We start from the raw sequence: 72,089 nt of genomic DNA on the forward strand, positions 1-72,089 counted from the left end.
TTGGGGGGTCGTCTTATACGCCCGGTCGCCTTATACGCCGGTATATATTTTTAGTGTAACACATTTCTGGATGAATTGCAGGAAAGGGGTTATATATTTAACCCCTTTCCGACCATTCATCCTGCGATCGCCGGCAGCCCATTGCATTCAGTGGAACATGCTGTATTGCCGCTCCATTGAATTCAATGGGCAAACATCGTTCTTCTCTGCTACAGCTGTTACAGCTGTGCCAGAGAAGAAGGATTTGTCTTCTATATGTTCTCAATGGGGTCAGCGCTGCTGCCGCTGGCCCCATTGAGCGCATATAGAATGCATCCATAGCGAGCAGCGGGAGGGGCAGATTTCAATACTCGGGTGACACCTTATCTCCCCAGCCACTCACAGCAGGGGGGTGGTATAGGGCTTAAACGTTGCAGGGGGAAGTTGTAATGCCTTCCCTGTCTTTATATTGGCCAAAAAAAAGCGCTAACGTCTCAGGGAAGAAAGTTTAATTTACCAGAACACCGCATGGTGTTCGTTACGAATAACGAACATCCCGAACACCCTAATATTCGCACGAATATCAAGCTCGGACGAACGCGTTCGCTCATCTCTACTTAGTATTAATATATCTATCATTTGTTGCTAGACAGTTGAACAAGAAACATTTCTTAGGCTCTAATCTACTGCACAATATGTTCATATTATATCTAAACATAAAACACTGTCATGGCTCAGTCACACGGGCGCATCGGCACCCGTACACCGGCGCCGATGCGCCCGTGTGACTGACAGTTAGAAGACGGCCGTACCTGAAGATGGACATCTCTCTGCAGTGCTGATGAAAGAACAAATGATCAGCAATGAAGCCGTCGTCTTCAAGTACGGCCATCTGCTACATGCAGTACATGCAGTAACACGGGCGCTGATGCGCCCGTGTGACTAAGCCCTTGTTATCGGACCACACCAGTACCGATCTGATGACCTCGCTGCCAGGTGCCAAATTGGTAGATATGGAATCCCGTGATGAGGAGATTTGCTAGCAATTATCTATCAATAGCATGAAATCACTCCATGTTATGTCAAGACATTTCTCCAGTGAGAATCTCAAGGAAATTCTACTTTATTATGAACATTGCCAACTCTTATACAGAAAGACGAGGGCGTATCCAAATGTTGCTTGGTACAAAGATTAGTGTTACGTAGCTTACTGTTACAAAGGTGAAAATACTTATTGATCACAAGACTTATTGACATCTACCAAATAGTCTCAAAGCTCTTAAGGCCAGTCTCAGACATAGAAATTACCTAAGTCAGGATATTGCTGCTGCATTAGACAATAGTTCTGCAATAGTTGTGTGTCTTCTCTGTTAACATAGCTTAGCCTTATTTAATTTATCTGTTGACTTTTTATGTTAAAATCCTAGTTACCGGCACTACAAAGCATAGGTTTTAGTCTTCTATTTAAGGGTCAATAGTCCAATACAAGGTAAGAAACATACACTTATTGCATTCTGAAACTTAACACTTTATATTCCATGACATCCTCATGTGTATTCAGCTATCAGCAGTCTACTTAGATACTTTTGTCAGTCCCATAGACTTTTAATGAAGTGCCAGCATGCATGCTTGACCACCACTAAATACAAACTCATCCTCAATTCAATCTCACAGTGAGGAGGAACCAGGGCTCAGAATTCCCATTCTAGTGATTGTGGGGTTCACAGCAACCAGATATTAATCACCTATCCTTTGAGCAGGTGACACATTTTAACTGTGAGATGACCCCATTAAAGATATTCCATCTCTTTTTAAAGTTAATATGTGACCATCTCAGGGTTTAGTGCACTTTTACTCCTTTATTTGACATAAAAATAGTTTGCTTTAGTGGGTAGGGATGGAAAATCCTCTTTATGTCCACAGGTGGTAGGAAGTCACAGGGCGAGTGCCCCACATACCATCCCGTAGCTCCTTTTACATGGATCAGATCACTTTATTGCAACAGTAGACTACCAAGCTTTTATAAGATGAAGTCTTAGGGAACCATAGAGTCAGTGCTTTATAAAATATATTCATAATCACTCCTGCTTTCTAGAATAAGATTAATATTATATATACAATCATAAAACATTTTATGAACTCTGAATACTAAGACCATTTTATAATTCTAAAAAGAAAGTGAAAAAATATATTGCGCCTTACCTGGGCAACTTGTTCAATGGAAACATTTTTAGCAACAATGGCAGGTTCATCGGTGTCTATGAGATTCTCTGTAGGGACGCTCTGCACTGGTTTCAGAAAAGCAATTTCATTCTGCTTTGAGTCCATAGTCACACAAACATCATATGAGAATGGGAAAGGTAAACTTGTATCACTGATCTCAGAAGGACATCCCAGCGTGAACTGAGGGTACACATTTCCACTGTATGCCCCAAAAGATGGTGGATTACTTGATTTCCGACACTTAAAAATAGCTGTAATCAATACTGTTATAATAAACAATAAGGAAATTAGGCCAATGGCGATTACAAGGTAGAAGGTGGCATTAGAGGGAATATCTGATTTACCGAATTGATGCTTTATCTCCGGTAAGACCTGCTGAAAGGTTTTGGCTACAACCATTGTTATTGTAACTGAGGATGACAGAGATGGGACTCCATTATCTTTTACTAGAACTATAATCTTTTGTCTCAAAGTTTGCATGTCTGGAAGATCTTGCCCGATCCTGATTTCTCCAGTATATTGGCCTATGGTGAATAACAATGGATCAGGAACTTGAAGGAAGTGGTAGGAAAGCCAGGCGTTGTGTCCAGAGTCAGCGTCCACTGCAATCACTTTGGTGACTAGATAACCTTTCTCAGCAGAGTGAGGAATAAACTCAAACAATGCCGATCCCTCAGTGTCTGGTGATGGGTAGAGGATCTTAGGGGCATTATCATTCTTATCAATGATACATATCCTCACTGTGACATTACTGCTTAGAGGAGGAGATCCGCTGTCTTTAGCCATCACCTGGAACTGGAATTCCCGCAACTGTTCATAGTCAAATGATCTCTGAGCATAGAGAACTCCAGTTATTGAGTTGATGGAAACATAAGATGTGACTGGAATGTCATCAATATTTCTGTTAATGATAGAATATGTGATCCTAGCATTCTCATTTTCATCCAGGTCAGATGCTTGGATACTCTGCATTAAAGTTCCTGTTGGGGTGTGCTCCAAAATATAGAAAATATAAAAGAGTTTTTCAAAAACTGGTGCATTGTCATTCACATCTGAGACAGTAATATGAACCATTTTCTTAGTTACTATTGGTGGAGAGCCTTCATCTTCTGCTATAATTGTGATGTTATATGCTGGGGTTGTTTCTCTGTCCAGCGGACCTGCAGTTACTAGCTTGTAATAATTATTGGATGATGGAATTAATTTCAGTGCCTGTGCATTGGTTATTTGACAATTCACTTCTCCATACTTGCCAGAGTCCAAATCCTTTACATTAATTAATGCCACAAGGGTTCCAGGTGTAGAGTCCTCTGGAATTGGCGTAGACAGTGATGCAATTGTTATCTCCGGAGCATTGTCATTAAGATCCACAATTTGTATTAAGACAGAGCATTGTGTGACTAGGCCTCCACCATCGGCAGCTTCCACTGTCATCTCATAAGTCTGTGTTGCTTCAAAATCTAGTTTTCCGATTGTCTTAATGGCTCCACTTTCTGAATCAATAGTGAACACTTGCTGAGCATTTTCAGAAATGTGACTGAATGAATAAGCGATTTCTGCATTGGATCCTTCATCTTTATCACTGGCATTCAAATGTAGAACTACATATCCGATTGGTAAGTTTTCTTCTAAGCTGATTTTATACATTTTTTGACTGAACACTGGATAATTGTCATTTACATCCTGAACAAAAATTTTGACAATGGCAGTTCCACTTTTCATAGGTTTGCCGCCATCATATGCAGTTAAAGTTAATTCATATCTTTGTTCCTTTTCCCGATCCAGAGGTTGTACTAATATAAGTTCTGGATATTCCTTTCCTGATTTTTCTACCAATGAGAAATGCGGGTTGGGGCTTAAATTATAACTCTGCAAAGAATTGATGCCTAAATCTGGGTCCCTCGCATTCCCAAGAGCAAACTGTGCTCCAGGCAAAGCATATTCACTAATGGCAATATTAAAAATATCTTTAGAAAAACTTGGTGGATTGTCATTTATATCTTGGATTTCAACTTTTACAGAGTAAACATTTACTGGATTTTCTGCTAAAATTTCAAGAACCAGAAAGCAGCTCTTCTCTGGCCCACAGATCTCCTCCCTGTCTATCCTGTCTCTGACATATAAATTGCCATTTTCTACACTGATATTAAAATAATTTCTATTGTGATGAGAGACAATCCTTAATTTTCTCAGTTTGAGGTTGCTGCTGTTCAACCCTAGATCTTCTGCCACATTTCCAACAATTGAATTTAGCTTCAGTTCCTCTAGAATTGAGTAGTAGAACTGATTAGAAAGAGCCATAGAAAAGAAACCAAAGCAGAAAAATAATACTTGCCAAGCCATGTCCTGTATATAGTAAGATACTGAGTCTTTGCAGCTGTTCTTTTAGTATCCAAATAAAGGTAAAATCTGAAGTGTAGTATCCAAAAGACAATATAAGAGAGAAAGACAGAGATGCAGCCTTGCTTCTCATTCAGATCTTCAGTTTCTATGTTTTAGATGAGAATCCCTAGTTACACAGGCTGTTCAGTTTCTCTATATTGTTAGGCAACAGCACCATCATGTGAGTAATATCAGGAATTGCAATGCATCATTTAGTTCACTAAGAAACTTTTTCTTTTTTTAAATATATTATATTTGTATCTCAAATAATTTATTCGAGAAAAATAAATTATATAGCTACTGCATAAAAGAAAGTTTAAGTTGTGTGTTAAATAAGGACACATATAATCTAAAAAACGCTCAAGTGATTGTTGTTTTTATTGAATGTTATTAACTTTTTAAATAAATGCCTAGATATTATAAATTAACTATTTCACCCCTGTAGATTTACTGAAAACAAATAAAAACCGCACATACACCTTTTACTATTGCTTTAGAAGATCATGAATAAGTACTGTTAATCATGAGAAAGAGTTTGTTTCTTCTTAAAGGTTTGTTAAAACTTTACTTGTCGTCTTTGTTTTAATATTTATATTGTAGAGTATGACTTATACAGCACATAAAACACATGGTTAAAATTCCAAATATTTTTTGACAAAAGGTAAATGATATAGAAGTGTCATAAAATTTAGAAAAGCGTCAACTTTTATACAAATCTTTTTAGAAACTGCTTTACAAGATGTTTAAAACAAATAATTACTAATTTCCAAATGAATGAGTCTAGAACAATGAATAGAATGGAAGCATGTTGCCCCAATCAAGTTGACCCTTTTCGCACTATTTCCATTTCTGGGTATCCTAGCTGTCACACATAATGTAACACTTTGAATATATAGAATATAATTTTTAATTAAAGTTTTGTGATTTAGCAAAAGATAAGGATAAGAATTGTATACATTTATTTTGAAAAAAGCAATACTGTTATTGTTAGTGGAATATTAGAACATACTTCTAAAACTTTCTGCTATAGATGGTTATATGTAAACATAACACATTTCAGGCAACTAGTACTGAGTCTATAGTGAAGGTAATAATTCTTAAGTGAATAATATTATCAGTATGATTGTTGCTTTTGATGAATCTTACAAACACTGAAATGAATCATTTTACTTTTCTTAGTGATTTTTCAGTGTTTTTAATCATCACATCCCCATTAAAAAATGAACAAAAAGCATTTTAAAACATGTATTATGAAAAAATATATAAATTTTTGTATCATCAGAATCATATTGATGCGCAAATTAAAGCTAATATGTTATTTTACATCACCCTGAACGCTGTACAAACAAGATCCTTATCCCTATAAACATTGACACGTATTTTATTTCACCCCATTTACAAATATTTAAGTATTTCAATACATTAAATGGTACCATAGGAAAATGTAACTTGTCCTACAAGAAAACAAGCCCTTCACATGGCTATGTAAATGAAAACATTTTAGATTTTTTTGAACGCGGGGATAAAAAAATGACCACAAAAAACTAAACTTTGGAAAAACTAATAGTTCGGACTTTCATTGATGTGGCAATTTAAATTGTGTTTACTTTTTTACTAGTTAGATTTTTTTACATAATGAATGGGAAAAAAACTTTCTCATTTTTTAATCTTTGGGCTTTTAAAAATGTTTAGAATTTTCTAAAGCTAAGGAAATATGTGATCAATGATCATTTGCTTATTAAACTCCAATGCTTCTGTATTGCACTGCATTGCATCTATCAGCATAAACATATGAAGCTCTGTCTCTGAGAGGCCATAGAGTTCCAATCAGATGGAACACCTGGGGACCTTCATTAGGCCCTTGACTACCATGACAGCCCATCAGTACTTTGGTATTGAGTTGAAGGAGCAGCAATGGGGGTGTCAAACTCTCTGTCAAATCTCTTGGATGTTGCCATTGCTATTGACTGTGCCATCCAAGGGATTACGCAGCCAGAATTGGTAAGATTTACAGCAGACAACCACTACATATGTAGCAGGCTCTAAGCTCATGATCCTGCTCCATATAATATTTTAATATATGACCTGTATGTGAAGCAAATGTTGGGAAAGGGGATAAACTCACTTTATTCATTTCAGAATAGTTTTAATATATGCCTATAATACATAATGAAATAGTTAGATAAATAGATTAAATAGATAAAAATAACAATAAATATTAGATTTAATAGAAAATAATTGTATTATAGGACCAATACACATAATATGGATAGCCACATTTCTGTAAGTAGTCCTGACTTGACTTTGAATATAAAGTAAAATCAATATTTGCCAATTACATAAAAATGATTACAACCTACAAATCATATAAAACACTTAAAAATGTTAGCATCTTACCTGCGTAATTTGTGTTCCGACCATATTTTCCCCAACAAAAGCAGAATCATTAGTGTCTATGAGATTCTCTGTAGGGACGTTCTGCAATGGTTTCAGATAAGCAATTTCATTCTGCTTTGAGTCCAGAGTGACACACACATCATATGAGAATGGGAAAGGTAAACTTGTATCACTGATCTCAGAAGGACATCCCAGAGTGAATTGAGGATACACATTTCTGTTATATGTTCCAAAAGATGGTGGAATACTAGACTTCCGGCACTTAAAAATAATTGTTATCAATACTGTCATAATGAACAATAAGGAAATCAGACCAATGGCAATTACAAGGTAGAAAGTGGCATTAGAGGCTATATATGATTTATTGGGTTGATGCTTGATTTCCGGTAAAACCTGTTGAAAGGTTTCTGCTACAACCATTGTTATTGTGACTGTAGAGGACAGAGATGGGACTCCATTGTCTTTTACCAGGACTACAATTTTTTGTCTCAAAGATTCCATGTCTGGAAGATCTTTTCCAATCCTGATTTCTCCATTATACTGGCCAATGATAAATAAACATAATTCAGGAACTTGTATTAAGTGATAGGAGAGCCAGGCGTTGTGTCCAGAGTCAGCGTCCACTGCAATCACTTTGGTGACTAGATAACCTTTCTCAGCAGAGTGAGGAATAAACTCAAATAATGCCGACCCCTCAGTGTCTGGTGATGGGTAGAGGATCTTAGGGGCATTATCATTCTTATCAATGATACATATCCTCACTGTGACATTACTGCTTAGAGGAGGAGATCCGCTGTCTTTAGCCATCACCTGGAACTGGAATTCCTGCAACTGTTCATAGTCAAATGATCTCTGGGCATAAATTACCCCGGTCATTGAGTTGATGGAAACATATGATGTGATTGGTATTTCCTCAACATATGTGCTAAAGATAGAATATGTAAGTCTTGCATTCTCAATGTCATCTAAGTCTGATGCATGAATATAAAGCATTGATGTTCCAGCTGGCGTATGCTCAGGAACATAAGTAATATAAGTTGGCTGATCAAAGAGAGGTGAATTGTCATTTATATCAGAAATGATTATATAAATAGTCTTCTTAGTTACCATTTGAGGAAACCCTTCATCTTCAGCTATAATTGTCAGGTTATAGGTTGACTTTACTTCTCTGTCCAGGAAACTTGCAGTTACAACTTTGTAGTAATTATTAGATGATGGCATCAAGGTAAATGTCAGTATTTCTGATATTTGACACGTAACTTCGCCATTTTTCCCAGAATCTAAATCCTTAATATTAATCAGTGCCACAAGTGTCCCCGGGGGTGAATTCTCTGGAATGGGTGTTGACAGGGATAAAATAATTATTTTGGGTGCATTATCATTGACATCTACTATTTGGATTATTACAGTACATTTAGCAACAAGGCCTCCACCATCTGTTGCTTCCACCGTCATCTCATAACTTTTCATTAACTCATAGTCCAGTTCTCCTATTGTTTTAATAACTCCAGTTTCAGAATTAATAGAAAAAACACTGTTGCCTTTATCAGAAATATGGCTGAATAAATATGAAACTTCTGCATAGGATCCCTCATCTTTATCAGTAGCACTTAGATGAAGAACTAGAGAACCAATCGGTGAACTTTCAAGTAAGCTTGTTCTATAAATGTCTTGATTAAAGACTGGGAAATTATCGTTGACATCTTGAATTGATATTTTAATAACAGCAGTTCCCGTTTTCACAGGTTTTCCGCCATCAGATGCTGTCAGAATTAATGTATACATGTGCTGTTTTTCACGATCTAAACTTTGCTCTAAGATGAGCTCTGGATGTTTTGTTCCTTCACTATCACTTTTTTCCCCTAAGGAAAAAAGTAGATTAGGGCTCAAAGTATAATTTTGTAAAGAATTAGTTCCAATATCTGGGTCTCTTGCATTTCCCAGAACAAAGCGTTCTGCAGGGTCAGCAGACTCACTTATACCGATTTCAAAAATATCCTTAGAAAATAATGGTGAATTATCATTTATATCTTGGATCTCCACCTTGACAGGATAAACATTCACAGGATTTTCAGCCAGAAGCTCCAGGTCCATAAAGCAGCTCTGCTCTGATCCACACAGCTCTTCCCTATCTATCCTGTCACTGACATACAAGTTGCCATTTTCCAAACTCACATTGAAATAATTCCTATTGTTATGAGAAACAATCCTTAATTTCCTTATTTCTAATTCATTAGTATTTAATCCCAAATCCTTCACTAAATTCCCAACGACAGCATTTATCTTCATCTCCTCCAAAATTGAATAGTGAAGTTGGTTAGCAACAGCCACACAACATAAGGTTAAACACAGAAATATTACTTGCCAGGTCATGTTGTCTATAGAAAAAAGTCTTGCGCTTTTCTTTAAAATTCCCAGGAAGATGAAATTTATGATCCAGAATCACAGGAGTAAAATAATCCAAATTCAAGGAGGAAGCGTAGGAATGTCACTATCCTTCATTAAGATCTGCAGTATATGAGTATTCTAAAAATCCCCAGCTCTACACACAGAATATTCAGCTTGTCTACCATCTTATCCAACAGTGGCATCATGAGGTGAAATGTAAGAACTGCAATGCTATTCTTACAATCCTAAATATATTGTACAGACATTTTATACACATTGCTTCTAAATAGTAAACCATATTACATATCCAATTAAAAAATATTTCACATTTTACTGCAATATAATATTCTGAGCATTATATTCATTTTCCTACATTATAAACAAAAAGCATTGAACTGTAATAAAAATATCATAATTTATTATTGTTTGCTTCCTTATTTGCCATTTTATCATACAGTAATATTATGAAAATAAGTTTACTTACAGCTATAGTATTTTTACAATCTTACTAAACTATCCTTTTTAAGAACTGCAATACTATTCTTAAAATCCTAAATATGTTGTTTAGACTTTTTATAGGTATTGTTTTTAAAAGAAAATATATTATGTATACTTAAAAAAAACCAAGTATTTTACACTTTACTACAAATATAAAAGGGGTTCTGTCATTAGAAAAAAAAAATGATATACTTACCTATTCCTTCCCAGGCAGTCTTCTTAGCACATCTTCTCCTCATCAATTTTCTCCTGGCTCCTCCAGTCTCCAGGGTCACGTCACCTCAAGCCAGATGATTCTTCTATTTCCTGTGATGTAACGTACATTTGCTACATTCTGCTTTCTGCAGGTCAGTGACGCTTCTTGCATAGCAGGAAATGCAGAATCTTCGGTAGGCTGCTGCTGCAACTGCGCTTGTGCTGTGTTTCATGAGTGCTCATATGCTATATGAACACTCGCTGTGAGACACCATGCATGCACAGTCATAGCAATAACCCGCTCCTGCATGCTAAAGCAGTCTGCGGAGAGTCTTGCATTGCCTGCTAGGCAGTGAACTCTACATCACTAGTGTTAGAGCAAATAATTGCTATTAGGTATGTTTTTAGGTATTCAAATTATTTGTTAATTGAACAAGCATTGAGGATGCTTACAAATCAAATAAGTAAAACATTTGTTATATCTCCCTAATTGTTTCAAACTTACAATTTCAAATACGGGCTATATTCAGTTAAACTTTACTAAATGTTTTTCATTTGAGTGATACTGAAAACTTAATGACTGCAGTCACTTTGACTTGATAGAACACTTAGATGAGGCACAAAATCTTAATGCTTTTAATTTACATAAGTTTGTCCTATTGCTGTTATATTATTATATAACTTTCTATCTCAAGTTTTACTATTTACTTCATAGAAGCTACACTCCTGTGCTATGTTACCCAGACCTGAAACTATCAATTGACTTCCCACTGAATACCAGATGGATATTTCTTTTAGCCGAGGCCCTAGACTGTAGAGTTCTAATCTTTTCATCCCAGACCCCACTCTGCAGAGTCCTGTTCCTCTTTACCCTGGCCTTGTTCACAAGGGCCCTAGTCACACTGCCCCTTTTTAAAGAACACCTCACAAGTAAACCACTAAGCCACACATCTGACCTCCAGATAACCAGGACTCTACTACAGGCCATTTAAGTCACCACATAACCAATTTATTTTATAGCTCTGACTGGACCCAAATATAATCTTCAAGTGGATTGAGCTCAGCAGCACTCACCCAACTCTGTTCCCCATAGGCTGTCATTAGCTCTACAACCATAGCAGATTTTCCCAGAACTAACCCCACTCAGATTGACACACAGCCTTTACTACATCATCAGTAGCCTGCACAGAGTGCTGAAAAACAGACCATCACACCCATATATGTTCTGAAAGTACCAATATGCCACTCAGCACTTCAAGCGCTGAGGTGCCTTAATGCAACTTTATGTCAAATTGTAACTTTTTGTTTAAAAAAAACATAAAAATAAATGCTTCTAATAAAGTCTTATAAAAGCACTAAATTAGATGCACAGTAAAACACTCCTTAAATTTAAATGTGCTTTTTATGCCTACTGTACAGTAGGTTAACATGACCATAATGTTCAAAAAATCTGAAGAATCCAAGAGACTAAAATCTGGCTTTAAGCTGGATATTACAAATAAAAGTTAACAACATAAGATACGCACCTTGAAAACTGAATGTGCTCCCAAACATTATACACTGTATTTCCTGGAAGCTGACAACCTGATGAATGTAGTTGGTTTCATATGCTGTTTACTGTCCCCCCCCCCCCCCCTTCATATAACTTTGAAACAGGAAATTTTGTAAAACAAACTGTACCGCTTATTAAATTCTGACTATATCCAAGCAGACACTTAAAGAGAAAACCAATATAAAACAGTTCAAAACATAGCATAAGGACAGTTATTTCCTTAGCCTCTGAATTGCTTTTCTGTCAGTTTGAGATGCATCCTTGCTGGATGTATCCAGGCAAAGGGTTAAAATAGGTCATTTTATTAATGGCCATACATGTGGATCATTATGAGCTATGTCCTAAGTGTATTTGTAAAGAATACACTTCACTATATTATGTAGTGTTATCTGATAATCTAAACATTTATATGGTGTATAAACATAGGTGATAAAAAGCAAGAAAAGGAAGCAGATCCAAAAATTGAGGCTTGCCAACTGTAGGAAGACAATACTATATTATGATTTACATACATTTAACACAATTCTTTCACAATAAGTGAGGGAAAGCTCCCCAGTAGATCCTAAAGGTTCAGGTTACTAAAAACACATCTGACAGAGAAATACATTTTGTAAAGAAATGCTGCTGTGACATAAAGGTGTACTATGAAACTCACATGTGGAAAAGAGATTTTCATTAGAGGCCTAAGATTAAGAAGTTCTGATTAATCAGAAGTTATACAGTATGTAACCTACAGAGTTAGGGCTCAGTCAGACTAGTGTGTTTTACACGCTGCTAAGCAACTTGTAAACCACACTGCTAACATGCAAGACATTCTGTGTGTGAACGGGGCTGCCCCTAGCTTAACGGAGCAGACCGTTCATACATCCGTGGTGTAGGCAGCCTGCTTCCATGGCTCCAATAGGAGCCTACAGTAAGCACCCTGGACAGCAAGCACCACAGAGCTGAAAGGCGAGTCGGCACATACTGTCCTTTCTTTTTTAGAAGCGCAGATTCTGCACTTGTAAAAAGGGTCCGTGTGAGCGCTTCTATAGCAACCTATTGGTTGCTAAAGAAGCGTGGTTTTACATACTGCTGCAGCAGCATGTAGGGCTCACTTGGCTGACCATGGCCTTATACAGTACATAAGCTACAGTGTTATACAGTACGTAACCTACAACAAGAACATTAGTACAATTAGGACTATGGTCCCTACACTACCTGTCCTTATCTACATTTTAAAAATCAACAAAATATGAATACTGGTAACAGGTCTGTTCTTACCTATTATTTTCATTAAACTATGTAAAAACTATTAAACTATATAAAAGCCATATACAGCTTTACACATGTAATAATACAATTAAGGCAGTGTAAAACAGTCCATGTCATTGTCTTTTGCAAAATGTCACTACAATTTGGTACTGGTAAAAGTAACAATGAGTAATATAGGCTAAAAGAACCCTAGTCACTTTTCAGAATTACACAAAAACATTTTAAACATTTAAAAAAAAAACTATCAATTGGATACCAGATTTAGAATTCCCCGTACCTTAGTGCTGTTCTCCAAAGCCACATTTTCTGTGTCCATGAGGTTCACAGTAGGACCATTTTGGACTGGTTTCAGACAAGTGATTTCATTCTGCTTTGAGTCCAGAGTCACACACACATCATAAGAGAATGGGAAAGGTAAACTTGTATTACTGATCTCAGAAGGACATCCCAGGGTGAACTGAGGATACACATTTTCACTGTATGTTCCAAAAGACGTTGGGGTAAATGTTTTTCGACATTTATATATAACAATGAGTAGCACTGTTACAATGAATAATACTGAAATAAATGCTATGGCTATAACTAAGTAAAATGTTACATTAGATGAAGCCTCGGAATTAGTACTATGACGTGTAATCTCAGGCAAAATCTGATGAAAAGTTTCAGCCATAACTAAGCTCAAACTAACTGTAGATGATAGAGATGGAATTCCATTGTCTTTTACCAGAACAACAACTTTTTGCCTTAAGGAATCCATGTCTTGAAGGTCTTGGCCAACCCTAATTTCACCAGTATACTGCCCAATGGTGAATAATGAAGGATCAGGAACTTGTATTAAGTGATAGGAGAGCCAGGCGTTGTGTCCAGAGTCAGCATCCACTGCAATCACTTTGGTGACTAGATAACCTTTCTCAGCAGAGTGAGGAATAAACTCAAATAATGCCGATCCCTCAGTGTCTGGTGATGGGTAGAGGATCTTAGGGGCATTATCATTCTTATCAATGATACATATCCTCACTGTGACATTACTGCTTAGAGGAGGAGATCCACTGTCTTTAGCCATCACCTGGAACTCGAATTCCCGCAACTGTTCATAGTCAAATGACCTCTGTGCATAAAGAACACCGGTCATAGAATTTATGAAAATATACGATGACACTGGGATATCTTCTATATGGAAATTTAATATAGAGTATGTTAATCGAGCATTGTCATTGTCATCCAGATCCGATGCATGAATATCAACTATTGAACTCCCTGCTGGAGTGTTCTCCAAAATGTAGGAAATGTACATAGGTTTATCAAAAACTGGCTCATTGTCATTCACATCTGAAACAGTTATTCGAATTGCTTTCTTAGTTATCATTGGTGCAGTGCCTTCATCTTCAGCTTCAAATGATAGATTATAAGAAGATTTTCTTTCTCGGTCCAGTTGCCTCGCAGTTACGACTTTGTAGTAATTATTGGAGGACGGCAATAACTTAAAATCAAGAGTTTCTGATAATTTACAGGTGACTTGACCATTTTCTCCAGAATCCAAATCCTTAACATGAATCAAAGCCACATTAGTCCCAAGAGCTGCATCCTCTGCAACTGGTGTAGATAGAGATGTGAGCAATATTTCAGGAGCGTTGTCATTCACATCCACAACCTGTATTATCACAGTGCATTGGGCCACTAAGCCACCGCCATCTTTGGCTTCCACAGATAGTTCATATGTTCTAGTCTTCTCATAATCCAATTCTCCGATGGTTTTAATGTCTCCAGTTTGAGAATCCAAAGTGAAAGCATTTAGTTCATTTTCAGGAATATGACTAAATGAATAGGTGATTTCCCCATTGGATCCCTCATCTTTATCAGTCGCACTTAAATGAAGCACTGAAGAACCACTTGGAGAATCCTCATTTAAACTGATTTTATAAAACGTTTGCTGAAAAATGGGATAATTATCATTAACATCCTGGACCTCAATATTTATTATAGCAGTTCCGGTCTTTGCCGGATTTCCTCCATCAGAAGCCGTTAGAATTAACTCATATTTCTGCTGCTTTTCACGATCTAAAGGCTGATCTAGAACCAGTTCTGGATATCCAGCTCCTTTCAAGTCAGATATGCTGGCTAAAGAAAATTGCTTATTCTGACTAAGAATGTAACTCTGTAAAGAATTAGTGCCCAGATCTGGGTCTTTTGCGTTTCCAAGCAAGAAACGTGCTCCTGGAGACGCAGATTCACTTATTCTTATCTCAAACACTTCTCTAGAAAATCGTGGTGAATTGTCATTTATATCTTGAATTTCAATTTTAATAGGATAAACATTCATAGGGTTTTCAACCAGAATCTCAAGATCTAGAAAGCAGCTCTGCTCTGATCTACATATTTCTTCTCTATCTATTCTGTCAATAACATACAGATTTCCATTTTCTGAATTTAAATTAAAGTATTTTCTGTTGCTATGAGCAGCAATCCTTAAAGTTCTTGTCAAATCCTGATTTAATCCCAAATCCTTTGCAACATTCCCAACCTCAGAATGTATCTTCATCTCCTCTACAATTGTATACTGGAGGAGACTTGAAGCAGCGGCATAATAAACAGTAAAGTAAAGTAAAATGACTTGCCATCCCATTGTCGTGTGTGTTGATATCTAGATCCCACTTGTAGTCAAAGAAAGGGCTGAATTGATGGATGAAATCCTTCCACTCTAAAACTGGACTGCAATCATAAACTTGCCTTTTGTTATTACTTGCAGTGTCTTAGAATTAGAGGAAAGACTGCTGTAGCTTTATGTGTCATAAAACGAGCCATTAGGCAACAGTGCCATCATGAGGCAAACATGAAGAACAGCATCTAAATGAAGCTATACAAAACAAAACATTTCAAATGTGTATATATATATATATATATATATATATATACTCCGCTGCAATTGTATTTATTTTGTAAAGTGGTCAAAATATTTAAGTTTTGGATTTTATAATGAATACAATATTCTTTTCCATTTACTTTCTGAAGATATTTATTTTATATAACATGAGTACCGGCATACATAAAAGAATAAACAGGTTACTCTGCCTTTAACATTTATTCAAGCTTACCATTTATTATCATCTGTCCAAAATGACTGTTACCCATGTATAATAAATATTCCTTTTTTTCTATAATATGCATTATAATAGAAAGTTTATGTCATGGAAAGTTCAGTATATATAAACCTGTTTAATAACTTAAAAGGGTTATCCAGCATTGACACTTGATTGGTGGGGGTTCATCATTAGGAAACTTGCTGATTAGCTGTTTGAAGTGGTTATGGTGACTGGACAGGTGCAGCGGCCTCTTCTGTGGCAAGTGCAATCACATTCATTCTCCATGTGGCCTATGTGCAGATTAGTCCTATTCAAGTGAGTGGGATTGAGCTGCTATGCTAGGCACAGCCACTACAAAATGAACACTGCTGTGCCTAGAGCAACAACCTCTTCAAACAGCTGATCAAAAGAAGTCCTTAGCGGCAGACCCACACTGATCAAATATTAATAACCTTTCCTACGAATAGGTCATCAATATCCTAGTCCTAGGAAAACCCTCTATAGTGGTTGATCGGGTTAAAAATAAAGGTTTGCTTCTTTTCCAGATATTGCAAAACACAACTGTCCATTGGCTGTATTCAATATTGCAGTTCACTCCCAATACTAACCTTACAGACAGTTGTTTCAGGGAGAAAAACATTTAAAAGGACCAGGTAAGTTGTATTATTCTTTCATATTGCTATGATACCCTTTAGCCAAGTAATTGCTGTTTGCTTATCATCTGTAAGCAATTGGGTGTTCAATATTCTACCCATTCTAGCAATAGGGAAATAAATAGCAGATCCAGATTTTCAATACTGCCCTACTGTCAATGGACTCTTAAGTGACACTGCAGGGGTGCTCAATCATAGCCCATTTTGTTAATCAGATTTTTGCTCCTTTTGGGTAGTTTAACATGCGTTTTTTTGTGGGAGCAGAGAGGGAAAAATGCAGATTGTGGCTATTTTTCAAGCAGGTTTTGACACCAAGCCAGATGTGGATTCTAAAGGAATGGGAAATACAAAGGAAGGATGTAATCTTCTCCTTCTTGTTGGATCCACTTTTGGTTTTGGCTCAAAAGCCTTCACAAAAACTTGTCTGTGAAACCAACCTTACTCTTAAAAGTGCAAAATAACTGAAAGACTTGTAAAAAAGTGTATTTTTCCGGATTAAGCCCTTTAGCTGCTCTGCAATAGCAAACAGTAGGGGTATTATATCTTACACACAAGTAATAAAAACTTCTCACATATTTCTATTACACATAAGATTTCTGTAGCGTTGGAACAACAAATATGTATCTATTTTGCTTCTTCTAACCATTTTATATGATTAAGCCTGATCGTGTCATAAACATTGTGAGTTTCCATAACAAGAATACTTCCAGAGATGCTATTTTATTTTTTACAGAAGTAGTGATTATGCAACTTGTGACAAGAAATCAAGCCTGGGGTCCTGACGTCAGAAACGATGACCAGTTCTTCAAGACAAGAGCCTTACCATACATGAACGTGTTTTAAATCGATATCATAAAAAGCTATTGCTCATGTCAGACATCCCCTTGTTTGTTTGCTATTCTAAAAGTCTGTTGCGATGCAAAATAAAGGAGAACTATCTAATTTGCACTCGATCAAGTATGGCATGTCATAGTTCTATGAAGTACTTCAATTAGAAACACCAAAATATACCTTAAGTGCAGATTTCACTAACATGTAGGATTAAAGGATAGGTGTAGAAAAACATGAAAAACTCTATTCTATACCCTTATACTTACACTGATTACCTCTGATGAGGTTGACATAAATGCAAGGCATCTTGTAATAAATGTGGCCAAATCTTATATTATATATCAGTATAGCAAGGTTTAGGAGAAGGATCCATGTATTTGGGGGGGGGGGGGGGGGTAGTTTAAATGTAAATGAACCATATATATAATTTTGGGTTCCACAGGATGGAAAAACCTCCCAAGCATTCTTTCATAGTGGAAAGAAGAATAAGCATTGCAATAGAAGAATGAGGAAATCGCACAAGGATTCATGCAACAGCAGGATAAAGAAAATCCTGAAAGGAAAGGGGAAATGACCAGATATAAGAAAGACTGTATAGTAATTCTTGTGTTCTTGTGATGTTGAGGACATCACAAGCGGAAATTTTGCAAAATAATCAGTCAATCGCCTTTTGTTTAGAGGAGACAAAGCTCAAGAAATCAATGGTATACATACCATAGAGGCAAACCAAGCGGCATCTATGTGGCCCATGAAGAGAGAGAGCCCTGTGATATTTGGCTTCATCTCCATTTCTACTGGGTAGCTGTAACCAGTACCAGACTCCCCTCTCCAGAGGAACTGAATTGCTCGAAAAAAAATAGTTTGGGAAATGTCTTAATGGTCATAGAAAGGGAGTGGAAAACAAAGACCAGACAACAGTACAAAATATTGTACTGTATGTCAAAATCCAACACCTAAAGAAAGGGCCCATTTTTCTTTGCTATGGGGCCCTATTTGTGTGCTACTGCAAGAATGAATATGGTATACTCAGCTTATAAAACAGTAAAAGACAAATAATCACATATGAACATATATTTTGTCAAATTGATTTAAAATACAGTTCACCATACCGGTTTCGTGTTCTCAGAAGGTGTATCTTCTGTGTCTATGAGATTCTCTGTAGGGACGCTCTGCACTGGTTTCAGATAAGCGATTTCATTCTGCTTTGAGTCCATAGTCACACACACATCATATGAGAATGGGAAAGGTAAACTTGTATCACTGATCTCAGATGGACATCCCAGCGTGAATTGAGGATAGACATTTCTGCTATATGTCCCAAGGGAGGTTGATAGATTGGGTTTGCGGCATCTAAAAAAAGCTATCACGGTCACAATAAATAACCCAGAGATAAAGCCTATGGCTATTATGAGATAAAAGAATGCATTAAATGTCTCTGAATGCCTAGGTTGTTTCTTTGTCTCTGATACAACTTCCTGAACGTTTTCTGCCACTACTAAATTTATGGTTACTGTAGATGATAGAGATGGGACTCCATTATCCTTCACCACGACCACAATCTTTTGTCTTAAAGACTCTATATCTGAAAGATCTCGTCCAATCCTGATTTCTCCATTATATTGGCCAATGGTGAATAAAGATGGATCAGGAACTTGTAGTAAGTGATAGGAGAGCCAGGCGTTGTGTCCAGAGTCAGCGTCCACTGCAATCACTTTGGTGACTAGATAACCTTTCTCAGCAGAGTGAGGAATAAACTCAAATACTGCCGACCCCTCAGTGTCTGGTGATGGGTAGAGGATCTTAGGGGCATTATCATTCTTATCAATGATACATATCCTCACTGTGACATTACTGCTTAGAGGAGGAGATCCACTGTCTTTAGCCATCACAATGCCAGTCATTGAGTTGATGGAAACATAAGATGTAACTGGAATATTATCTATATTTGTGTCTATAATGGAGCAAATTATCTGAGCATTCTCATGATCATCTGGGTCAGATACATGGACAGTGTGCAATGAAGTTCTATGCTTTGGAATGTAAGATATATAAATTAGTTTATCAAAAGCAGGTGCATTATCATTCTTGTCCAACATAGTTATATAAACTGTCTTCTTAGTTACTATTGGAGGAGAGCCTTCATCTTCTGCTATAATTGTGATGTTATATGCTGAGGTTATTTCTTTGTCCAGCAGACCTGCAGTTACAAGCTTGTAATAATTATGGGATGATGGAACTAATTTCATCATCCCATAATTTCAGTGCCTGTATTTCAGTGCCTGTAGGTAATTTCAGTGCCTGTATGTCAGTTATTTGATAATTCACTTCTCTGTATTTCCCAGAATCTAAATCTTTTACAATAATTAAGGCCACAAGACTCCCAGGTGCAGAATCCTCTGGAATTGGTGTAGACAGTGATGTAATCGTAATCTCAGGAGCATTATCATTAACATCCATAATGTCAATTAAAACATTACACTGACCAACCAGACCCCCACCATCTTTAGCTTCCACTGTCATCTTATAACTTCTAGTTGTCTCATAGTCCAGTTCCCCTACTGTTGTAATTACTCCAGTTTGAAGATCTACAGTAAAGACTTGCCTAGCATTTTTATGAATGCGACTAAATGAATAGGTGATTTCTGCGTAGGATCCGTCATCTTGGTCAGTAGCATTTAGTTGAAGAACAAAAGAACTGCTTGGAATATTTTCATATAAACCGCTTCTACATGATTTTTGCAAAAATACAGGATAATTATCATTAACATCCAGAACCTCAATTTTAATTACAGCAGTTCCAGTTTTTGCAGGTTTGCTGCCATCAAAAGCAGTTAAAATTAATTCATATCTTTGCTCTTGTTCACGATCTAGAAGTTTCTGTAAAATCAGTTGTGGATACTCAGTTCCTTCAGTGTCTGATTTTTCAGCTAATGAGAAATGTAGATTTGGACTTAAATTATAACTCTGTAAAGAATTAGCAAGAAAGTCTGGATCCAGTGCATTCCCCAGAACAAAGCAAGATCCTGGAGAAGCAGACTCACTTATTCCGATCTCGAAAATCTCCTTGGAAAAACTTGGTGAATTGTCATTTATATCTTGGATCTCCACCTTCACAGGATAAACATTCACAGGATTTTCAACCAGAATTTCAAAGTCCATAAAGCAGCTCAGCTCTGATCCACACAGCTCTTCCCTATCTATGTGGTCGCTGACATATAAATTGCCATTTTCTAAATTAACATTAAAATAATTCCTGTTGTTATGAGAAATAATCCTTAATTTTCTTAATCCCGGCTCATTGCTATTCAATCCAAAATCCATTAGTATATTCCCCACTACAGCATTGATCTTCATCTCTTCTACAATTGAATAGTAAAGCACTAGAGAGGAGCGAGCGTATTCGCTAAGGCTAACTACTCGAGGGAGTAGTGCCTTAGTCGAGTATCTGCCCGCTCGTGTCTAAAGATTCGGCTGCCGGCGCGGGTGACAGGTGAGTTGCGGCGGTGAGCAGCGGGTAGCGGGGGGGAGAGAGGGATCTCCCCTCCATTCCTCCCTGCTCTCCCCCGCCGCTCCCCGTCCGCCGCCGGCACCCGAATCTTTAGACACGAGCGGGCAGATACTCGACTAAGGCACTACTCGCTCGAGTAGTTAGCCTTAGCAAGTATACTTGCTCATCTCTATAAGGCACACTAGATTTAATTCCAGAATACAAAAAGAATAAATGATACTTGCCAAGCCATGTCCTTCATGTAATAGTGACAATGTTTTTCCTAGCATTCAGGACAAGCTGAAATCTATTGTTGAAGATTTACAATGCTCCAAAAAATACCTAGGAATTGTGAAGATGTTCTTGGGTTCTGACTAAGATCTCTAATACTATATACAGCAGTTCTCTCCTGTGTACGATCAGCCATGCACCTTCTTATACAACAGTACCACCTTGAGACAGGTGAGTTGCAGCAGTGAGCAGGGGGAGCGGGGGGGGGGGGAGGGGGAGAGAGATCTCCCCTCCGTTCCTCCCCGCTCTCCCCCGATGCTCCCCGCCCGCCACCGACAACCGAACCTTTTCTCTCGAGCGGGCAGGTACTCACTAAGGGCAATGCTCACTCGAGCAATTGTCCTTAGTGAGTATGCTCGCTCATCACTACTGTTTAGTTCACAAAATTAAAAAATTAAAGCAAATCATATTTGCAGGTTAGTAACGTGTATATTAAAGTAAGAGGAAAAACTTTAAAACGTGTTTTATTAAAAAGTATCATAATTTAAAGGGGTTGTCCCGCGAAAGCAAGTGGGGGTATACACTTCTGTATGGCCATATTAATGCACTTTGTAATGTACATCGTGCATTAAATATGAGCCATACAGAAGTTATTCACTTACCTGTTCCGTTGCTAGCGTCCCCGTCTCCATGGTGCCATCTAATTTCAGCGTCTAATCGCCTGATTAGACGCGCTTGCGCAGTCCGGTCTTCTCCCTGGTGAATGGGGCCGCTCGTGCCGGAGAGCTGGTCCTCGTAGCTCCGCCCTGTCACGTGTGCCGATTCCAGCCAATCAGGAGGCTGGAATCGGCAATGGACCGCACAGAGCCCACGGTGCACCATGGGAGAAGACCCGCAGTGCATCGTGGGTGAAGATCCCAGTGGCCATCTTGCTAAGGTAAGGAAGAAGTCGCCGCAGCGCGGGGATTCGGGTAAGTACTAAACGTTTTTTTTTTTTAACACATGCATTGGGTTTGTCTCGCGCCTATTGAAAAAAAAAAAAAAAACGTTTCGGCGCGGGACAACCCCTTTAATATGAGACCAGATACTCTGACAGTGAAACGAATGCAACATTCTAAGTTTTTTCATTTCATCTATTTTTTTTCTTCTACTTTCTAATACTCTCAGGATTTAAGGTGGACTGATTTAAATTCAATATGTTTATATTTCTTCAGAAATGTTAAACATGGGAAATAATTTTACTTATTTCAAAATATAACTACAATATGCACTTTATTTTACACAACAGTCTGCACTAGAATGTAAACATTTTATATTAAAAATAGTACTCTAAGGGCTCCTCCACACTAACATTTTTCTTGCGCGTTTTTTCACGCAATATCGCTGCGGGTTTTTAACGCGATTGTCAATGGGACTTTCTAATGTTAAAAATGCATCACACAAAAATTGCCAAGCACAAACTTGTGATGCATTTTTAACATTAGAAAGTCCCATTGATAATGGCGTGAAAAAAACCACAGTGATATCGCATGAAAAAACACGCAAGAAAAACACAAGTGTGCAGGAGCCCTAAGGCTAGGACTACGTGGCGATTTATGCCGTGAAAGGGCTCACAAAACTGAAAATGACTATGTAGCACTGCAACCTTACACTGTCATTTAAATCAATGGGATCATAAAGTGACTCACAAAATACAGCAAGTACGGCTCACAGATCACAAAAGAATCAATCTGTGTGTCGCAGTTCTGGCAACTTGTGAGTTACACCAGAGCTTATTGAAAGTGCAAAGTTATAGGACTAAACAGCCCCTTGTGGCTAAAGTTGTCATGTAGCCCTAGCCTAAAAGCACAGGCATTGGATGTATATACTGTAGACTTAAGCAGATGTCTAAGAACAGTGACAGTCATAGATACCTTTAATCCCTTTAACAGCCACATTATAGCAGTAAGGAGAGGAGTCTAAGACTCCAGCAGGCCAGGCAGAAGCAACAGAGCGAAGTGAGTTAGAAATCACATACTGGCAAAACATCCAATATAGTGCAGCATTATGCGCCATTTCATTCAGAAAAATGCTGGGGCATCATGCCAAAAACGTGATGGACCTCAAAACAGAAAATGTCATCTATTAGGCACTGTTAGATTTTGGCACGTGCCGGACCCGGCACTTTCCTTTTTACCACCTTTTGACTTCTATGTGTGAAAAAAGCCTTAACAGAATTTCCCATTCAACCCACAAACTTGAAGCCCTAAAAAGACACGTACGATTCAGTACTAAATTATCTGCAGCCCAGCCAGGGAACCACTCAGCATCCATCCATGATCTACCAATCATCATTAACATGTTGTCATCCTGGATCATAAGACAACTTTTTTCAATAGTTACGGTCATAGATATGAATGTTAAAGTCAATAGTATTTAGAAAAGCAAGTGTAAGCAGATGTGGTTAACAAAAGATAAATTAAGCTCAAAAGATCAAATCACAGACATGTGACCATCATCAGAGTTACTTATGTTTATAAGGAAGATGGAACAATACCTCTGCAGTGCCACCTATTGGATGGCAGCATTCCATCCAATAGGTGGCACTGCAGTGGTATTGTTCCATCTTCCTTATTTGCATAAATTACCCAGAGGAGCATGCATGGCCGTGTAAGTCTCCTCACTCACCTCTCAGGTGTCCCATCCAATAGGTGGCACTGCAGTGGTATTGTTCCATCTTCCTTATTTGCATAAATTACCCAGAGGAGCATGCATATCCATGTAAGTCTCCTCACTCACCTCTCAGGTGTCCCATCCAATAGGTGGCACTGCTGATGTATTGTTCTATCTTCCTTATTTGCATAAATTACCCAAAGCAGTATCAATGGTCGTGTAAGTTACATCACTCACCTCTCAGGTGTCTTCTCACACACCTGCTCAGTGCTCTCCTTGGGGAGAGACAATGCTATCCCCTGACCCACTCACCCCTAGGGGTCTCCACACACTTTTTGGGTGCTCTCCTTAAGGAGCGACGACACCCCTCTTGACCCAAGTTACTTACATTTATATATCTGTGTCTATATTATATACATATGCATTAGCATTTACATTTGCATTAATATATAGTTATGAAAGATATAACTCAGTAAAAACAAAAACCCATTCCCTCCTTATAGAAGACCTGTCATTGGATAGAGTCAGTGGGGCTGACTGAATGGCTCTGCAACTGCAGCCCCACTAACTCTGTCCCCATTTGTTTTTATGCTCATCTCCTTTCATGAGGAACTTCTCTTCTTAGGCCCGGCTCCCTACAGACAGCGTGTCAAGTTCCCATGGCTCACTCTCAGTGGGAGACGTTGGACTTCATTGACTTGAATCAATACAGGGTTATATAGAAGGGGACTGAGTTTTACATACTTCTCTATTAAGGCCTTAGTCAGACGGGCGTTTTTTCGCGCGATTTGCGCATATATAGAACCAATGGTTCGCTATGGTATCGGTCACATGTCCGCTTTTTATGCGGATATGCGATAAATTATAGGACACGACGATTCACAGATCGCGCCTATCTGCGTTCGGCGTTTTATGTGCGCACCAAAATCATTTACTGCAGCTAGCTGCGTTTTTTCGCCGGCCAGTCTAAGTTTCATGCGCATTTTGATGCGCACGGCGATTTTACTCCGGTCAGACGGGCATTTTGCTGCGACCATAAACGCGGCTAGGTGCTGATTTTTCCTGCGATTTTTCGCCCCCAGTCACGCGATTTGCGCATGCGCATCCGTCATGCGATCCGCAAATCGCACGAAAAAACGCCCGTCTGACTAAGGCCTTACGCTTACATTTGCAGCCAGGAAACAACTGAAAATAAATGTAACTAAAGCAGGAAGCAGCAATGAAATATACTAATGTAGGACAGTCCAAATAGTGAAAAAATAGGCAGCATCCATGGTGCACAATGTATAAAAGTGTAAAAGACTTTACTCCCCAAGGTCCATAGCAGCGATGTTTCGACCCCTCCAAGGGCCTTCGTCAAGCTTAACAAAGACCCTTGGAGGGGTCGAAACTTTACTGTTATGGACCTTGGGGAGTCTTCTACATTTTTATACATTGTGCACCGTGGATGCTGACTATTTTTTCACTATTTGGAGTGTGCTAAGGATCAGGATACAATCCTATGAAGGGTTGGCATCTCTTTCAAAGAATTGACTCCGCCAAATATTGGTTGATTGGTGAGTGCTGCTGTTTGCTGTCACTATTTGTTATATTAATCTAGGAATTCACTAAAGTCAACAGACTACAGGTTGATAATTACAGTACTGTAAGTGTATGTGTACACAGCTGAATCCAACGCAGATGTAGCATCGCAGATCCACACATGGATTTAGCCTTTTTCAATAGGTAAATCCAAATGTGGAATTCTCAATGCAGAAATCGTATGCAATCCAGATCAATAAGTGACATATCTCAGACAAATCTGCATGTGTGAAAATCCACACCATATAGGCTATTACAGGGATTCACATTGAATTGAATGGGATGCCTGTTTGCCATGGAATTGGTGTGGATTCCATGGCAAATATCTAGCATATGAACATACCCTAGCTCATCTGAACCGCACATACAATTACTAAACTGATGTCTGCATTTAAAGTGCCACTAACGCTCATTGCACTATATTCAATACATGCCTTCAAAATAAAACATGCTGCAAGTATGCAAGCCTGACAGAAGCTCTTCTGGAAAGTCACAGTGGGTTGTTTTACTTACTTGTGCTTTAGTTTCAGCAGGCAAATTAACCATCATGGAATTCCCTGCAGCAGTTGAATCCTCAGTGTCTATGAGATTCTCCGTAGGGACGTTCTGGACTGGTTTCAGATATGCAATTTCATTCTGCTTTGAGTCCAGAGTCACACACACATCATATGAGAATGGGAAAGGTAAACTTGTATCACTGATCTCAGAAGGACATCCCAGCGTGAACTGAGGATAGACATTTCCACTGTACGTTCCAAAGGATGCCGTTGTATGAGTGCTTCTACATTTATAAATGGCTGTGATTAAGACTGTCACAATAAACAACAGAGAGATCAGTCCTATAGCTATCATAAGGTAGAATGTTGTATAAGAAGCAGTGGCTGAGTTATTGGGTTGGCGTCTTATCTCTGGTACAATTTGTTGAAAATTTTCAGCCACAATCAAGTTCAATGTGACTGTAGATGATAGAGATGGGACTCCATTATCCTTCACCAGGACCACAATCTTTAGCCTCAAGGTTTCTATATCTGGAAGATCTCGTCCAATCCTGATTTCCCCATTGTATTGGCCAATTGTTAATAATGATGGTTCTTGAACTTGTATTAAGTGATAGGAGAGCCAGGCGTTGTGTCCAGAGTCAGCGTCCACTGCAATCACTTTGGTGACTAGATAACCTTTCTCAGCAGAGTGAGGAATAAACTCAAATAATGCCGACCCCTCAGTGTCTGGTGATGGGTAGAGGATCTTAGGGGCATTATCATTCTTATCAATGATACATATCCTCACTGTGACATTACTGCTTAGAGGAGGAGATCCACTGTCTTTAGCCATCACCTGGAACTGAAATTTACGCAACTGTTCATAGTCAAAGGATCTCTGGGCATAGAGAACTCCAGTCATTGAGTTGATGGAAACATAAGATGTGACTGGTATATTGTCAACATTACTGCTTATAATGGAGTAAACTACTCGAGAATTCTCATTGTCATCAGCATCCTGTGCATGGACACTATGTATTGAGGTTCCTGCTGGGGTGTGCTCTGGAATGCAGGAAATGTAAAATGGATTATCAAAGACTGGTGTATTGTCATTCACATCCCAAACAGTTACAGAAATAGTCCTCTTACTTATCAGAGGATCGGCTCCTCCATCTTCAGCTGTAATTGTTATGTTATAACTGGAGCTTTTCTCCCTGTCTAAAAGACTTGCGGTGACAAGTTTATAATAATTATTAGATGATTGAACTAAATTGAATGAGAATGATTCTCCTATTTGACAAACAACCTCGCCATTTTCCCCAGAGTCCAAATCTTTGACATTAATTAATGCTACAAGTGTCCCAGGCGATGCATCTTCTGGAATTGGTGTAGACAGTGATGCAATAATGATCTCTGGAATGTTGTCATTGATATCTTCAATCTGGATCATGAGAGTACATTTTGCCACCAACCCACCCCCATCTTTGGCTTCCACGCTCATTTTGTAGCTTTGAGCTTTCTCATAATCCAGTTCTTCGACTGTTTTTATGATTCCAGTTTGAGAGTCAATAGAAAAGACATTGTGAGCACTTTCAGCAATGTGACTAAAGGAATAAGTGATTTGCCCATATGACCCTTCATCTTTGTCACTGGCATTAAGGTGAAAAACCACTGATCCCACGGTTGCATCTTCCTTTAAACTTACTCTATAGGTGTCCAGGCGGAACATTGGATAATTGTCATTAGCATCTTGTACATCAATTCTAATGGCTGCCGTCCCAGTTCTTATGGGTTTTCCTCCATCATAAGCTGTTAAAGTAAATATATATCTCTGTTGAGTCTCACGGTCCAGAGATTGTTCTAAGATTAGTTCTGGGTGTTTTGTTCCTTCACTGTCGGTTTTCTGCCCCAGAGTAAAATATGGATTTGGAGTAAGGCTGTAACTTTGTACTGAATTGCTACCTAGATCAGAATCAAATGCATTTCCCAGTACAAAACAACTCCCTGGTGAAGCAGACTCACTTATCCCAATTTCAAAAACATCCTTGGAAAAACATGGAGAATTATCATTTATATCTAGAACTTCGACTGTTATAGGAACAATATTTACAGGATTTTCTGTTAGAACCTCAAGATCCAGATGACAGATCTGTTTTGAACCGCACAATTCTTCCCTATCTATCCTATCAGTGACATATAAATTGCCATCTAAACTGACATTAAAAAGACTGTGCTTCCTATTATGGCACATAACCTTCAGTTTTCTCGTGCCCAGTTCTTTCTCGCTCATGCCCATATCCATGGCAATATTTCCTATTAAAGAGTTTTGCTTAATTTCTTCCAATACAGAATAGTGAACCTGATTTGCTCCTGACACTAAATAAAGATAAGAAGAAAACAATATTACTTGCCAAGCCTTTGTTGCAGACATTGTTCACTCTGATGTCCTTTGCATCCAATTATAAGAAGAAGTGATGTGCAAAACTCAAAAATTAAAAGTAAGAAAAATATCAGAAGAAAGGCAATAATCCTCTTCTTTCTGTGGAAGAACTGCAGATCTCACAATAGTGGGCTTTCCAGTGTACAAGTTTTTCCAGTCTCCTCTCTATAAGGCAACATCGGCACCTAGTGGACAATATTATGAACTGCTGCAAAAGCACTTCATATTTTAATGTAGTTTATTTTTTTAATGATACACTCCATCCAAAGAATTATATTATTGCATTTATTCTAGAATGTCAAACGTAAAGAGTAAAATGTTTTCAGATATTTAAACTGCAATTTCATTTTTAAATGAAAATAATGTAATGTTAAGGTAATTTGTGTAAAAAAGACAAATATTTTGTATGTGTGATATTGTACTGTGATATATGTAGGAGTATATAAAGATAATATGCAGTATACAAAATCCTGTCTCTTAAGCGGTAAGTAATATGTGTGATATTAGGATTTAAGCATCAAAAATGTAATATTAAACTCAAAGAATAGCCTTAATATGCTCAACAGTAACATTTATAGCAGAAACATTTTCTTAATCCATAAAAATAAGCTAACAAGATAAAACAAAAAAACATAAGATTAATAATGCTTGGAAAAAAAGTAAGAAAAATCTGTGCAGAATAACAAATGCAAACCTATATGTTGCATTATTCATTATAGGAGACAAAACTGCAGAAAACAATGTTAAAAATGTTGCTAGAAGTACATCTAACATAAAAATGGGCTGAGGCATAAGATTACTTTCCGATTTTGGTAAACATGTTGCAAATCTGAAAAGCAACCTATTTGATCATGGCTCTGAAAAGTAATATGTTTTATTACTATGCTATCTTGCTACTACCGTGTTACCCTGAAAATAAGACAGTGTCTTATATTAATTTTTGTTCAAAAAGGTTTAACTTTTTTACATGTATAGCTGCCTGGACACTATTTAAATTGACTTTTTTAATTAACTGTTAGCAGGGCCTAATTTTGGAGTAGGGCTTATATTTCAAGCATCCTCAAAAAGCCTAAAAAATCATTTTGCATCCTCAAAAATTCTGGAAAATCATGCTATGTCTTATTTTCAGGGAAACAGGGTATGCTATTAGTAGCAAGATATCTATGGTCATATGTTTACTAGAGATGAGCGAACACCAAAATGTTCGGGTGTTCGTTATTCGGAACGAACTTCCCGCGATGCTCGAGGGTTCGTTTCGAACAACGAACCCCATTGAAGTCAATGGGCGACCAGAGCATTTTTGTATTTCGCCGATGCTCGCTAAGGTTTTCATGTGTGAAAATCTGGGCAATTCAACAAAGTGATGGGAACGACACAGCAACGGATAGGGCAGGCGAGGGGCTACATGTTGGGCTGCATCTCAAGTTCACAGGTCCCACTATTAAGCCACAATACCGGCAAGAGTGGGCCCCCCCCCTCCCAACAACTTTTACTTCTGAAAAGCCCTCATTAGCATGGCATACCTTTGCTAAGCACCACACTAGCTACAACAAAGCACAATCACTGCCTGGATGACACTCCACTGCCACTTCTCCTGGGTTACATGCTGCCCAACCGCCCCCCCTCCCCCCCACAGCGCACACCAAAGTGTCCCTGCGCAGCCTTCAGCTGCCCTCATGCCACGCCACACTCATGTCTATTTAGAAGTGCGTCTGCCATGAGGAGGAACCGCAGGCACACACTGCAGAGGGTTGGCACGGCTAGGCAGCGACCCATTTTAATAGGGGCGGGGCGATAGCCCACAATGCTGTACAGAAGCAATGAGAAATAGAATCCTGTGCCACCGCCATCAGGAGCTGCACACATGGGCATAGCAATGGGGAAGCTATGTGCCACACACTATTCATTCTGTCAAGGTGTCTGCATGCCCCAGTCAGACTGGTAATATGCACCTTAACAGTAACCGCGTTGGTGGTAATGTGGTGGTGACTGCGGACCTAGTAGCACGGTTGTATTTTGTTGGTTTTCGGAATGTGGCCAGGATTAAGTGGGCCGTGGCGGGGGGCGGATGGTGTGGGGGCTCTCTTGTTGTGTCGGTAAAGGTGAAATTCTTGGACTGCCACCAGACGAACCAATGCAAAGGCATTTGCCAAGAATGTTTTCCCTGTTGGAGGAGGAGGGGGATGTTTTTGAGGCACTACGTGTCCTCTCCACGTGTCCGTTCCATGTCAGCAATAGTAGCACTCAAGACAGGCCCCAGTAACAATTCTGAAGCAGCAGTATAGCGGGAGCGCAGTCTTCGTTCCATGTAAGCAATAGTAGCACTCAGGACAGGCCCCATTAACAATTCTGAAGCAGCAGTATAGCGGGAGCGCAGTCTTCGTTCCATGTAAGCAATAGTAGCACTCAGGACAGGCCCCATTAACAATTCTGAAGCAGCAGTATAGCGGGAGCGCAGTCTTCGTTCCATGTAAGCAATAGTAGCACTCAGGACAGGCCCCATTAACAATTCTGAAGCAGCAGTATAGCGGGAGCGCAGTCTTCGTTCCATGTAAGCAATAGTAGCACTCAGGACAGGCCCCATTAACAATTCTGAAGCAGCAGTATAGCGGGAGCGCAGTCTTCGTTCCATTTCAGTAGCCTTAGTATAGCCAAGGCACAAGTTACATTTATGTAGCTAAACTGTAGGCCAACCCCACACACCTTTCTGTACCATGAGTGCAGGCGAAGAACATAGAAATTACTATGATTACACTGTAGGTGAGGGCCCCAAAAAATTGGTGTACCAACAGTACTAATGTACCTCAGTAAAAATTGGCCATGCCCAACCAAGATGGCAGGTGAATCGCTTTGGTTAATGTGGCTTAAGTGGTAACTAGGCCTGGAGGCAGCCCAGTGTAACGAAAAATTGGTTCAAGTTAAAGTTCCAACGCTTTTAAGCGCATTGAAACTTATAAAAATTGTTCTGAAAAATTATTTGAGTGAGCCTTGTGGCCCTAAGAAAAATTGCCCGTTCAGCGTGATTACGTGAGGTTTCAGGAGGAGGAGCAGGAGGAGGAGGAGGAGGAATATTAGACACAGATTGATGAAGCAGAAATGTCCCCGTTTTGGATGGTGAGAGAGAACGTAGCTTCCATCCGCGGGTGCAGCCTACGTATTGCTTACGTATCGCTGCTGTCCGCTGGTGGAGAACAGAAGTCTGGGGAAATCCAGGCTTTGTTCATCTTGATGAGTGTTAGCCTGTCGGCACTGTCGGTTGACAAGTGGCTACGCTTATCTGTGATGATTCCCCCAGCCGCACTAAACACCCTCTCCGACAAGACGCTAGCCGCAGGACAAGCAAGCACCTCCAGGGCATACAGCGCTAGTTCAGGCCACGTGTCCAGCTTCGACACCCAGTAGTTGTAGGGGGCAGAGGCGTCACCGAGGATGGTCGTGCGATCCGCTACGTACTCCCTCACCATCCTTTTACAGTGCTCCCGCCGACTCAGCCGTGACTGGGGAGCGGTGACACAGTCTTGCTGGGGAGCCATAAAGCTGGCCAGGCCCTTAAAGACTGTTGCACTGCCTGGGATGTACATGCTGCTCGATCTACGCACATCCCCTGCTACCTTGCCCTCGGTACTGCGCCTTCTGCCAGTAGCGCTGTCGGCTTGGAATTTTACCATCAGCTTGTCCGCAAGGGTCCTGTGGTATAGCAACACTCTCGAACCCCTTTCCTCTTCGGGAATCAGAGTGGGCAGGTTCTCCTTATACCGTGGATCGAGCAGTGTGTACACCCAGTAATCCGTCGTGGCCAGAATGCGTGCAACGCGAGGGTCACGAGAAAGGCATCCTAACATGAAGTCAGCCATGTGTGCCAGGGTACCTGTACGCAACACATGGCTGTCTTCACTAGGAAGATCACTTTCAGGATCCTCCTCCTCCTCCTCCTCCTCAGGCCATACACGCTGAAAGGATGACAGGCAATCAGCCGGTGTACCGTCAGCAGCGGCACAAGCTGTCTCTTCCCCCTCCTCCTCATCCTCCTCATGCTCCTCCTCCTCCTCCTGTACGCGCTGAGAAATAGACAGGAGGGTGCCCTGACTATCCAGCGGCATACTGTCTTCCCCCGCCCCCGTTTCCAAGCGCAAAGCAGCTGCCTTTATGGTTTGCAGGGAATTTCTCAAGATGCATAGCAGAGGAATGGTGACGCTAATGATTGTAGCATCGCCGCTCACCACCTGGGTAGACTCCTCAAAATTACCAAGGACATGGCAGATGTCTGCCAACCAGGCCCACTCTTCTGAAAGGAATTGAGGAGGCTGACTCCCACTGCGCCGCCCATGTTGGAGTTGGTATTCGACTATAGCTCTACGTTGTTCATAGAGCCTGGCCAACATGTGGAGCGTAGAGTTCCACCGTGTGGGCACGTCGCACAGCAGTCGGTGCACTGGCAGCTTAAAGTGATGTTGCAGGGTGCGCAGGGTGGCAGCGTCCGTGTGGGACTTGCGGAAATGTGCGCAGAGCCGGCGCGCCTTTACGAGCAGGTCTGACAAGCGTGGGTAGCTTTTCAGAAACCGCTGAACCACCAAATTAAAGACGTGAGCCAGGCATGGCACGTGCGTGAGGCTGCCGAGCTGCAGAGCCGCCACCAGGTTACGGCCGTTGTCACACACGACCATGCCCGCTTGGAGGCTCAGCGGCGCAAGCCAGCGGTCGGTCTGCTGTGTCAGACCCTGCAGCAGTTCGTGGGCCGTGTGCCTCTTATCGCCTAAGCTGAGTAGTTTCAGCACGGCCTGCTGACGCTTGCCCACCGCTGTGCTGCCACACCGCGCGACACCGACTGCTGGCGACATGCTGCTGCTAACACATTTTGATTGCGAGACAGAGGAGGAGTAGGAGGAGGAGGAGGGTGCTTTAGTGGAGGAAGCATACACCTCCGCAGATACCACCACCGAGCTGGGGCCCGCAATTCTGGGGGTGGGTAGGACGTGAGCGGTCCCAGGCTCTGACTCTGTCCCAGCCTCCACTAAATTCACCCAATGTGCCGTCAGGGAGATGTAGTGGCCCTGCCCGCCTGTGCTTGTCCACGTGTCCGTAGTTAAGTGGACCGTGGCAGTAACCGCGTTGGTGAGGGCGCGTACAATGTTGCGGGAGACGTGGTCGTGCAGGGCTGGGACGGCACATCGGGAAAAGTAGTGGCGACTGGGAACTGAGTAGCGCGGGGCCGCCGCCTCCATGATACTTTTGAAGGACTCCGTTTCCACAACCCTATACGGCAGCATCTCAAGGCTGATGAATTTTGCTATGCGGACGGTTAACGTTTGAGCGTGCGGGTGCGTGGCGGCGTACTTGCGCTTGCGCTCCAACAGTTGCGCAAGCGACGGCTGGACGGTGCGCTGAACTACACTGCTGGATGGGGCCGAGGACAGCGGAGGTGAGGGTGTGGGTGCAGGCCAGGAGACGGTAGTGCCTGTGTCCTGAGAGGGGGGTTGCATCTCAGTGGCAGGTTGGGGCACAGGGGGAGAGGCAGGGGTGCAAACCGGAGGCGCTGAACGGCCTTCGTCCCACCTTGCGGGGTGCTTGGCCATCATATGTCTGCGCATGGTGGTGGTGGTGAGGCTGTTGGTGTTGGCTCCCCGGCTGAGCTTTGCGCGACAAAGGTTGCACACCACTGTTCGTCGGTCGTCAGGCGTCTCTGTGAAAAACTGCCAGACCTTAGAGCACCTCGGCCTCTGCAGGGTGGCATGGCGCGAGGGGGCGCTTTGGGAAACACTTGGTGGATTATTCGGTCTGGCCCTGCCTCTACCCCTGGCCACCGCACTGCCTCTTGCAACCTGCCCTGCTGATGCCCTTGACTCCCCCTCTGAAGACCTGTCCTCCTGAGTAAGCGTTGCACACCAGGTGGGGTCAGTCACCTCATCGTCCTGCTGCTCTTCCTCCGAATCCTCTGTGCGCTGCTCCCTCGGACTTACTGCCCTTACTACTACCTCACTGCAAGACAACTGTGTCTGATCGTCATCGTCCTCCTCACCCACAGAAAGTTGTTGAGACAGTTGGCGGAAGTCCCCAGCCTCTTCCCCCGGACCCCGGGAACTTTCGAATGGTTGGGCATCAGTGACGATAAACTCCTCTGGTGGGAGAGGAACCGCTGCTGCCCAATCTAAGCAGGGGCCCGAGAACAGTTCCTGGGAGTGTTCCCGCTCCTGAGCAGGTGTTATTGTAGTGGAGTGAGGAGGCTGGGAGGAAGGAGGAGCAGCAGACAGAGGATTCGGATTGGCAGCAGTGGACGGCGCAGAACTGCGGGTAGACGATAGGTTGCTCGAAGCACTTTCTGACATCCAGGACAGGACCTGCTCACACTGCTCATTTTCTAATAACCGTCTCCCGCGTGGACCCATTAATTGGGCGATGAATGTGGGGACGCCAGAAACGTGCCTCTCTCCTAATCGCGCAGCAGTCGGCTGCGACACACCGGGATCAGGAGCTCGGGCTGTGCCCACACCCTGACTTGGCCCTCCGCGTCCTCGGCCGCGTCCACGTCCTCTAGGCCTACCCCTACCCCTCAGCATGCTGTATTACCAGTGATTTGATTTCACAGGCAGGAAATAAATTGGCGCAAGACTGCAGGCCAAATATAATTTTTGCCCTTTTTGGAAAACGAAAGGCCCCACTGCCTCTAGTGAATGAATTATCTAAGTTTAATAACTGTGCTGTGTCCCTGCTTATGTGTCACAGAACGTGAGGGTAGCAGAGTTATTATAACTCTGGCAGAGCAGGTATTTTTTTCCCAATTAAGGAAAGCAAATGGCGAAGCCAGCAGTAAAGCGTAGCTGGGTGCGTCTGATTTAGCAATGTTGTTCACGCAGCTCACACGTGTCCACAGCCCTTAGGACGGACAGAGGCTGGACAAATAGATTTGTTTTCAGTTTTTTTCCACCAAAAGGCAGCACTGCGTATATTCAATGAACATGAGAAGTTTAATAACTGTGCTGTGTCCCTGCTTATGTGTCACAGAACGTGAGGGTAGCAGAGTTATTATAACTCTGGCAGAGCAGGTATTTTTTTCCCAATTAAGGAAAGCAAATGGCGAAGCCAGCAGTAAAGCGTAGCAGGGTGCGTCTGATTTAGCAATGTTGTTCACGCAGCTCACACGTGTCCACAGCCCTTAGGACGGACAGAGGCTGGACAAATAGATTTGTTTTCAGTTTTTTTCCACCAAAAGGCAGCACTGCGTATATTCAATGAACATGAGAAGTTTAATAACTGTGCTGTGTCCCTGCTTATGTGTCACAGAACGTGAGGGTAGCAGAGTTATTATAACTCTGGCAGAGCAGGTATTTTTTTCCCAATTAAGGAAAGCAAATGGCGAAGCCAGCAGTAAAGCGTAGCTGGGTGCGTCTGATTTAGCAATGTTGTTCACGCAGCTCACACGTGTCCACAGCCCTTAGGACGGACAGAGGCTGGACAAATAGATTTGTTTTCAGTTTTTTTCCACCAAAAGGCAGCACTGCGTATATTCAATGAACATGAGAAGTTTAATAACTGTGCTGTGTCCCTGCTTATGTGTCACAGAACGTGAGGGTAGCAGAGTTATTATAACTCTGGCAGAGCAGGTATTTTTTTCCCAATTAAGGAAAGCAAATGGCGAAGCCAGCAGTAAAGCGTAGCTGGGTGCGTCTGATTTTTACAGGTTGCAGACGCAGCTCACACGTGTCCACCGGCGTTAGGCCGGACAGAGGCAGGACAAATTTAATTATTTTCCGTTTTTTGGCACCAAAAGGCAGCACTGCGTATATTCAATGAATAACAACTGTGTTGTCGCCCTGCCTATACAATTCTTTCCCTGCAGTATCAATGGAGGGTGCAATGGTCTGCAGAGGCGATTTTGAGAAGCAAAAAAAAATGCAGCACAGCTAACAGCAGCCTGGACAGTACTGCACACGGATAAATATGGCCCTAGAAAGGACCGTTGAGGTTCTTGAAGGCTACACTCACTCCTAACACTCTCCCTGCCTATGCAGCACTTCTGTCCCTAATGCCAGGTGCAACGGTCTGCAGAGGCGATTTTGAGAAAAAAAAAATTGCCACTGCTAACAGCAGCCAACACACAGCTATCAGTGGCCCTAATAAAGGACCTTTGGGGGGTCTTGAAGCCTACACTAACTACCAATTCTTTCCCTACAGCAGCTCCGGTACAAACAGCACTGTCCCTCATCTAACTCACACCGCATCTGAGGCGAACCGCGGGAGGGGCCGACTTTTATGTTCGGGTGACACCTGATCTTCCCAGCCACTCACAGCAGGGGGGTGGTATAGGGCTTGAACGTCACAGGGGGAAGTTGTAATGCCTTCCCTGTCTTTCAATTGGCCAGAAAAGCGCGCTAACGTCTCAGGGAAGGAAGTGAAAATAACCAGAACACCGCATGGTGTTCGTTACGAATAACGAACATCCCGAACACCCTAATATTCGCACGAATATCAAGCTCGGAAGAAGACGTTCGCTCATCTCTAATGTTTACTATAAAAAAAATGTACATACCATATTTTTCACTATATAAGATGCCCTTTTTTTCCCCCAAAGTGGGGGGGGGGGGAAGGGAGTAGGTGCATCCTATAAAGCGAACATGCCAAAATTCTGATCGCACGACCTTCTCATACAGCTGCCATCTGGGACCGGAACAATAGCAAGGCAGGAGAGACACCCGTACAAACAGCTGATTGGTGGAGGTTGGGTAGCAGCAGCAGTTCCCTCCAGAACTCAGTAATCAGCTCTTCATACAGGCCGCTGTCCTTCCCTGCTATGGAGTCTACAGCTGTGTGATAAGGATCTCACATCCCCAATGTAGCAGGGGAGGAAAGATACCTGAATAGCTGATTAGTAAGTGCCTAAAGGAAGTGCTGCTGCTCCCCCACCCCACCAATCCACTGTAAGTATAGGCGTCTCTCCTCCCTTCCTTATTATACAACTGCCAACTCCATAGCAGGGGAGGAGAGCCGCCCGTAGGTGCAGCTGATTGGTGCCTAGTTGTACTGAAATGTATAACCCATACCACATCTTAATGAGACGCCTTGTAGAGTTCCTGAAAAGTTAGGAGACAACTAATGGAATCCTTATTACATTGTCACTCAGCTCTTCCACAATCCTGAATGCCAACCGCAGAGTTATGCAAGCATTTATACTACATACATCGCTATAACTAGTCAAACATGGCATTCAGGGCTCTTGAAAAGCTGGGAGACAAGAAATAAGGTCACCATTACATTTACACTCAGCTATCCCGGGATCCTGAATGGCAGGGTGACCTAGTGATATATACTTCATTCCGACGTGGTACTACTGCTCTTTATTCCTCCTGTAATACCTTCCTTTTTCCTATTTTCTCCTTTAAAACCTAGATGTATCTTATAATCAGGTCGTCTTAAAAGCAAAAAATACGGTATATATAATCGCATTTTAGGCCACATTCACATCTGCACAGGCGGCTTCACTTGGCCTGAATTTAGAATAGCATCTTGTACTAAATGGCTCAGCAGCTAAGATAATTTGTCTAGTAAAATGCCAGAGGGCATAGAGGAAGTCAGAAGGTTTCAATTATAATCAATGGGTCCATTTGGTGCCATTCAATTCTGTTATAGGACAGATCCACTAGATTGGGATTGTTTTCCTGCTCCCATAATAGAGAATGAATATGGCCTAATTACACTAACTTTGACCTAGTCTATAACAGATCTTTAGTATAAACCTATGGGTTTTCAAAAACAAATTTATGATCAATCAGACCAATCTCCACACCTGTTAAATTGGTCCATGTTGGCTGTTTACACATTCAGATATATTGTTAGTATTTAACCCTTCCTTGCCTTCTTAACCCTGTTAGGACCAGAGATTTTATCATTTTCATTTTTTTCCTTCCCACCTAAAATCATAATTTATTTATTTCTATGTCAATTTAGCCATAAAATGGCTTGTTTTTGCAGAACTGGGTATATTTTAATGGTACCACTTAATTTGTTATTCAATATATTGAAAAACTTGAAATAGAAAAAAAAAAACAATTTTGAGGGGGCATACATGGAGCAGTAAGAATGACATGGTAACTTTATTCTGTGGGTCAGTATGATTATGGCGATAGTTATATCAAAGTTAAAGATTTTTTTTTGCTGTATGACATAAAAAAAACTAAGTCTTTCATTAAAAAAAACTTTACAGTGTCCTGTGGGGCAATGTCTACCAAAGCACACTGTATATAGCGGTCTGAGCATTTGATGACCTATTTATATACATGATGAAGCAACTGGGAATGAGACAAAAGAACAGCAACACCATTGAAGGAGTGCATCAGATGTTAACTTTACATCTTGTATGTATCGTAAAACGTTTGCATTGAACTGGAGGGCTGTTTTGATCAAATATTTTGATTAACATGTTAAATCTGCCTAGGGTAGCATTTAAAAATTACATTTTCTATTTTGGACTAGTTTTCTATCCTGGAACCACCAGTAATCGCTGGATGGAAGAGGCCACATTGGCCTCTTTTCTGTCGTGTGACATCACATCCATCCATCACATTGCCTGCATACAGCTCAGTGCCATTCAAGTGAATTGGATTGACTGGTAAAAGCATGCACTACTGCTACATAATATACAGTACTCCGCCTGTTATGCAGGGAAGAGGCCATCGCCTCTTCAAACAACTGAAGAGGGGTGCTGAGTCGGTTTCCCACTGATCTGGTATTGATGATCTATCCTGAGGATGGGTCATCAATATTTTAGTCCCGGAAAACCCACTTTAACTTGAAGCTTATTAGTGCATGTTGACCACTATTTGTAGAAGGTAAAGCTAAACAATATAATTTTTCTTAATTGTCCAATGGTTGAAAAAAAAAATTCATACATGAAAAAATGTCTATAGAACTTTTTTCTTTTTTCAACCATCAGACAATTTTAAAAAGTCCTATAGTCATTTCTTCATGTATTCAATTTTCGAAAAGAAAATATTGCATTGAACTGACACTAAGGGCGAGCACCCACTGGCGTTTTTTTACCTGCGTTTTGCGTTTTGCGTTTTTCCTGCACAGGCATAGAGATAACATGTGTTCCTGTCCACTGGCGTTTTTTTTGCGTTGCGTTTGCGTTTTTAACATAGGAACTGTCAGTTGCATATGTGTCCCTATTTTTCTCCTAATGCACCCATGAATGTCAATGGAAATTAACGGAAAACGCCGCAAAAACGCCGCGAAAAACGCGGCGAAAAACGCACGGAAAAACGCGGGAAACGCGGCAAAAACGCTGCGTTTTTTTCCCGCGGAGAACGCAAACGCCAGTGGGTGCTCGCCCTAATATCCAAATTCAGCATATTCTCTATGCATAGACTGTGAGAGAAGTCATAATATTTTCTATCCTCCATTTTGCATTGTAACCTGCTTTTCTCCATTTCTCTGTCTTGTCTTAGCTCATATTCAGATATATTGAGAGAGAAAAGAGTGCCCATCTATTTTCCAGAAAAAATAGTAACCCCCATAGATGATGGATATTGATCTGATTGTTGAGGAATGAGTTTGAAGCTGAAGATTGCACTAATGATAACTAAAGTGTTGCTGTTTGTAGTTTTTATGATCTGGGTAACTTTGAGAGTTATTGCCAGTTTGAGAAAAGGGCACCCAACCCCTCATTTCCTGGAATAAGTACATGGTCAAGAGTACAGTGTGTAATACTACCAAGGTGTAGTGTTGAGAACTGCTGGCACAGTACAGCCTTTTTCAATTGCGACCAGACAGGACTTTGAACCTGTGTCAAAGATTGTGAGATAAGACTAAGGTGAGTTACAATGGAGAAGTCACAATGAAATGGCAGTAAGGGCGGTGCATTGAAGACAGCAAAGCAGCTAATTGAGGGTAGAAGATTTAGTGCAAGGATATCAAGCAATGTTAAAAAAAATCTGGTATGAATCTGGAAGGATGCTTAGACAGTTGTGCAAGCTGGAGTTGGGCATGTGTTGTGTTGTCGCCAGCATCAGATGACTGATACTGGACATACAGTGGGGAAAAAAAGTATTTAGTCAGATACAAATTGTACGAGTTCTCCCACTTAAAAAGATGAGCGAGGATTGTAATTGACATCATAGGTAGACCTCAACTATGAGAGACAAGATGAGAAAACACATCCAGAAAATCACATTGTCTGATTTTTAACAAATTTATTTGCAAATTATGGTGGCAACTAAGTATTTGGTCAATAACAAAAGTTCATCTCAATTCTTTGTTATATATCATTTATTGGCAATGACAGAGGTCAAATGTTTTCTGTGCGTCCTCACAAGGTTGGCACACACTGTTGCTAGTATGTTGGTCCATTCCTCCATGCAGATCTCCTCAAGAGCAGTGATGTTTTGGGGCTGTCGCTGGGGAACACAGACTTTCAACTCCCTCCAAAGGTTTTCTATAGGTTTGAGATCCGGAGACTGGCTAGGCCACTCCAGGACCTTGAAATGCTTCTTACGAAGCCACTCCTTCGTTGACCTGGCGGTGTGCTTGGGATCATTGTCATGCTAAAAGACCCAGGCACATTTCGTCTTCAGTGCCCTTGCTGATGGAAGGAGGTTTGCCCTCAAAATCTCACGATACATGGCCCCATTCCTTCTTTGATGTATACAGATCAGTCGTCCTGGTCCCTTTGCAGAGAAACAGCCCCAAAGCATGATGTTGCCACCCCCATGCTTCACAGTAAGTATGGTGTTCTTTGGATGCAACTCAGCATTTTTTCTCCTCCAAACACGACGAGTTGTGTTTCTTCCAAACAATTCTACTTTGGTTTCATCTGACCATACGACATTCTCCCAATACTCCTCTGGATCATCCAAATGCTCTCTAGCAAACTTCAGTCGGCCCCGGACATGTACTGGCGTAAGCCACGCGGACACGTCTGGCACTGCAGGATCCGTGGCGGCGTAGTGTGTTACTGATGGTAGCCTTTGTTACGTTGGTCCCAGCTCTCTGCAGGTCATTCACTAGGTTCCCCTGTGTGGTTCTGGGATTTTTGCTCACCGTTCTTGTGATCATTTTGACCCCACGGGGTGAGGTCTTGCGTGGAGCCCCAGATTGAGGGAGATTATCAATGGTCTTGTATCTCTTCCATTTTCTAATTATTGCTCCCACAGTTGACTTCTTCACACCAAGCTGCTTGCGTATTGCAGATTCAGTCTTCCCAGTCTGGTGCAGGGCTACAATTATGTAGCTGGTGTCCTTCGACAGCTCTTTGGTCTTCACCATAGTGGAGTTTGGAGTGTGACTGCTTGAGGCTGTGGACAGCTGTCTTTTATACTGATAAGTTTAAACAGGTGCAATTACTACAGGTAATGAGTGGAGAACAGAGGAGCCTCTTAGAGAAGAGGTTACAGGTCTGTGAGACCAAGAAATCTTGCTTGTTTTTAGGTGACCAAATACTTATTTTCCACCATAATTTGCAAATAAATTCATTAAAAATCAGACAATGTGATTTTCTGGATGTGTTTTCTCATGTTGTCTCTCATAGTTGAGGTCTACCTATGATGTCAATTACAGGCCTCTCTCATCTTTTTAAGCGGAGAACTTGTACAATTGGTATCTGACTAAATACTTTTTTCCCCCACTGTACATATCAAACTGTGGTGGGTAAGTCTATCTTGCCTGTGCTTTGTTCACTATCTTGCTTTTGGCCAATTCTATTTTCTGAATACGAATGAATGCATTTTCTTTTTTGTTTGTGTAGTGTAGATTTTCAGTTTAATGGAGGGGAAAGTTTTCTTATATAGATTCTTGATTAGAGAGGGTTAATGATTTCTTGCTTCTTTTCAGAGATAAGGTGAATTACAAAGGGAGGGGCTGTCAACCTCAGAGAACTATAGAACATATGTTACTGCTGCATAGAATTATGCACAACAAATCATAAGGAGAAATAAGCATGTAATATAGGTGGTTTGAGGAAGTGAAACGTTGGATAGCAGATCATGATGGGAAAAAATGAAGTCAATTAAAGTGTTTCAGCAAGTGTGTGTAAAAGGTGACAAGGAAGTTGAATTGAAAAGATGTTTATGTAGAGTGATTTCAAAGTTATCTGAGACAAGGAAAATTTGTGAATTTTTGTATGAGTGTGAAGGGCCCATGTATAAGTTATATTGTTTTATAGATGAGTAGATGTGTTCTGTCAGAGCACTTGGTCTAAAGTGTGAGAGTGAGGCTCTGACTACAAGGGGTGTAGCTAGAAAGATGATTGGGACAAAAAGTTTGTTAGAAATCATGAAATATTTGTTGTAACACTTGATGCAGAAAACTGAAAAATTGTTGAATGTGTACTCATGCCCCTATAGTGTCCTCCTCTATGACCTTTGTGGTTATTACTTTTACTGTGGAGAAGATCAGATCATGGTTTAATAAAATTCTTGGTACGCTTGTGTTGTCACTGAAATACCAGAGCACAACTGCCCTAATAATAGTTGGAGCATGGCTCGGTGATCCCTGATTGGTTCTTAATTGCTCATGGACTGTGGATCATCATACCATCTCATTTGCTCAGGAAAATGCCACTATAGACTGTTATCCCTCCTGGACAAGGTGTGTATGTGTGGAGGTTCTAAATTATGGGATAACTCTGTTTCTGAAACATACTCCCATATCAGGATTGCAATGGGTTACCTATAGAGTTGAGCGAACGTACTCTGCCGAGCTTGATGAACGTTTGAGTATTAGCGTACTTGATGGTGCTCCTCACTTGAACGAGCATCACGCTGTGTTCGACCCTGCCCCAGTTTTTGGCTCCTACCTGCTGTGACGTGCCTGTTTTGGCCCCGCCGCGACGCAGCGTGCACATCAATGGCAAATTTTTTTTGGCTGGCAGGCAGGGGGAGAGACAGAGAGAGAGAGAGAGAGAACGAACACACACATGAACCAAGAAAAAAAAAGCTCGGGACCTGGCGTCCCACATACAAAAATGCTTGAGTCTTCCATTGTAGTCAATTGGGTTCGTTACTCAAGTAGAGCTCTCAAATTTTACGAAAAGCTCCACTCGAATAACGCGGACCCGAGCACTTGGGTGCTCGCTCATCTCTAGTTACCTAATAAATGTGTACAATGTGTGGTTATGACAACATAACATGGTAGAAAATTGGGCCAGAGCATAGGATGTCCTGTTCTTTGGATGACAAGTTGTCTGGCATCTTAGATCCCATGGTAGTAGCCATGCTACTTTTGTGTTACTGCATGATGGTCTGCCATAAACGGTAAGCCCTGAACAAACACTCCTCAAGAGAGCTGCAGGTAATTGGCCGAGCCCAAATAGTAAGCCTTTGTGCATTGCTAACAGCAACATTCATATATCTTCTGTTCTCTGTTTTGTGTTGTAACTAGAGATGAGCGAACGTACTCGTCCGAGCTTGATGCTCGGGGGAATATTAGGGTGTTCGGGATGCTTGTTACTCTTAACGAGCACCACGCGGTGTTCGGGTTACTTTCACTTTCATCTCTGAGACGTTAGCACGCTTTTCTGGCCAATTGAAAGACAGGGAAGGCATTACAACTTCCCCCTGTGACGTTCAAGCCCTACACCACCCCCCTGCTGTGAGTGGCTGGCGAGATCAGATGTCACCCGAGTATAAAAATCGGCCCCTCCCGCGGCTCGCCTCAGATGCGTTGTGAGTTAGCTGAGGGAAAGTGCTGTTGTGTTGGAGCTGCTGTAGGGAGAGTGTTAGGAGTGAGTGTAGGCTTCAAGAACCCCAACGGTCCTTCTTAGGGCCACATCTATCTGTGTGCAGTACTGTGGAGGCTGCTGTTAGCAGTGTTGCACAATTTGTTTTTTTTCAAAATCGGCTGTGCAGAGCATTGCGCCCTGCAGTAATACTACAGGGACAGAAGTGGTGGTTAGGCAGGGAGAGTGTTAGGAGTGAGTGAAGGCTTCAAGAACCCCAACGGTCCTTCTTAGGGCCACATTTAACCGTGTGCAGTACTGTGCAGGCTGCTGTTAGCAGTGTTGCATATTTTTTTTTTTCAAAATCGGCTGTGCAGAGCATTGCGCCCTGCAGTAATACTACAGGGACAGAATTGTGTAGGCAGGGCCAGAAGACATATATTATTGATTGAATATAGTCAGTGGGCCTTTTCTTTAAAAAAAAAAAGGGAAAAATTCTATTTGACCTGCCTCTGACAGTCCTCAGCGTTCTGGGTACGTGTGTGGTGGGTGGAGAACGTAAAGAAATCATACGCAGCCAGCTACGTTTAACAGCAGGCTTGCGCCAATTTATTTCCTGGCAGGGAAAAATCACCGCTCTGCTGCACTTCATATAACACTGCAGTTCTGTGGAACACATTTCTTATCTGATTGAATATAGTCAGTGGGCCTTCCCTTAAAAAAAAAAGGGAAAAATTCTATTTGGCCTGCAGGCTTGCGCCAATTTATTTCCTGGCTGGGAAATCACTGGTAATACAGCATGCTGAGGGGTAGGGGTAGGCCTAGAGGACGTGGACGTGGCCGAGGACGCGGAGGCCCAAGTGAGGGTGTGGGCACAGGCCGAGCTCCTGATCAAGGTGTATCGCAGCCGACTGCTGCGCGATTAGGAGAGAGGCACGTTTCTGGCGTCCCCACATTCATCGCCCAATTAATGGGTCCACACGGGAGACCTTTATTAGAAAATGAGCAGTATGAGCAGGTCCTGTCGTGGATGGCAGAAAGTGCTTCGAGCAAGCTATCATCCACCCACAGTTCTGCGCCGTCCAGTGCTGCAAATCCGAATCCTCTGGCTGCTGCTCCTCCTTCCTCCCAGCCTCCACACTCCACTACAATGACACATGCTCAGGAGCGGGAACACTCCCAGGAACTGTTCTCGGGCCCCTGCTCAGATTGGGCAGCAGTGGTTCCTCTCCCACCAGAGGAGTTTATCGTCACTGATGCCCAACCATTGGAAAGTTCCCGGGGTCCGGGGGATGAGGCTGGGGACTTCCGGCAACTGTCTCAAGAGCTTTCAGTGGGTGAGGAGGACGATAACGATGAGACACAGTTGTCTTGCAGTGAGGTAGTAGTAAGGGCAGTAAGTGCGAGGGAGGAGCGCACAGAGGATTCGGAGGAAGAGCAGCAGGACGATGAGGTGACTGACCCCACCTGGTGTGCAACGCCTACTCAGGACAGGTCTTCAGAGGGGGAGGCAAGGGCAGCAGCAGGGCAGGTTGCAAGAGGCAGTGCGGTGTCCAGGGGTAGAGGCAGGGCCAGACCGAATAATCCACCAACTGTTTCCCAAAGCGCACCCTCGCGCCATGCCACCCTGCAGAGGCCGAGGTGCTCTAAGGTCTGGCAGTTTTTCACAGAGACGCCTAACGACCGACGAACAGTGGTGTGAAACCTTTGTCGCGCCAAGATCAGCCGGGGAGCCACCACCAACAGCCTCACCACCACCAGCATGCGCAGACATATGATGGCCAAGCACCCCACAAGGTGGGACGAAGGCCGTTCACCGCCTCCGGTTTGCACCGCTGCCTCTCCCCCTGTGCCCCAACCTGCCACTGAGATCCAACCCCCCTCTCAGGACACAGGCACTACCGTCTCCTGGCCTGCACCCACACCCTCACCTCCGCTGTCCTCGGCCCCATCCACCAATGTCTCGCACCGCACCGTCCAGCCGTCGCTAGCGCAAGTGTTTGAGCGCAAGCGCAAGTACGCCGCCACGCACCCGCACGCTCAAGCGTTAACCGTCCACATAGCCAAATTTATCAGCCTGGAGATGCTGCCGTATAGGGTTGTGGAAACGGAGTCCTTCAAAAGTATGATGGCGGCGGCGGCCCCGCGCTACTCAGTTCCCAGTCGCCACTACTTTTCCCGATGTGCCATCCCAGCCCTGCACGACCACGTCTCCCGCAACATTGTACGCGCCCTCACCAATGCGGTTAGTGCCAAGGTCCACTTAACAACGGACACGTAGACAAGCACAGGCGGGCAGGGCCACTACATCTCCCTGACGGCACATTGGGTGAATTTAGTGGAGGCTGGGACAGAGTCAGAGCCTGGGACCGCTCACGTCCTACCCACCCCCAGAATTGCGGGCCCCAGCTCGGTGGTGGTATGTTTGGCGGTGTATGCTTCCACCACTAAAGCACCCCCCTCCTCCTCCTCCTCCTCAACCTCTGCCTCGCAATCTAGATGTGTCAGCAGCAGCAGGACGTCGCCAGCAGTCGGTGTCGCGCGGCGTGGCAGCACAGCGGTGGGCAAGCGTCAGCAGGCCGTGCTGAAACTACTCAGCTTAGGAGATAAGAGGCACACGGCCCACGAAATGCTGCGGGGTCTAACAGAGCAGACCGACCGTTGGCTTGCGCCGCTGAGCCTCCAACCGGGCATGGTCGTGTGTGACAACGGCCATAACCTGGTGGCGGCTCTGCAGCTCGGCAGCCTCACGCACGTGCCATGCCTGGCCCACGTCTTTAATTTGGTGGTTCAGCGCTTTCTGAAAAGCTACCCACGCTTGTCAGACCTGCTCGTAAAGGTGCGCCGGCTCTGCGCACATTTCCGCAAGTCCCACACGGACGCTGCCACCCTGCGCACCCTGCAACATCGGTTTAATCTGCCAGTGCACCGACTGCTGTGCGACGTGCCCACATGGTGGAACTCTACGCTCCACATGTTGGCCAGGCTCTATGAGCAGCATAGAGCTATAGTGGAATACCAACTCCAACATGGGCGGCGCAGTGGCAGTCAGCCTCCTCAATTATTTTCAGAAGAGTGGGCCTGGTTGGCAGACATCTGCCAGGTCCTTGGAAAGTTTGAGGAGTCTACCCAGGTGGTGAGCGGCGATGCTGCAATCATTAGCGTCACCATTCCTCTGCTATGCCTCTTGAGAAGTTCCTTGCAAAGCATAAAGGCAAATGCTTTGCGCTCGGAAACGGAGGCGGGGAAAGACAGTATGTCGCTGGATAGTCAGAGCACCCTCCTGTCTATATCTCAGCGCGTTGAGGAGGAGGAGGAGGAGCATGAGGAGGATGAGGAGGAGGGGGAAGAGACAGCTTGGCCCACTGCTGACGGTACCCATGCTGCTTGCCTGTCATCCTTTCAGCGTGTATGGCCTGAGGAGGAGGAGGCGGAGGAGGAGGAGGAGGCGGAGGAGGAGGAGGAGGAGGATCCTGAAAGTGATCTTCCTATTGAAGACAGCCATGTGTTGCGTACAGGTACCCTGGCACACATGGCTGACTTCATGTTAGGATGCCTTTCTCGTGACCCTCGCGTTGCACGCATTCTGGCCACTACGGATTACTGGGTGTACACACTGCTCGACCCACGGTATAAGGAGAACCTTTCCACTCTCATTCCCGAAGAGGAAAGGGGTTCGAGAGTGTTGCTATACCACAGGACCCTGGCGGACAAGCTGATGGTCAAATTCCCATCCGACAGCGCTAGTGGCAGAAGGCGCAGTTCCAAGGGCCAGGTAGCAGGGGAGGTGCGGAGATCGAGCAGCATGTTCAGCACAGGCAGTGCAACACTCTTTAAGGCCCTGGACAGCTTTATGGCTCCCCACCAAGACTGTGTCACCGCTCCCCAGTCAAGGCTGAGTCGGCGGGAGCACAGTAAAAGGATGGTGAGGGAGTACGTAGCCGATCGCACGACCGTCCTCCGTGACGCCTCTGCCACCTACAACTACTGGGTGTCGAAGCTGGACTCTGAACTCGCGCTGTATGCCCTGGAGGTGCTTGCTTGTCCTGCGGCTAGCGTCCTGTCAGAGAGGGTGTTTAGTGCGGCTGGGGGAATCATCACAGATAAGCGTACACGCCTGTCAACCGACAGTGCCGACAGGCTTACACTCATCAAGATGAACAAAGCCTGGATTTCCCCAGACTTCTCTTCTCCACCAGCGGACAGCAGCGATACCTAAGCAATACGTAGGCTGCACCCGCGGATGGAAGCATCGTTCTGTATCACCATCCAAAACGGTGACATTTCTGCTTCATCAATCTGTGTATAATATTCCTCCTCCTCCTGCTCCTCCTCCTGAAACCTCACGTAATCACGCCGAACGGGCAATTTTTCTTTGGGCCACAAGGCTCACTCATATAATTTTTCCAAACAATTTTTATACGTTTCAATGCTCTTACAAGCGATGAAACTTTAACTTGAACCAATTTTTCGTTAAACTGGGCTGCCTCCAGGCCTAGTTACCACTTAAGCCACATTAACCAAAGCGATTAATGGGTTTCACCTGCCATCTTGGTTGGTCATGGCCAATTTTTTCTGAGGTACATTAGTACTGTTGCTACACCAATTTTTTTGGGCCCTCACCTACAGTGTAATCATTGTAATTTCTATGTTCTTCGCCTGCACTCATGGTACAGAAAGGTGTGTGGGGTTGGCCTACACTTTTGCTACATAAATGTAACTGGGGCCTTGTCTATACTGCAGCTACTGAATTGTGAAAGAGACTGTTATCTCCCTAAACTGCTGCAATGGGAATTGTTACTGGGGCTTGTCTTGAGTGCTACTATTACTGAAATGGAACTAAGACTGCGCTCCCCCTATACTGCTGCTTCGGAATTGTTACTGGGGCCTGTCTTGAGTGCTACTATTACTGAAATGGAACTAAGACTGCGCTCCCCCTATACTGCTGCTAGTGATATGTTAGTGGGGCCTGTCCCTAATACTACCGCTGAAATGTTAATAATTCTGGGCTCTGCCTATACCGCAGCTAATGGTATGTCACTGGGGTGTGGAAACAGAGGCTTCACAAAGACATGATGGCGGCGAGGCCATTTCCCACCAACGCTGTTACTGTTAAGGTGCATATAACCACGGACACGTGGAGAGGACACATAGTGCCTCCAAAACATCCCCCTCCTCCTCCAACAATGAAAACATTCTGGGCAAATACCTTTGCATTGGTCCGTCTGGTGGCAGTCCAAGAATTTCACCTTTAACGACACAACAAGAGAGCACCACCACCATCCCCCCGCCATGGACCACTTAATCATGGCCACATTCCGAAAACCAACTACATAAAACCGCGCTACTAGGTCCGCAGTCACCACCACATTACCACCAACGAGGTTACTGTTAAAATACATATTACCAGTCTGACTGGGGCATGCAGTGTGGGCCAAAGCCCACCTGTATTGTATCTGACGTTAGCTCTGCTGAGTAGGGCACTGCAATGGGATATATTTATGTACCACCGGTGGGTTCCTGGCACCCACCCATGCTGTAGGTGCACACGGAGTTTAACCTACATCTGTCCACTTCTAAAGAACCCCAGTCTGACTGGGGCATGCAGTGTGGGCCGAAGCCCACCTGCATTAAGCACGACATTACCTCAGCTGTGTTGGGCAATGCAATGGGATATATTTATGTACCACCGGTGGGTTCCAGGGAGCCACCCATGCTGTAGGTGCACACGGAGTTTAACCTACATCTGTCCACTTGTAAAGAACCCCAGTCTGACTGGGGCATGCAGTGTGGGCCGAAGCCCACCTGCATTAAGCACGACATTACCTCAGCTGTGTTGGGCAATGCAATGGGATATATTTATGTACCATCGGTGGGTTCCAGGGAGCCACCCATGCTGTAGGTGCACACGGAGTTTAACCTACATCTGTCCACTTGTAAAGAACCCCAGTCTGACTGGGGCATGCAGTGTGGGCCGAAGCCCACCTGCATTAAGCACGACATTACTACCTCAGCTGTGTTGGGCACTGCAATGGGATATATTTATGTACCGCTGGTGGGTTCCAGGGAGCCACCCATGCTGTAGGTGCACACGGAGTTTAACCTACATCTGTCCACTTGTAAAGAACCCCAGTCAGACTGGGGCATGCAGTGTGGGCCGAAGCCCACCTGCATTAAGCACGACATTACTACCTCAGCTGTGTTGGGCAATGCAATGGGATATATTTATGTACCACCGGTGGCTTCCTGGCACCCACCCATGCTGTAGGTGCACACAGAGTTTAACCTACATCTGTCCACTTCTAAAGAACCCCAGTCTGACTGGGGCATGCAGTGTGGGCCGAAGCCCACCTGCATTAAGCACGACATTACTACCTCAGCTGTGTTGGGCAATGCAATGGGATATATTTATGTACCGCCGGTGGCTTCCTGGCACCCACCCATGCTGTAGGTGCACACGGAGTTTAACCTACATCTGTCCACTTCTAAAGAACCCCAGTCTGACTGGGGCATGCAGTGTGGGCTGAAGCCCACCTGCATTAAGCACGACATTACTACCTCAGCTGTGATGGGCAATGCAATGGGATACATTTATGTACAGCCGGTGGGTTCCAGGGAGCCACCCATGCTGTGGGTGCACACGGAATTCCCATTGCGGAGTTGTACCTGCCTGTGACTATTTATAAAAAACCGCGGTCTGACTGGGGCGTGCAGACACCTTGACAGAATGAATAGTGTGTGGCACATAGGTTCCCCATTGCTATGCCCACGTGTGCAGCTCCAGATGGAGGTGGCACAGGATTTGATTTCTCATTGCTTCTGTACAGCATTGTGGACTATCGGTCCGCCCCTTTTATGGGGGGGTCGCTGCCTAGCCATGCCAACCCTCTGCAGTGTGTGCCTGCTTTGCCTCTGGCAGACGCACTTATAAATAGACATGAGGGTGGCGTGGCATGAGGGCAGCTGAAGGCTGGGCAGGGACAGTTTGGTGTGCGCTGTGGACACTGGGTCTTGGGGGGGGGGGGGGGTGGGCAGCATGTAACCCAGGAGAAGTGGCAGTGGAGTGTCATGCAGGCAGTTATTGTGCTTTGTTGGAGGTAGTGTGGTGCTTAGCTAAGGTATGCCATGCTAATGACGGCTTTTCAGAAGTAAAAGTTGTTGGGAGGGGGCCCCACTCTTGCCGGTATTGTGGCTTAATAGTGGGACCTGTGAACTTGAGATGCAGCCCAACATGTAGCCCCTCGCCTGCCCTATCCGTTGCTGTGTCGTTCCCATCACTTTCTTGAATTGCCCAGATTTTCACACATGAAAACCTTAGCGAGCATCGGCGAAATACAAAAATGCTCCGGTCGCCCATTGACTTCAATGGGGTTCGTTACTCGTAACGAACCCTCGAGCATCGCGATAAATTTGTCCCGAGTAACGAGCACCCGAGCATTTTGGTGCTCGCTCATCTCTAGTTGTAACCTGCTCTTCTCCATTTCTCTCTCTTTCCTTAGCACATATTCAGATATATTGAGAAAGAAAATAATCACAGGAATGTGAGATCGTTTTCCAAGGCCATTTACTGAGGTTTCATGAGAAACAGCTTCAATCATATTAGAGAAGTCCTGCCTTTGAAGAGATATCATTGCATTTGCTGAGTTTTTAATAACCAATAATAATAAATGAATTATAATAAATGATACATATTTAAAAATCCAGCATCTTCTAGCTTAGTTTCAAATTTCTTTGTGTAAATACTTATACTGATTAACTAATAAATCAGATGACTTCCTATCACATTCAATGCTGTGTGTGATCTGTAAGCTTCCTCGAGCTCAAGCATTAAAGGGGTTGTCCGGCCAGAAACATCATATCTCATTACTTCTGTTTGCCCATTTCCATGCACTTTGTAATATACATTGTGCATGGAAAATGAAGCAAACAGAAGTTTTGGACTTACCTTTAGGGGTGCCCCCCCTGTGTTGACCCTCGGTCGTCCCAGGTTACGACAAGAAATCTTCTGCATTTCTTGTCGGGCCGGCAGCAGCTCTCGTCGGCGCTGGAACGCTCCTCTTCCCTTCCGCGCATGCGCAGTCCTTCTTTCTTCTGCCGGGACCGCGCACTTTACCTCATCATCGCAGGGGACGCGCGCCGCCGGTCGGCGCATGCGCAGTACACTCACTTCCTGGTTTCATATACCAGAGCGGAGTGAGTGACTGCCTGCCGCTGCTGCTTGGACAAGAGCCAAGAAGACACCGTCGGGACTTTAAAAGTATGTGAAAGGGGAGAAGGGGAGTAGGGGAGAAGGGGAGAAATGTTGGAGAGATGGATGGATGGATGTGTGCACGGGGGGGGGGGGTGCAGTGATGTGTGTGTGGTGTGCACGGACCGGCTGACAGAAGTCCCGGGGGAAGGGGGGGTGTGTGGAGTGGGAAAGATCGATGGATGGATGGATGGATGGATGTGTGCAGGGGAAGGGGGGGGTGCAGTGATGTGTGTGTATGTGCACGGACCGGCTGACAGAAGTCCCGGGGGAAGGGGGGGGGTGTGGAGTGGGAGAGATGGATGGATGGATGGATGTGTGCAGGGGAAGGGGGGGGGGGTGCAGTGATGTGTATGTGCATTGACCCGGCTGACAGAAGTGTGGGGGGGGGGTCATTGTGAGAGGGGCACTATGAGGGCATGTGTGTGTGGGGAAATGTTTTACTTTACTTTAGCAGGGGGCGAGGCCTGGGCGGGGAGAGACTGTAGAGCAGTTCAATAGAGGTGGGCGTGTCGTGGGCGGGGCTAGGACGTGAGCTGAGGGAAATCCTGCCTTTTCATGTCTTACTACCATCGGGAGCGCGCACACAGAAGAGGGGGGGGCGCAGGGCATGTGAGAAGGCAGCACAGAGGCGCCATCTTTGAAAACTGCAGAGAAGATCAGTCTAAGGTAATAAACTGACATTGCAGCTGATCTGCCTGCCGGTTTGAGCCCCTGTATGCTGTCTGTTACTATCCTTACTGAAAGGGAAGCAGCAGCATTATAAAAATTTTTACCCTGTGTGGCCGGACAACTCCTTTAACTCTTTGAATTAAGCCACCTAAAAACACATTCTGTTGACATAGTTGTGCGAGGGCTCATTTTTTGTGGGACATCCTGTAGTTTCTATTTGTACCATTTTGGCATACATATGACTTTTTAAATCACTTTTTATTACTTTTTTCCTGGGGACAGGGTGACCAAGAAAGTGCAATTCTGGCATTGTTTATTTATTTCTGACGTTGTTTAACATGTGTGGTAAATAATGTTACTTTGATAGATCAAAATATGTTTTTGGTTTCAAATTTTATTACGAATATGGCAAAATGTGTTTTTTTTACTTTTATTACCTTTTTTTAATAAAAATTCATAAAACTTTTTTGTACTGATTTCTAATTTTTTTTAGTCATAGGGCAAAAAATTTGCAATTTTTTCTTCGCTCCTGGAATATCAATTAAATAGTATTACATTATACTGTGCTCTGACAGACAATCTATCAAGCCATGCCACAGGAATGGTTTGATAGGAAATCTGCAATGTGTCGCCCTATAATTCCATCACCTTGGGGCCGTTCTGGACCTCGAACATCGATTGGGGCATTTAAATGCTGCTGTCAGAATGAACTGTGGCATTTAAAGGATTAACGGCTCTGATCAGTTGAGCGGGTGTCAGCTATAAGAAACAGTTGGCACCCGCATTGTGTGGAGTGAATAGAACACTTGATTCCCACTCGTACACACTCTGAACCTCCATGACTTAGCTGTGAAATGTACAGTGTACACCCTCCAGTGTTAAGGGGGTTAATATATCATCATAAATAAAGTAATTAAAATTATTTGAGGCAAAGTCAAATTCAGCCTTTGCAGTAGTTATTGCCACACATGACATTGGAATATGCATTTTTTTTATTTAAGCTCATGACTATGTTACAATGAAAGCAAAAAGGTTAACTGGAAAAAAAATTTCAAAAAATTGCAAAAAATAAATATATATGTAGATATTATAAATTCAAATGTAAGTATTATAATTTTTGAGCAATACGCACTATTTATTTATGCAAGCATAATCAAATTAAAATAAGATAGTTCTTGTATTATCCCATATATATATATATATATATATATATATATATATATATATATATATATATATATATATATATATATATATATATATGTATATATATATATATACACACATATAAATAACAAATTTGTTACAATTATATATGTTTATGAACTATGTAGCTAGAATATATTTTTATAATTAATTTTTATTATTTTATCAAAATACAGATGTTTGTAAAGTTATGCTCGTAAATTTATATATTTTTTTAGAGACAGACTTTTTTTCTACTTCTCAGTCTTACAAAACATTAGCTTATATTAATTTTCTTGTAATAGTTTATATTAATATTTTAAATATAACATTGTTCCTATATTTATTAAATCACTATTATCTATTATTCCATTATTCCTTTTTTTTGTGTTAAAATATACAGTGAATAATACAGGGCATACATTAAAATTGTACTTAAAAAATGAATGAATAAAAATAAGATTAAATAGCACTTAGATTAGGGTATTTGGGGGCTTTGAAATCCATTTTTTAAAACAATATGATAGATTTAGAATTTAAATAGTGAAAAAGTTTGTTTTAGATTTTTTCATTTTTAATTTGAAATAAAAGAGTGAGTATATAAGAACTCTAAATAGATAGCAAAATATTAATGCATTTACATTTGAAAAGGCTTAGATTAACATTTTGAATTGAGATGAGCGAACGTACTCGTCCAAGCTTGATACTCGTTCGAGTATTAGCGTGTTTGAGATGCTCGTTACTAGAGGCGAGCACCACGCGATGTTCGAGTTACTTTCACTTTCATCTCCAAGACGTTAGCGCGCTTTTCTGGCCAATAGAAGGACAGGGAAGGCATTACAACTTCCCCCTGCGACGTTCAAGCCCTATACCACCCCCCTGCAGTGAGTGGCTGGCGAGATCAGTTGTCACCCGAGTATATAAATCGGCCCCTCCCGCGGCTCGCCACAGATGCATTCTGACAGAGATCAGGGAAAGTGCTGCTGATGCCAGAGCTGCTATAGGGAGAGTGTTAAGATTGATTTTAGGCTTCAAGAACCCCAACGGTCATTCTTAGGGCCGCATATGACTGTGTGCAGTACTGTTGAGGCTGCTTTTTGCAGTGTTGCACTTTTTTTTTTGTTTATCGGCCGTGCAGAGCATTGCGTCCAGAGCATTGCGTCCTGCAGTAATTTTACATAGTCCAGGGCCAGTAGTGGTGGTGAGGCAGGGACAGTGAAAGACATATACAGTCTATATAGGCAGTGGGCTTTTCCAAACAAATTTGGGAAAAAAAAAATCTATTTGGGCTGCCTGTGACCGTCCTGACTGTACTGCGTCTCTGCTGGGGGTAGTTGTCCTAATTCATACACAGCCAGCTAAGTGTTACAGCAGGCTTGCGCAAAATTCTTTCCTGGCTCTGCGTTGCCTCTTACATCACCGCTGTCATCCTGTCAAGAGTGAAACAGTCTGCAGTAATTTTACATAGTCCAGGGCCAGTAGTGATGGTGAGGCAGGGACAGTGAAAGACATATACAGTCTATATAGGCAGTGGGCTTTTCCAAAGAAATTTGGGGAAAAAAAATCTATTTGGGCTGCCTGTGACCGTCCTCAGTGTACTGCGTCTCTGCTGGGGGTAGTTGTCCTTATTCATACGCAGCCAGCTAAGTGTTACAGCAGGCTTGCGCAAAATTCTTTCCTGCCTCTGCTGTGCGTTCCATAAGCGAAGTCAGCCTCCAACCACAGGCCAATAAGCGGCACATTTAATTACAGCGTTCTGTTTCTGCACCACTGGTAATACAGCATTCTGAGGGGTAGGGGTAGGCCCAGAGGACATGGACGCGGGCGAGGACGCGGAGGCCCAAGTCAGGGTGTGGGCAAAGCCGAGCTCCTGATCCAGGTGTATCGCAGCCGACTGTGGCGGGATTAGGAGAGAGGCACGTTTCTGGCGTCCCCACATTCATCTCACAATTAATGGGTCCACGCGGTAGACCTTTATTAGAAAATGAGCAGTGTGAGCAGGTCCTGTCGTGGATGGCAGAAAGTGCATCCAGCAATCTATCGACCACCCAGAGTTCTGCGCCGTCCACTGCTGCAACTCTGAATCCTCTGGCTGCTGCTCCTCCTTCCTCCCAGCTTCCTCACTCCATTACAATGACACATTCTGAGGAGCAGGCAGACTCCCAGGAACTGTTCTCGGGCCCCTGCCCAGAATGGGCAGCAATGGTTCCGAATCCTCTCCTACTGGAGGAGTTTATCGTGACCGATGCCCAACCTTTGGAAAGTTCCCGGGGTCCGGGGGATGAGGCTGGGTGCTTCCGGCAACTGTCTCAAGAGCTTTCATTGGGTGAGGAGGACAATGACGATGAGACACAGTTGTCTATCACTCAGGTAGTAGTAATTGGAGTAAGTCTGAGGGAGGAGCGCACAGAGGATTCGGAGGAAGAGCAGCAGGACGATGAGGTGACTGACCCCACCTGGTTTGCTACGCCTACTGAGGACAGGTCTTCAGAGGGGGAGGCAAGTGCAGCAGCAGGGCAGGTTGGAAGAGGCAGTGCGGTGGTCAGGGGTAGAGGCAGGACCAGACTGAATAATCCACCAACTGTTTCCCAAAGCGCCCCCTCGCGCCATGCCACCCTGCAGAGGCCGAGGTGCTCAAAGGTCTTGCAGTTTTTCACTGAGAGTGCAGACGACCGACGAACAGTGGTGTGCAACCTTTGTCGCGCCAAGATCAGCCGGGGAGCCACCACCACCAGCCTCACCACCACCAGCATGCGCAGACATATGAAGGCCAAGCACCCCACAAGGTGGGACGAAGGCCGTTCACCGCCTCCGGTTTGCACCGCTGCCTCTCCCCCTGTGCCCCAACCTGCCACTGAGATCCAACCCCCCTCTCAGGACACAGGCACTACCGTCTCCTGGCCTGCACCCACACCCTCACCTCCGCTGTCCTCGGCCCCATCCACCAATGTCTCTCAGCGCACCGTCCAGCCGTCGCTAGCGCAAGTGTTGGAGCACAAGCGCAAGTATGCCCCCACGCACCCGCACGCTCAAGCGCTAAACGTGCACATAGCCAAATTGATCAGCCTGGAGATGCTGCCGTATAGGGTTGTGGAAACGGAGGCTTTCAAAGGTATGATGGCGGCGGCGGCCCCGGGCTACTCAGTTCCCAGTCGCCACTACTTTTCCCGATGTGCCGTCCCAGCCCTGCACGACCACGTCTCCCGCAACATTGTACGCGCCCTCACCAATGCGGTTAGTGCCAAGGTCCACTTAACAACGGACACGTAGACAAGCACAGGCGGGCAGGGCCACTACATCTCCCTGACGGCACATTGGGTGAATTTAGTGGAGGCTGGGACAGAGTCAGAGCCTGGGACCGCTCACGTCCTACCCACCCCCAGAATTGCGGGCCCCAGCTCGGTGGTGGTATGTTTGGCGGTGTATGCTTCCACCACTAAAGCACCCCCCTCCTCCTCCTCCTCCTCAACCTCTGCCTCGCAATCTAGATGTGTCAGCAGCAGCAGGACGTCGCCAGCAGTCGGTGTCGCGCGGCGTGGCAGCACAGCGGTGGGCAAGCGTCAGCAGGCCGTGCTGAAACTACTCAGCTTAGGAGATAAGAGGCACACGGCCCACGAAATGCTGCGGGGTCTAACAGAGCAGACCGACCGTTGGCTTGCGCCGCTGAGCCTCCAACCGGGCATGGTCGTGTGTGACAACGGCCATAACCTGGTGGCGGCTCTGCAGCTCGGCAGCCTCACGCACGTGCCATGCCTGGCCCACGTCTTTAATTTGGTGGTTCAGCGCTTTCTGAAAAGCTACCCACGCTTGTCAGACCTGCTCGTAAAGGTGCGCCGGCTCTGCGCACATTTCCGCAAGTCCCACACGGACGCTGCCACCCTGCGCACCCTGCAACATCGGTTTAATCTGCCAGTGCACCGACTGCTGTGCGACGTGCCCACACGGTGGAACTCTACGCTCCACATGTTGGCCAGGCTCTATGAGCAGCATAGAGCTATAGTGGAATACCAACTCCAACATGGGCGGCGCAGTGGCAGTCAGCCTCCTCAATTATTTTCAGAAGAGTGGGCCTGGTTGGCAGACATCTGCCAGGTCCTTGGAAAGTTTGAGGAGTCTACCCAGGTGGTGAGCGGCGATGCTGCAATCATTAGCGTCACCATTCCTCTGCTATGCCTCTTGAGAAGTTCCTTGCAAAGCATAAAGGCAAATGCTTTGCGCTCGGAAACGGAGGCGGGGAAAGACAGTATGTCGCTGGATAGTCAGAGCACCCTCCTGTCTATATCTCAGCGCGTTGAGGAGGAGGAGGAGGAGCATGAGGAGGATGAGGAGGAGGGGGAAGAGACAGCTTGGCCCACTGCTGACGGTACCCATGCTGCTTGCCTGTCATCCTTTCAGCGTGTATGGCCTGAGGAGGAGGAGGCGGAGGAGGAGGAGGAGGCGGAGGAGGAGGAGGAGGAGGATCCTGAAAGTGATCTTCCTATTGAAGACAGCCATGTGTTGCGTACAGGTACCCTGGCACACATGGCTGACTTCATGTTAGGATGCCTTTCTCGTGACCCTCGCGTTGCACGCATTCTGGCCACTACGGATTACTGGGTGTACACACTGCTCGACCCACGGTATAAGGAGAACCTTTCCACTCTCATTCCCGAAGAGGAAAGGGGTTCGAGAGTGTTGCTATACCACAGGACCCTGGCGGACAAGCTGATGGTCAAATTCCCATCCGACAGCGCTAGTGGCAGAAGGCGCAGTTCCAAGGGCCAGGTAGCAGGGGAGGTGCGTAGATCGAGCAGCATGTTCAGCACAGGCAGTGCAACACTCTTTAAGGCCCTGGACAGCTTTATGGCTCCCCACCAAGACTGTGTCACCGCTCCCCAGTCAAGGCTGAGTCGGCGGGAGCACAGTAAAAGGATGGTGAGGGAGTACGTAGCCGATCGCACGACCGTCCTCCGTGACGCCTCTGCCACCTACAACTACTGGGTGTCGAAGCTGGACTCTGAACTCGCGCTGTATGCCCTGGAGGTGCTTGCTTGTCCTGCGGCTAGCGTCCTGTCAGAGAGGGTGTTTAGTGCGGCTGGGGGAATCATCACAGATAAGCGTACACGCCTGTCAACCGACAGTGCCGACAGGCTTACACTCATCAAGATGAACAAAGCCTGGATTTCCCCAGACTTCTCTTCTCCACCAGCGGACAGCAGCGATACCTAAGCAATACGTAGGCTGCACCCGCGGATGGAAGCATCATTCTGTATCACCATCCAAAACGGTGACATTTCTGCTTCATCAATCTGTGTATAATATTCCTCCTCCTCCTGCTCCTCCTCCTGAAACCTCACGTAATCACGCCGAACGGGCAATTTTTCTTTGGGCCACAAGGCTCACTCATATAATTTTTCCAAACAATTTTTATACGTTTCAATGCTCTTACAAGCGATGAAACTTTAACTTGAACCAATTTTTCGTTAAACTGGGCTGCCTCCAGGCCTAGTTACCACTTAAGCCACATTAACCAAAGCGATTAATGGGTTTCACCTGCCATCTTGGTTGGTCATGGCCAATTTTTTCTGAGGTACATTAGTACTGTTGCTACACCAATTTTTTTGGGCCCTCACCTACAGTGTAATCATTGTAATTTCTATGTTCTTCGCCTGCACTCATGGTACAGAAAGGTGTGTGGGGTTGGCCTACACTTTTGCTACATAAATGTAACTGGGGCCTTGTCTATACTGCAGCTACTGAATTGTGAAAGAGACTGTTATCTCCCTAAACTGCTGCAATGGGAATTGTTACTGGGGCTTGTCTTGAGTGCTACTATTACTGAAATGGAACTAAGACTGCGCTCCCCCTATACTGCTGCTTCGGAATTGTTACTGGGGCCTGTCTTGAGTGCTACTATTACTGAAATGGAACTAAGACTGCGCTCCCCCTATACTGCTGCTAGTGATATGTTAGTGGGGCCTGTCCCTAATACTACCGCTGAAATGTTAATAATTCTGGGCTCTGCCTATACCGCAGCTAATGGTATGTCACTGGGGTGTGGAAACAGAGGCTTCACAAAGACATGATGGCGGCGAGGCCATTTCCCACCAACGCTGTTACTGTTAAGGTGCATATAACCACGGACACGTGGAGAGGACACATAGTGCCTCCAAAACATCCCCCTCCTCCTCCAACAATGAAAACATTCTGGGCAAATACCTTTGCATTGGTCCGTCTGGTGGCAGTCCAAGAATTTCACCTTTAACGACACAACAAGAGAGCACCACCACCATCCCCCCGCCATGGACCACTTAATCATGGCCACATTCCGAAAACCAACTACATAAAACCGCGCTACTAGGTCCGCAGTCACCACCACATTACCACCAACGAGGTTACTGTTAAAATACATATTACCAGTCTGACTGGGGCATGCAGTGTGGGCCAAAGCCCACCTGTATTGTATCTGACGTTAGCTCTGCTGAGTAGGGCACTGCAATGGGATATATTTATGTACCACCGGTGGGTTCCAGGGAGCCACCCATGCTGTAGGTGCACACGGAGTTTAACCTACATCTGTCCACTTGTAAAGAACCCCAGTCTGACTGGGGCATGCAGTGTGGGCCGAAGCCCACCTGCATTAAGCACGACATTACCTCAGCTGTGTTGGGCAATGCAATGGGATATATTTATGTACCATCGGTGGGTTCCAGGGAGCCACCCATGCTGTAGGTGCACACGGAGTTTAACCTACATCTGTCCACTTGTAAAGAACCCCAGTCTGACTGGGGCATGCAGTGTGGGCCGAAGCCCACCTGCATTAAGCACGACATTACTACCTCAGCTGTGTTGGGCACTGCAATGGGATATATTTATGTACCGCTGGTGGGTTCCAGGGAGCCACCCATGCTGTAGGTGCACACGGAGTTTAACCTACATCTGTCCACTTGTAAAGAACCCCAGTCAGACTGGGGCATGCAGTGTGGGCCGAAGCCCACCTGCATTAAGCACGACATTACTACCTCAGCTGTGTTGGGCAATGCAATGGGATATATTTATGTACCACCGGTGGCTTCCTGGCACCCACCCATGCTGTAGGTGCACACAGAGTTTAACCTACATCTGTCCACTTCTAAAGAACCCCAGTCTGACTGGGGCATGCAGTGTGGGCCGAAGCCCACCTGCATTAAGCACGACATTACTACCTCAGCTGTGTTGGGCAATGCAATGGGATATATTTATGTACCGCCGGTGGCTTCCTGGCACCCACCCATGCTGTAGGTGCACACGGAGTTTAACCTACATCTGTCCACTTCTAAAGAACCCCAGTCTGACTGGGGCATGCAGTGTGGGCTGAAGCCCACCTGCATTAAGCACGACATTACCACCTCAGCTGTGATGGGCAATGCAATGGGATACATTTATGTACAGCCGGTGGGTTCCAGGGAGCCACCCATGCTGTGGGTGCACACGGAATTCCCATTGCGGAGTTGTACCTGCCTGTGACTATTTATAAAAAACCGCGGTCTGACTGGGGCGTGCAGACACCTTGACAGAATGAATAGTGTGTGGCACATAGGTTCCCCATTGCTATGCCCACGTGTGCAGCTCCAGATGGAGGTGGCACAGGATTTGATTTCTCATTGCTTCTGTACAGCATTGTGGACTATCGGTCCGCCCCTTTTATGGGGGGGTCGCTGCCTAGCCATGCCAACCCTCTGCAGTGTGTGCCTGCTTTGCCTCTGGCAGACGCACTTATAAATAGACATGAGGGTGGCGTGGCATGAGGGCAGCTGAAGGCTGGGCAGGGACAGTTTGGTGTGCGCTGTGGACACTGGGTCTTGGGGGGGGGGGGGGGTGGGCAGCATGTAACCCAGGAGAAGTGGCAGTGGAGTGTCATGCAGGCAGTTATTGTGCTTTGTTGGAGGTAGTGTGGTGCTTAGCTAAGGTATGCCATGCTAATGACGGCTTTTCAGAAGTAAAAGTTGTTGGGAGGGGGCCCCACTCTTGCCGGTATTGTGGCTTAATAGTGGGACCTGTGAACTTGAGATGCAGCCCAACATGTAGCCCCTCGCCTGCCCTATCCGTTGCTGTGTCGTTCCCATCACTTTCTTGAATTGCCCAGATTTTCACACATGAAAACCTTAGCGAGCATCGGCGAAATACAAAAATGCTCCGGTCGCCCATTGACTTCAATGGGGTTCGTTACTCGTAACGAACCCTCGAGCATCGCGATAAATTTGTCCCGAGTAACGAGCACCCGAGCATTTTGGTGCTCGCTCATCTCTAGTTGTAACCTGCTCTTCTCCATTTCTCTCTCTTTCCTTAGCACATATTCAGATATATTGAGAAAGAAAATAATCACAGGAATGTGAGATCGTTTTCCAAGGCCATTTACTGAGGTTTCATGAGAAACAGCTTCAATCATATTAGAGAAGTCCTGCCTTTGAAGAGATATCATTGCATTTGCTGAGTTTTTAATAACCAATAATAATAAATGAATTATAATAAATGATACATATTTAAAAATCCAGCATCTTCTAGCTTAGTTTCAAATTTCTTTGTGTAAATACTTATACTGATTAACTAATAAATCAGATGACTTCCTATCACATTCAATGCTGTGTGTGATCTGTAAGCTTCCTCGAGCTCAAGCATTAAAGGGGTTGTCCGGCCAGAAACATCATATCTCATTACTTCTGTTTGCCCATTTCCATGCACTTTGTAATATACATTGTGCATGGAAAATGAAGCAAACAGAAGTTTTGGACTTACCTTTAGGGGTGCCCCCCCTGTGTTGACCCTCGGTCGTCCCAGGTTACGACAAGAAATCTTCTGCATTTCTTGTCGGGCCGGCAGCAGCTCTCGTCGGCGCTGGAACGCTCCTCTTCCCTTCCGCGCATGCGCAGTCCTTCTTTCTTCTGCCGGGACCGCGCACTTTACCTCATCATCGCAGGGGACGCGCGCCGCCGGTCGGCGCATGCGCAGTACACTCACTTCCTGGTTTCATATACCAGAGCGGAGTGAGTGACTGCCTGCCGCTGCTGCTTGGACAAGAGCCAAGAAGACACCGTCGGGACTTTAAAAGTATGTGAAAGGGGAGAAGGGGAGTAGGGGAGAAGGGGAGAAATGTTGGAGAGATGGATGGATGGATGTGTGCACGGGGGGGGGGGGTGCAGTGATGTGTGTGTGGTGTGCACGGACCGGCTGACAGAAGTCCCGGGGGAAGGGGGGGTGTGTGGAGTGGGAAAGATCGATGGATGGATGGATGGATGGATGTGTGCAGGGGAAGGGGGGGGTGCAGTGATGTGTGTGTATGTGCACGGACCGGCTGACAGAAGTCCCGGGGGAAGGGGGGGTGTGTGGAGTGGGAGAGATGGATGGATGGATGGATGTGTGCAGGGGAAGGGGGGGGGGGGTGCAGTGATGTGTATGTGCATTGACCCGGCTGACAGAAGTGTGTGGGGGGGTCATTGTGAGAGGGGCACTATGAGGGCATGTGTGTGTGGGGAAATGTTTTACTTTACTTTAGCAGGGGGCGAGGCCTGGGCGGGGAGAGACTGTAGAGCAGTTCAATAGAGGTGGGCGTGTCGTGGGCGGGGCTAGGACGTGAGCTGAGGGAAATCCTGCCTTTTCATGTCTTACTACCATCGGGAGCGCGCACACAGAAGAGGGGGGGGCGCAGGGCATGTGAGAAGGCAGCACAGAGGCGCCATCTTTGAAAACTGCAGAGAAGATCAGTCTAAGGTAATAAACTGACATTGCAGCTGATCTGCCTGCCGGTTTGAGCCCCTGTATGCTGTCTGTTACTATCCTTACTGAAAGGGAAGCAGCAGCATTATAAAAATTTTTACCCTGTGTGGCCGGACAACTCCTTTAACTCTTTGAATTAAGCCACCTAAAAACACATTCTGTTGACATAGTTGTGCGAGGGCTCATTTTTTGTGGGACATCCTGTAGTTTCTATTTGTACCATTTTGGCATACATATGACTTTTTAAATCACTTTTTATTACTTTTTTCCTGGGGACAGGGTGACCAAGAAAGTGCAATTCTGGCATTGTTTATTTATTTCTGACGTTGTTTAACATGTGTGGTAAATAATGTTACTTTGATAGATCAAAATATGTTTTTGGTTTCAAATTTTATTACGAATATGGCAAAATGTGTTTTTTTTACTTTTATTACCTTTTTTTAATAAAAATTCATAAAACTTTTTTGTACTGATTTCTAATTTTTTTTAGTCATAGGGCAAAAAATTTGCAATTTTTTCTTCGCTCCTGGAATATCAATTAAATAGTATTACATTATACTGTGCTCTGACAGACAATCTATCAAGCCATGCCACAGGAATGGTTTGATAGGAAATCTGCAATGTGTCCCCCTATAATTCCATCACCTTGGGGCCGTTCTGGACCTCGAACATCGATTGGGGCATTTAAATGCTGCTGTCAGAATGAACTGTGGCATTTAAAGGATTAACGGCTCTGATCAGTTGAGCGGGTGTCAGCTATAAGAAACAGTTGGCACCCGCATTGTGTGGAGTGAATAGAACACTTGATTCCCACTCGTACACACTCTGAACCTCCATGACTTAGCTGTGAAATGTACAGTGTACACCCTCCAGTGTTAAGGGGGTTAATATATCATCATAAATAAAGTAATTAAAATTATTTGAGGCAAAGTCAAATTCAGCCTTTGCAGTAGTTATTGCCACACATGACATTGGAATATGCATTTTTTTTATTTAAGCTCATGACTATGTTACAATGAAAGCAAAAAGGTTAACTGGAAAAAAAATTTCAAAAAATTGCAAAAAATAAATATATATGTAGATATTATAAATTCAAATGTAAGTATTATAATTTTTGAGCAATACGCACTATTTATTTATGCAAGCATAATCAAATTAAAATAAGATAGTTCTTGTATTATCCCATATATATATATATATATATATATATATATATATATATATATATATGTATATATATATATATACACACATATAAATAACAAATTTGTTACAATTATATATGTTTATGAACTATGTAGCTAGAATATATTTTTATAATTAATTTTTATTATTTTATCAAAATACAGATGTTTGTAAAGTTATGCTCGTAAATTTATATATTTTTTTAGAGACAGACTTTTTTTCTACTTCTCAGTCTTACAAAACATTAGCTTATATTAATTTTCTTGTAATAGTTTATATTAATATTTTAAATATAACATTGTTCCTATATTTATTAAATCACTATTATCTATTATTCCATTATTCCTTTTTTTTGTGTTAAAATATACAGTGAATAATACAGGGCATACATTAAAATTGTACTTAAAAAATGAATGAATAAAAATAAGATTAAATAGCACTTAGATTAGGGTATTTGGGGGCTTTGAAATCCATTTTTTAAAACAATATGATAGATTTAGAATTTAAATAGTGAAAAAGTTTGTTTTAGATTTTTTCATTTTTAATTTGAAATAAAAGAGTGAGTATATAAGAACTCTAAATAGATAGCAAAATATTAATGCATTTACATTTGAAAAGGCTTAGATTAACATTTTGAATTGAGATGAGCGAACGTACTCGTCCAAGCTTGATACTCGTTCGAGTATTAGCGTGTTTGAGATGCTCGTTACTAGAGGCGAGCACCACGCGATGTTCGAGTTACTTTCACTTTCATCTCCAAGACGTTAGCGCGCTTTTCTGGCCAATAGAAGGACAGGGAAGGCATTACAACTTCCCCCTGCGACGTTCAAGCCCTATACCACCCCCCTGCAGTGAGTGGCTGGCGAGATCAGTTGTCACCCGAGTATATAAATCGGCCCCTCCCGCGGCTCGCCACAGATGCATTCTGACAGAGATCAGGGAAAGTGCTGCTGATGCCAGAGCTGCTATAGGGAGAGTGTTAAGATTGATTTTAGGCTTCAAGAACCCCAACGGTCATTCTTAGGGCCGCATATGACTGTGTGCAGTACTGTTGAGGCTGCTTTTTGCAGTGTTGCACTTTTTTTTTTGTTTATCGGCCGTGCAGAGCATTGCGTCCAGAGCATTGCGTCCTGCAGTAATTTTACATAGTCCAGGGCCAGTAGTGGTGGTGAGGCAGGGACAGTGAAAGACATATACAGTCTATATAGGCAGTGGGCTTTTCCAAACAAATTTGGGAAAAAAAAAATCTATTTGGGCTGCCTGTGACCGTCCTGACTGTACTGCGTCTCTGCTGGGGGTAGTTGTCCTAATTCATACACAGCCAGCTAAGTGTTACAGCAGGCTTGCGCAAAATTCTTTCCTGGCTCTGCGTTGCCTCTTACATCACCGCTGTCATCCTGTCAAGAGTGAAACAGTCTGCAGTAATTTTACATAGTCCAGGGCCAGTAGTGGTGGTGAGGCAGGGACAGTGAAAGACATATACAGTCTATATAGGCAGTGGGCTTTTCCAAAGAAATTTTGGGAAAAAAAATCTATTTGGGCTGCCTGTGACCGTCCTCAGTGTACTGCGTCTCTGCTGGGGGTAGTTGTCCTTATTCATAAGCAGCCAGCTAAGTGTTACAGCAGGCTTGCGCAAAATTCTTTCCTGCCTCTGCTGTGCGTTCCATAAGCGAAGTCAGCCTCCAACCACAGGCCAATAAGTGGCACATTTAATTACAGCGTTCTGTTTCTGCACCACTGGTAATACAGCATTCTGAGGGGTAGGGGTAGGCCCAGAGGACATGGACGCGGGCGAGGACGCGGAGGCCCAAGTCAGGGTGTGGGCAAAGCCGAGCTCCTGATCTAGGTGTATCGCAGCCGACTGTGGCGGGATTAGGAGAGAGGCACGTTTCTGGCGTCCCCACATTCATCTCACAATTAATGGGTCCACGCGGTAGACCTTTATTAGAAAATGAGCAGTGTGAGCAGGTCCTGTCGTGGATGGCAGAAAGTGCATCCAGCAATCTATCGACCACCCAGAGTTCTGCGCCGTCCACTGCTGCAACTCTGAATCCTCTGGCTGCTGCTCCTCCTTCCTCCCAGCTTCCTCACTCCATTACAATGACACATTCTGAGGAGCAGGCAGACTCCCAGGAACTGTTCTCGGGCCCCTGCCCAGAATGGGCAGCAATGGTTCCGAATCCTCTCCTACTGGAGGAGTTTATCGTGACCGATGCCCAACCTTTGGAAAGTTCCCGGGGTCCGGGGGATGAGGCTGGGGACTTCCGGCAACTGTCTCAAGAGCTTTCATTGGGTGAGGAGGACAATGACGATGAGACACAGTTGTCTATCACTCAGGTAGTAGTAATTGGAGTAAGTCTGAGGGAGGAGCGCACAGAGGATTCGGAGGAAGAGCAGCAGGACGATGAGGTGACTGACCCCACCTGGTTTGCTACGCCTACTGAGGACAGGTCTTCAGAGGGGGAGGCAAGTGCAGCAGCAGGGCAGGTTGGAAGAGGCAGTGCGGTGGTCAGGGGTAGAGGCAGGACCAGACTGAATAATCCACCAACTGTTTCCCAAAGCGCCCCCTCGCGCCATGCCACCCTGCAGAGGCCGAGGTGCTCAAAGGTCTTGCAGTTTTTCACTGAGAGTGCAGACGACCGACGAACAGTGGTGTGCAACCTTTGTCGCGCCAAGATCAGCCGGGGAGCCACCACCACCAGCCTCACCACCACCAGCATGCGCAGACATATGAAGGCCAAGCACCCCACAAGGTGGGACGAAGGCCGTTCACCGCCTCCGGTTTGCACCGCTGCCTCTCCCCCTGTGCCCCAACCTGCCACTGAGATCCAACCCCCCTCTCAGGACACAGGCACTACCGTCTCCTGGCCTGCACCCACACCCTCACCTCCGCTGTCCTCGGCCCCATCCACCAATGTCTCTCAGCGCACCGTCCAGCCGTCGCTAGCGCAAGTGTTGGAGCACAAGCGCAAGTATGCCCCCACGCACCCGCACGCTCAAGCGCTAAACGTGCACATAGCCAAATTGATCAGCCTGGAGATGCTGCCGTATAGGGTTGTGGAAACGGAGGCTTTCAAAGGTATGATGGCGGCGGCGGCCCCGGGCTACTCAGTTCCCAGTCGCCACTACTTTTCCCGATGTGCCGTCCCAGCCCTGCACGACCACGTCTCCCGCAACATTGTACGCGCCCTCACCAACACGGTTACTGCCAAGGTCCACTTAACAACGGACACGTGGACAAGCACAGGCGGGCAGGGCCACTATATCTCCCTGACGGCACATTGGGTGAATTTAGTGGAGGCTGGGACAGAGTCAGAGCCTGGGACCGCTCACGTCCTACCCACCCCCAGAATTGCGGGCCCCAGATCGGTGGTGGTATCTGCAGCGGTGTATGCTTCCTCCACTAAACCACCCTCCTCCTCCTCCTCCTCCTACGCAACCTCTGTCTCGCAATCAAGATGTGTCAGCAGCAGCACATCGCCAGCAGTCGGTGTCGGTCGGCACGGCAGCACAGCGGTGGGCAAGCATCAGCAGGCCGTGCTGAAACTACTCAGCTTAGGAGAGAAGAGGCACACTGCCCACGAACTGCTGCAGGGTCTGACAGAGCAGACTGACCGCTGGCTTGCGCCGCTGAGCCTCCAACCGGGCATGGTCGTGTGTGACAACGGCCGTAACCTGGTGGCGGCTCTGCAGCTGGGCAGCCTCACGCACGTGCCATGCCTGGCCCACGTCTTTAATTTGGTGGTTCAGCGCTTTCTGAAAAGCTACCCACGCTTGTCAGACCTGCTCGGAAAGGTGCGCCGGCTCTGCGCACATTTCCGCAAGTCCCACACGGACGCTGCCACCCTGCGCACCCTGCAACATCGGTTTCATCTGCCAGTGCACCGACTGCTGTGGGACGTGCCCACACGGTGGAACTCTACGCTCCACATGTTGGCCAGGCTCTATGAGCAGCGTAGAGCTATAGTGGAATACCAACTCCAAGATGGGTGGCGCAGTTGGAGTCAGCCTCCACAATTCTTTACAGAAGAGTGGGCCTGGTTGGCAGACATCTGCCAGGTCCTTGGAAACTTTGAGGAGTCTACCCAGATGGTGAGCGGCGATGCTGCAATCATTAGCATCACCATTTCTCTGCTATGCCTCTTGAGAAGTTCCCTGCAAAGCATAAAGGCAGATGCTTTGCGCTCGGAAACAGTGGTGGTGGAAGACAGTATGTCGCTGGATAGTCAGAGCACCCTCCTGTCTATATCTCAGCGCGTTGAGGAGGAGGAGGAGCATGAGGAGGATGAGGAGGAGGGGGAAGAGACAGCTTGGTCCACTGCTGAGGGTACCCATGCTGCTTGCCTGTCATCCTTTCAGCGTGTATGGCCTGAGGAGGAGGAGGAGGAGGATCCTGAAAGTGATCTTCCTAGTGAGGACAGCCATGTGTTGCGTACAGGTACCCTGGCACACATGGCTGACTTCATGTTAGGATGCCTTTCTCGTGACCCTCGCGTTACACACATTCTGGCCACTACGGATTACTGGGTGTACACACTGCTCGACCCACGATATAAGGAGAACCTTTCCACTCTCATACCCGAAGAGGAAAGGGGTTCGAGAGTGATGCTATACCACAGGACCCTGGCGGACAAGCTGATGGTAAAATCCCCATCCGACTGCGCTAGTGGCAGAAGGCGCAGTTCCGAGGGCCAGGTAGCAGGGGAGGCGCGGAGATCAGGCAGCATGTACAGCACAGGCAGGGGAACACTCTCTAAGGCTTTTGACAGCTTTATGGCTCCCCAGCAAGACTGTGTCACCGCTCCCCAGTCAAGGCTGAGTCGGCGGGAGCACTGTAAAAGGATGGTGAGGGAGTACGTAGCCGATCGTACGACCATCCTCTGTGACGCCTCTGCCCCCTACAACTACTGGGTGTCGAAGCTGGACACGTGGCCTGAACTCACGCTGTATGCCCTGGAGGTGCTTGCTTGTCCTGCGGCTAGCGTCTTGTCAGAGAGGGTGTTTAGTGCGGCTGGGGGAATCATCACAGATAAGTGTACCCGCCTGTCAACTGACAGTGCCGACAGGCTTACACTCATCAAGATGAACAAAGCCTGGATTTCCCCAGACTTCTCTTCTCTACCAGCGGACAGCAGCGATACCTAAACAATACGTAGGCTGCACCCACGGATGGAAGCATTGTTCTCTATCACCATCAAAAACGTGGACCTTTTAGCTTCATCAATCTGTGTATAATATTCATCCTCCCCCTCCTGGTCCTCCTCCTGAAACCTGACGTAATCACGCCGAACAGGCAATTTTTCTTAGGCCCACAAGGCTCAGTCATATAATTTTTGTAAACAATTTTTATACGTTTCAATGCTCATTAAAGCGTTAAAACTTGCACCTGAACCAATTTTTATTTTAACTGGGCTGCCTCCAGGCCTAGTTACAAATTAAGCCACATTAACCAAAGCGATTAATGGGTTTCACCTGCCCTCTTGGTTGGGCATGGGCAATTTTTCTGACGTACATTAGTACTGTTGGTACACCAATTTTTTGGGGCCCTCGCCTACAGTGTAATCCAATTAATTTTTTGCCCACCTGCATTAAAGCTGACGCTACATCAGCTGTGCTGGGCACTGCGATACGATATATTTATGTACTGCCGGTGGGTTCCAGGGAGCCACCCATGCTGTCGGTCCACACGGAGTTATAACTGCATGTGTCCACTTCTAAAGAACCCCAGTCTGACTGGGGCATGCAGTGTGGGCCGAAGCCCACCTGCATTAAACATGACATTACCTCAGCTGTGCTGGGCAATGCAATGGTATTTATTTATGTACTGCCGGTGGCTTCCTGGGACCCTCCCATGCTGTCGGTCCACACGGACTTCACAATAGGGAGTTGTACCTGCCTGTGTCTACTTATAAAGAACCCCAGTCTGACTGGGGCATGCAGTGTGGGCCGAAGCCCACCTGCATTTAATCTGATGTTAGCTCTGCTGTCCAGGGCACTGCAATGGGATACATTTATGTACAGCCGGTGGGTTCCAGGGAGCCACCCATGCTGTCGGTCCACACGGAGTTGTAACTGCATGTGTCCACTTCTAAAGAACCCCAGTCTGACTGGGGCATGCATTGTGGGCTGAAGCCCACCTGCATTAAACATGACATTACCTCAGCTGTGATGGGCAATGCAATGGGATATATTTATGTACCGCCGGTGGCTTCCTGGCACCCACCCATGCTGTCGGTCCACAGGGACTTCACAATAGGGAGTTGTACCTGCCTGTGTCTATGAATTAAAAACCCCAGTCAGGTTGGGGCATGCAGTGTGGGCCGAGGCCCACCTGCATTTAATCTGACGTTAGCTCTGCTGTCCAGGGCACTGCAATGGGATACATTTATGTACAGCCGGTGGGTTCCAGGGAGCCACCCATGCTGTGGGTGCACACGGAATTCCCATTGCGGAGTTGTACCTGCCTGTGACTATTTATAAAAAAAACGCGGTCTGACTGGGGCATGCAGACACCTTGACAAAATGAATAGTGTGTGGCACATAGGTTCCCCACTGGTATGCCCACGTGTGCAGCTCCTGATGGCGGTGGCACAGGATTATATTTCTCATTGCTTCTGTATAGCATTGTGGGCTATCGCCCCGCCCCTTTTAAAGAGGGTCGCTGCCTAGCCGTGCCAACCCTCTGCAGTGTGTGCCTGCGGTTCCTCCTCATGGCAGACGCACTTATAAATAGACATGGGGGTGGTGTGGCATGAGGGCAGCTGAAGGCTGCACAGGGACAGTTTGGTGTGCACTGTGGACACTGGGTCGTGCGGGGGAGGGGGGGGGCAGCATGTAACCCAGGAGAAGTGGCAGCGGAGTGTCATGCAGGCAGTGATTGTGCTTTGTTGGAGGTAGTGTGGTGCTTAGCCAAGGTATGCATTGCTAATGAGGGCTTTTCAGAAGTAAAAGTTGTTGGGAGGGGGGGGGGCCCACTCTTGCCGCTATTGTGGCTTAATAGTGGGACCTGGGAACTTGAGATGCAGCCCAACATGTAGCCCCTGGCCTGCCCTATCCGTTGCTGTGTCGTTCCCATCACTTTCTTGAATTGCCCAGATTTTCACAAATGGAAACCTTAGCGAG

At 44.5% G+C, this 72,089-nt stretch overlaps 1 protein-coding gene across 1 annotated transcript; it reads right to left on the bottom strand.

Annotated features, from left to right (window-relative positions):
- Positions 1-25,806: 25,806 nt before the first annotated feature.
- On the bottom strand, positions 25,807-28,164 carry LOC136609952 (protocadherin gamma-B5-like). The gene has a single exon (XM_066589230.1). The coding sequence runs from the start codon at positions 28,162-28,164 to the stop codon at positions 25,807-25,809; it is 2,358 nt and encodes a 785-aa protein (XP_066445327.1).
- Between the last annotated feature and the right edge of the window lie 43,925 nt (positions 28,165-72,089).

Source organism: Eleutherodactylus coqui, chromosome 2 (assembly GCF_035609145.1).
Source record: "Eleutherodactylus coqui strain aEleCoq1 chromosome 2, aEleCoq1.hap1, whole genome shotgun sequence".
NCBI lineage: Eukaryota > Metazoa > Chordata > Amphibia > Anura > Eleutherodactylidae > Eleutherodactylus > Eleutherodactylus coqui.

Bases quoted from the DNA above. Each gene is read 5' to 3' on its own strand.
- LOC136609952 (XM_066589230.1), bottom strand. From the start codon at position 28,164: ATGGATATGGGCATGAGCGAGAAAGAACTGGGCACGAGAAAACTGAAG.